At 41.5% G+C, this 72089-nt stretch overlaps 2 long non-coding RNA genes, 1 other non-coding gene and 1 pseudogene across 3 annotated transcripts; 3 read left to right on the plus strand and 1 right to left on the minus strand.

The window, feature by feature from the left end:
* Nucleotides 1–15330: 15330 nt before the first annotated feature.
* LOC125412591 (vesicle-associated membrane protein 3 pseudogene) lies at nucleotides 15331–15645 on the plus strand (annotated as a pseudogene).
* Nucleotides 15646–18740: 3095 nt separating this feature from the next.
* On the minus strand, nucleotides 18741–38707 carry LOC146895086 (uncharacterized). The gene is made up of 3 exons (XR_015000719.2): nucleotides 38513–38707; nucleotides 22607–22662; nucleotides 18741–19699 (listed from the first exon to the last, which is right to left on the minus strand). It is a non-coding gene; the product is annotated as an uncharacterized LOC146895086 (long non-coding RNA).
* On the plus strand, nucleotides 20720–20860 carry LOC125412730 (small nucleolar RNA SNORA1). The gene has a single exon (XR_007235676.1). It is a non-coding gene; the product is annotated as a small nucleolar RNA SNORA1 (small nucleolar RNA).
* Nucleotides 38708–54698: 15991 nt separating the features above from the next.
* LOC125412356 (uncharacterized) lies at nucleotides 54699–55737 on the plus strand. The gene is made up of 2 exons (XR_007235575.3): nucleotides 54699–55083; nucleotides 55561–55737. It is a non-coding gene; the product is annotated as an uncharacterized LOC125412356 (long non-coding RNA).
* The last annotated feature ends 16352 nt before the right edge of the window (nucleotides 55738–72089 follow it).

Consider the following 72089-nt stretch of genomic DNA (forward strand, 5'->3'; position numbering starts at 1 on the left):
TGAAGGTTAGAGGTCCTCTAATATCATTGCGCAGTGTGACCTTCTTTCCCAGATTCCTTGCAAAGTTCAATGCAAAAACAGAACCACCAGAAGCACATAAGGAGAAAATACCCTTACGTAAGCTTCAGCACGAGGTGCTGGGGTTTTTCCAGAATCCCCGTGGAATCACTGATTCCAAACACAGAAGGATCAAAACTAACCGTTCTTGCCACCGTCTGACAGCCAGGTCAGTGCTGCTGCTGCAGGGTACATGAACTAAGATAAAAAGAAGCACATGTGTGATTTAGTATGTACTTGCTGTGATGTTTGATTTCACTTTCCCTATATAACGTCAAACTGAGGCACAGAGAAATTAGCTTGTGAACATCACAAAACCTGACTGTGGCAGATCTTGGGTTTTAACACCGTCTGATTGCAGAATTAGGGTCTTTCCCCTAGCCCTAATGTAGTCACAGGGGGAAAAAGTGAGAAAGGCTTTGACCTAGTTGCCTTTCTGTTGCCCTGAAAAAGACCCTGACCCAAAGCAACTTGGGAAAGAAAAGGTTTATTTGGTTTAATGTCCCCTATCAAAGTTCATCACTGATGGAAGCCAAGGCAGAAGCTCAAGCCAGGCAGAGGTGGAGGCAGAAACTGAAGCAGAGGCCAAAGAGAACTTGTGTGGGTGCACATCACATATGTGGAGGTCAGAGAGCAGGTATAGTGTCAGTTCTTTGGATTAACTTCAACTGACAGATTGTCTGGGAAACGCTTTACCCACTGGCCCATCTCACTATCCCCATCTATTTTGAATTTTTTAAAAGTTAATGATCACTAACATGATTTTTCTCAGTTTCCTCTCGAAAAGATTACGGCTACAGTGTAAATATCTTAGAATATATCAAGTGGAAATTCGTCTCAAAATTCAAAACTGTTATTCCACTCCCTCTCCCTCCCTACGCCTCAAGACTAAAACCTCCCAGTCATGAGGCAAACGGATAAATACACCCACGTCTTGGGGCCTTGTGGTCATTCTTGAACATTTATTTATTCAGGTTGCTTTCAATGCCAGCAATCTATATACCACAATCTACGCCCCACACTTCTTTCATTTTGTAAAAACAAAGCTGCCCTCTGCAGATCATAGCTCAGCAGCAGCATCTGTGGCGAGGACACAAAGAAAGATTAGGACTGCCTTGAAAAGTAAGCGCTGTAAACAGTTCTTAAATTCAGGGAGCACCGTCTAAGCCGATTTTGATACAGAGAGCTGTTAAAGAGAGAACGTGTTTCCGGATGTTTACTCTTGGGTATTTGTTTAGGATCGACGCTATCATCCCAGCACAGTGCTCAGGAGGTATTTCATAGATGAGCAGGTATTCATTTCATTTCTTCAGGCCTGAGAATGGTGTCTATGTAGCATTTCTTCTCTGCAACTTTCAACCCTCCTCCGGAACCCTCCTAAATCCAGAGAGTTCTTGTAATGCATTACACTCTACCTTTTGAAACTAACTGCGATTAAGTTTTCAGCCAAGTCAGACCAAAACGGAATAAAACACAGATAGGTAGAAAGGGCCTCATTTATCTTTAAAAAGTCAAACAGTCCCGGGTTCTTCCCGTTACTCCACCAGTGGCTATCAGACTATCAGTGTAACTCAGGACACACTTGTTTCAGTTCTCTGACCTCTAGTCTATAAAAGTGCAATAGCTATATTTACCCATAAAGGCTCCAACAAGGACAATGATGCTGCTCTAACAAAAACTCTTGCCCCAGGCTGAGTATAAATGTCAGCTACCGTTACAAGCAAATGGTTACAAGCAAAGCAGTGAGATCCTGCTGAAGGAAAAATGTTTGTCTGTATCATGTACAGCTCTGTTTCCCGCTGAGTTTTACACTCGTGTCTCCACCTCCGTTTTGAGCATCTAGAAACTCATGGGATTTTTCACGTTAATGATTAATTACTAGCGCCTCTCCTAAACACGTTCGTGTTCAGTTTGCGAAACATTAAGCTCCCTCAGAGGAATATTTCAGAGATGTGGGGTGACTGCAACCTGATGCGCCCAGCAGGAGATTGCACAACCTCATTTCACAGGCTCGAGCACACTCGCCCACACACCCAGGAAGCGCAGGGGTATGTGGAAGTCGGTTCTTTATCTATTATGTACACTCCGGAGCTGTAAACAAGGCCATGTGAGGACTCAGCTCGAACGCTTCCTCTGAGTCAGTATTAAACAAACTTCCGAACTGTTAGGGAAGGAAATAAAGCCACCGTGCCCCCCAGTGACACCCACAACCATGTGCCAGGAATTATAGAAGATGTAGTCAACATTTTGTCAGAAACTAATGCAATATTAAGATGTGTTTTGTACTTCTTTGATGCTGTTTAATCATTAATGACTAGCATGAATTAGAGTGGCCCTTCATCTCACTGGGAGGACACTCTGAGAAATATGTATGTGTGGCTTACCGTGTGAAATACCAGGATATTGAGAAGTTCTGGTGTTTTACTTCGTGTGACTGAGCCACAGTCTGCACAACTTTCTGTTTAGTGATTGTGACTTCAGTCCCTCTGTCTCTAGTAAGACGTGGATGTGTAAGGCAAAGTTCTCACTGACGGTGAAAACCATTACAAATCTTACAAGCATCACAGCATCCAGTGGGAACGACACAGGCTCTGAAGTCGATAGTATCCCAAGAGGTCCTCTAACGTATGACGCTTTTGAAGCTAACTGCAACTAAGTTTTAAGCAAAGTCATATCAAAAACGAATAAAACACAGAGAGGTGGGAAGGGCACACTCTTCCCAGGCATTTACAGTTCCTAGTCTTGAGACCTCAAGCAAATCACAACCTCTTACATGACCTCCATTTCCTCATCTACAAGTTCATAACATCTACAGGATTTTTATCGGACTCGTAAGCCCTTAGGCAGCTGTGAACTGTTGTGTGACAATGTTCTTTCATCTTTAAGTGTTGTCGGGTTACTTAGAATCTGAGAGAGATCCTGTTTAGGGCACGCTAGAACCATTTGCTTCCAGTAGACAAGTCGTGACATTCACATCTCTTCTGGCCCACAGCGCACTGTGGTCCTTAGGAAGGAAGGCAGGTCCACATCACCAGTAATTAGATATCTACACTCCTAACTGAATCCAGAGAAAACAGGACACCTCTTTTTTTTTTAATGTTTTATTTTTATTTTTTTCAAGACACCTCTTTCTTGTGGAAATTTTAATTTCTGAGTTTTAGAAGACTGAGTACAGAAACCATAGTTCATTTAAAGCAACAACAGGGGAGGGGAAGGGAAGAAGCTAAATCATTTTAAAGCACTTGAATCCTTCCCAATATCCACAGAGTAGAATATCTCATTGAGGGCCGCCTGGGTGCTCAGACAGTAAAGACAGTCACACTTCCGGCAACCCAAAGTTTGACCTTCTATTTGGACTTTCGGAGGTAAACTTCCTGAGAGGAAATTAACTACAGAGAACCTGGCCCAGCTTGGAGCTCTGGTCTTGCCAAAAATACTGTGAGAAATACTTGCCCTAAATTAATCCTTCAATTTGCCTTTTTGAAATACCAAAGCCAGCACAAAGGACAGTAATTTTTAATTTAGAGTGGAAAGGGAAATCGAAGTCAAAGAGGTCCAGGGCATCCTTTTCTCCTTGCTTCTGTTCCTATACAAATAAGCTCAAGAAGGAGGAGAAAAGGGGTCTGCCTTCTCTCCCTAGAAGTCTTTTTCTTAAACTTTTATCTCCAGACCTTAAAAACGAAAACATTAGACCAAAGGATGCACTATAGCAGTTATAATTTATGTATGTGCCATATGGAAATCAAATTAAACATGAAAAATGATCACAATATTTTCACTACTCCAGCCCCCCAGGATCACTCAGGTTCTCTCTTCCCTTGGGGATGTGAGATCCCCCTTTGGGTTTAGGAGACACTTCAGAGGTCAAACAGAGTCCATCCTTTAAGCAGATGAGATGCTGTCTATTTTTAAAAGGGCTTGAGAGAAGGAAATTCCACAAGCTTCCCTGGTTACACATCCCAGTGTCTATCAAACCTCACTGTCTGAAAATTTTTCCTTTTCTGTTATCTAAATCCCTCATGCAGCCACTTAAGCCTCTGGCCTCCTGTCTGGTCCCTAAAGGAGCTCAGCACTGTCCTTCACACATCGCCCTTCCCGCACCAGGCTCTCCTGAAACTCTGCACGCCGCGGCCCTCAGAGTGCCCATCTCTCTTTGTTCTCCGGCCTTCCCTCTTCGCTGCTACCTCTCTCGTGGGTTCCTTCCAAATTCTCTTCTTCCACTTTGTGTTCATTTCAAATATACTTTAAAAACAATTTTCCTAATAAATGAAAAGAAAATTATTCATTACTTTTATGGCATTGAAACTACCTATTTGCTATTTCCTTTGTCGGCTGTCCTTCTCTATACGCATGCATGCGTCATTGGGGGCACAAGCTATCCACTCTTTTACTGAACTTACCACAAATTTTAAGATTCTGTCAATGAGCTCCCAAGGTTCAGCTGAAGAGCAGAAGGAGGGAGAACATGAGCAAGGAAGTCAGGACTGCAAGGGGTGTGTCCACCCACTGAGACAGTGTGCCTGATCTAATGGGAGCTCACCAAAGTCAGCTGGACTGGGACTGAATGAGCATGTGATCAAACCAGACTCTCTGAATGTGGCTGCCAATGGAGGCAGACTGAGAAGCCAATGATAATGGCACTGGGATTTGTCTCTACTGCTTGTACTGGCTTCTTGGGATCCTAGTCTGTTTGGATGCACACTTTTCTGGGCCTGGATGGAGGGAGGAGGGCCTTGGACTTCCCACAGGATAGGGTACCCTGCCCTTTCTTAGGACTGGAGGGGGAAGGGGATTGGGGGATCGGGAGGGAAATGGGAGGAGGGGAGGAAGTGGAAATTTTGAATGGTATTATTTATAAAGCAATAAAAATCAAAAAAAAGGAAATAGAGTAGTTGGATGTGGTGGCACAAGTCTTTAATCCTGGAACTTGGGAGGCATAGGCAGGAAGATCTCTGCGAATCTGAGGCCAGCCTGGTCTACACAATATGTTTCAGGACAGCCAAAGATACACAAAGAAACCCTGTATCAAAACACCAAATAGTAAAATAAAATAAATAGAATTTTTAAAAAGCCATGTAAAGATGGAAGATACACAGAAAATCTGGATATTGTTTTTAGAAAAAGATTCCATCAACCTTCATAATGCACAGCACACTTAGAATGCTCTACTCTATCATTATATTGTTGATATATGAATGAATTTCCAGTTCATGGTTTGAAGACTTTCATCTAAGCCTGTGACAGTATAGTACATCAGAGAGAGAGACAGACAGACAGACAGAGAGACATGTCCCTCTGACTTTGAATGCTGCTCAGTAGCCAAAACTTTCCCAGAATATACAATCCCTGGAGTCAACCCCAGCGCCGCAGAGAAAACACTATTCCTGATTCTATTCTCATTCAGGACCTGAATATAAGAGCAAGTCATCTGTAAAGACAAGGACAGAGCTAGGAGTGATGGCACACACTTATTTCCCAGGACTTGGGCGCATCCGGAGTTCAGGGTCATGTCAGCTTGTGCAACCTTGATGTCAGCATTGGCTCCATGAGACTCTGTCTCAAAAGTAAAATAAAAGTAAACAAGATGAGGACAGCAGGATTCTGAAAAGAAGGATCACACACACACATGTAAAGGTCTTGAGAAAATGGGTCTTTGGGGTATGTAAGAAAAGTTTTTCATAGACAATGAAAAGCCACTAACATTTTTCAAATGTTACCCAGTAGGTCAGGCAAAAGCTGTGAAGGCCAGAATCTCATTTAAGGAAATCCAAATAGAACACATTATGTAGACTGTTGTAGGAGAAAAGACATCAATGGACTCATCTAGCACTAGACCCTGCATGCTACAATACTGACCTGCATGGCAAGATATGCCCACCAAGGCAATAGTGGCATGATAGTAATGGGGTATGTGTGTAACCAATCACTTTATGAGGCCTTCTCCCGAGAAGACTTCATACTTCATACTATAAACCTGGGCAAAAGTCCATGACCATAGGTGGAAACATACTGTTGTTACTTTGCTAAATGATCACATTGTCAGGCTGCCTTCTATATATTTATCTTTATACCAATAGATTTGTTTCGCCCTCAGCTTTGGCCAGAAAGGCATTTTTCTGCATACATTTCTCCATAAGTCAGGTGTGAGTAACTGTGAATGCTCAGATGCAGGCAAATCATCCATCCCAACCTCTCTCATCCTCGGCTATGGGAGTATCAGTAGAGGGACATCAAGAGGGAACAGAAAGAACGTAGGAGCTGTGAGGTGGGAAGCAGAACCTTGAAATGCTGACTTGATTCACAGAACATGACATGATTGTTCACACATGAACACAGCTGCATGCACGAAATCTCACCATCAATTAGAAAGGGAACCCCAAGGTTCCATAGCAGAGAAGCTATTGGTAGTTGATGGTTGCTGGAGAAGGAAGAGTCACTCTCCTTGGGGGATTAGGCTGCCCGTGTTATGATGCCCTACACACATGTGCACATGTGCAGCACAGCTAATGATAACAAAATTGTTGATGAGAGTTATCTGAGAAAGTTGGAGGGAGGTAGTGGTGGATGAATATGATCAAAATACATTGTATAAATGTATGAAATTTTCAAAAAGAATAAAGACATTATTTTTTAAAAGAAGTGGAAAAATTCTCTGAAATAATATCCTCTCCTCCAGATAATAATGGTAATAATGTTGAATGGTTATTTAAGATAATAATAGCCGTAATACTTTGTTTCTTGTTGACATAATGGGGACAGCAGACAATAGGAGATGTGTAAGTAGCGAAGTAAAATCCCAGAACAATACAAATAGAAGTGATCTGCTCAGAGATCTAGATCCAATGAAAATATATTTTAGAAATGAAAGAAAATGGAATCTTCCAGATTAATGGAAACTGAGGAAATGTATTACCATCAAGGCTGTACTAAGAGAAGTTACTTAGGGTGAAGAAATGCAGACCTGGAGAAGAAAACACGAAACAAAATGGCAAATGCACAAGTGAGCGCAGGCATTCCTGATGTTTCCATCTTAGTTAACATACAGCCAAAAAATGAAAAATTTCCACGGATTGATAGACATCTGTGGAAATTTTTGACATAGAAGTCAGGAACTAAACAACAGATCTTTACCAAGGTTCAGAACTTGAAATTTCAGAAAACTTAGGGTAAAGAACACTGTATTTTTCCAAAGAGAAAAAAAAATATAGCCAAGTGGTGGTGACGCACGTCTTTAATCCCAGCACTCGGGAGGAAGAGGCAGGCGGATCTCTTGTGAGTTCGAGGCCAGTGTGGTCTACAAGAGCTAGTTCCAGGACAGGCTCCAAAACTACAGAGAAACCCTGTCTTGAAAAACAAAACACAAAAAAAGAGGACTCTATGGAGCCACATCAGGGGTTTGTCCACAACAACGCTGGAAACAGGAGACTGCCTTTGGACACTTTAGGGACTCATCTCTTACTTTAGGGTCATATCATTCAGCCATGTGGGAGGGGACAAAACTTCTGGTTTTCAAAGTTCAAAAAGAAACTGCCTTCATGAACACTCTCTAAAACTGGGTGCCAGTGCGTCAAGGAAGCAAGCGTAGGAAACATTTGACACAGGAGATTAAGAGATGCCTCAGGAATATACAAGGTAGAAATAAACAGACTCTTCACAGAGAAAATAACTGAAAGATAAACTGTTTTAACTTCTCTTTAAACTATTTAGTGGGGAAACCCTTGAAATCTGGCCGTGCAAAAGCTTCCGTGAAGTTCTGTTGAAGCACTTGTTGGTAGTCCTATCTGCACATTCCTCCTTTCTCCTTTCTTCTTGACTCATATCAGGAAGGCAGCAGGTATGATCAGAAAATGGAGCAGAGACTGGAAAGCAGAGGCATCGGGGGTTTAAGGATTGTTCTTCCAGTGTAAGTTTTCACACATGCAGGGCCTGGGCAGGAAGAGGGCCTGTACAAGGAGCGGGCGTGAGAGACTGAGGGAATGCTGAAAACGATTTCAGTACATGAGGGTGTCATTATCACCTCCATTGTGTGAACTGACAGACTGTCTGGAACCTTCTGGGGTACCTGTGGGACACCTTTGGAAATCAATTTCCAGAGGCTCCACCGTGTTCGTCTGTCAGCTTGCACCCCACATTTGTTGAGTCTTGCCTTCAGATGAAAACCCCAGTTTACCTCCCAACTGAGCGTGATCACCTGAAGAGAGGTCTCCCCAAGGGCAATTATGGCACTGGAAACATCCGAGGGCAAAAGTGTAAAGCGTCTGGTGCTTGAGGAAAAAAAAAAAAAAAACCCAGCAGCATGACATAAGCCAAACTACCCACTGAAGCTACACTGTAATCAAAGATGAAGCCAAGAGGATATGAGTCAGGAAGCCAGAAGCAGCCCGCACAGGCCAGCCTTTGTACCCCTCTGCTGCTCCTAGGCCTCACAGTTAATTACCCCGCAGGCTTCAAGGCGGCCGTCAGCCAGTCTCTCTCTACACATGACCTGATAGGACGAGACAGCCTTCCCCACTGCAGCTGGTCCTGAACTGCATCTGATATTTATCTGCTCCTCCCATCACCAATGTCAAGTTTCCCTCCCAATCATTTGACACTTTTTCGAGCCTAATAAGGAGACGCAGACCTTCCATGCTGAGCAGTCTACTTTGCTCATGTCAAGTTACCCATTGCTCTCTTGCACTTGTCGGACCACACTAGCTACAATTACTGTTCGTCTTTTTCACTGGGTATGGGAATACCAAGGAAGTCCCGTGATTATTTCTGTCAATGACATTAATACTACTTGTGCAAATTGATGGAACTCACTGTGATATTTCTCACATGCGTACAGCATTCATGGCTCACATGCATGCCTCCACCTGCCCTTCTAGCCTCAACCCTTTCTCCTCTCACCCGGTTCTTGGAAACAACTCTTCAACTTCCACGTCTAATTCTTGCTTGGTTTGATCTCATGTTTCCACACTGCAGAGAAAATAAAATACTTTTTGGTTTGTTTGTTTGTTTTTGCTTGGGTAATTTTTTGTTTGTTGGTTGGTTTCGTTTGGTTTTAAACTTGATTTTTTTAATCGATTCTTTGGGAATTTCATATCATGCACCCCAATCCCACTCATTTCCCAGTCCCTCCCTAGCAGATCAGAGATGGAGTACACGTTGGGGTATGCCAATTCAAAGCTCTGGATGTGTGCCTGGGTGGTAGATGAGTTGGTCAGTCTGGGCTGCTGGGATCACCTGGCTCAGGTGAGAGGCAGAGCCAGCCTCCCATACCCATGGTGAGGGTGAGGCCAGCTTTCCCAAGTGACAGGGGTAGGGGGCATTTCTTCAATTTTCCTGTGCTGGGGTCATAGGGTCCACTGTTCCAGGGCCTGTGAGAGATGGGGTCATCTCTCTTGTGAAGAAGCTGGTTTTTCTTGGGACAGTGAAGGGCAGGGTCAGCTCAGCACTGCCTTTGTACTTCAACACATGGTTCAACAAGTGATTCAACACATGGCTTGCATGGGCCCCTGTGGTAACATGGGCAACAGACATAAACACAGACCCCAGTAGCAGTAGGACCACAGACCCAAGTATGGCCAACAGCAGCAGCTTGGGCCCAGTTGTCACCATGGCCCAGGGTGAGAGAGTAGACCACTGAGATCTCCATGGCTCCAGGAATGAATCGTCACTTGGACCCCATCATGGCCAGAGGTGGTGGCCCAGAACTCAGGCATCCTTGTGGTCTTTGGTAGCAGCACAGGCCTTAGAGATCAACACAAACCCTGGCTATTGTAGGACGGTGGACCCTACATGGTCCTTGGCAGTAGCCCTAGGCCAGATGTTACCATGACCCTATGTGACAAGCAAGCCACCCGTATCAGATTGTTGTTCCTCACCATTTTTGCCTCTTCAGATCTGTCTCTCTCCACAAGACATGAACCATTCCGCCTCTCTCTCTCCCATAACCCACAAATATATTTGCTCATCATAATGGTGACCAACTAGCAATTTGTGGTTTCTTCTTCCTGCCCAGGCCAAGCTGCCCCAGAAGGGTGTGTGTGTGCGTGCGTGTGTGTATGTGTGTGTGTGTGTGTGTGTGTGTGTGTGTGTGTTTCACCTACTCCATCCTAATGACACCCTGCTTTTGCCTTTGTTTTGGTTTTGGTTTGGTTTGTTGTTGTTTTTTGTTTTGTTTTTGCCTTTTCCTTTCTTGCTTTGTTTAGCATAACATTATATATTATCATCCATTTTGCTTTGGATGGCAAGTTCTCATTCTTCTAATGGCTGCATAATACTCCATTTCTCCTTTATCTGTTTAACTATTGACGAGCAGTCATATGGATCACATTAACACCACAAAAATGACTTATGCACTTGTCTTTTGAGTTCTGCCATCATTTCCTTTGGACAGACAGGAGTAGGCCAACTTAATCACAAGTTAAGTCTACTTCTAGTTCATGAGGACTCTACCTACTTCTTTCCAAAATGTGCCTATTGACTGATATTTCCATCCATAAAATGTAACAATTGTTTTTTATCCATATCCTCGCCAGCTTTTCTGTTCTGATTTTTTTATAGTACTCATTCTAACTGGGGTCAGACAACATTTTATGTAATTTTGATTATTATTTCACTGGGGACTGAACACAGTGAGTACTTCAGATACTTATTGAATATTTATGTTTCTTCTTTTAAAATATCTCTAAATTCTTCTGGTTGCCAATGTTTTGACTACCTCAACTTGCCCAAAGATTTGGTTTCTAGCGTCTCTTTATCCTAAGCCCCAGAATGAGATTTAACACTAGACATAGTGACTGAGGATCTACCAGGAAGAGGAAGCCAAGCCTTGTGGAAGGTGACAGGCCTATAGAGCACAAGGAGGCCATAGCCCCTTCTGTTGAAACACTCACCAAATGCATATAAAGGTACATTCTTCTGTAGAATCTTTTACTCTTCTAAAGTATAACACCATGCTTAGGGGGTTTTCTTTTCTTCAGTAATCTTGAATAAACAACTATTATATACTGTCTGCTAATGTAGTTGTAGTACTTCCTATATGTGCTAGGCTTTGCAGTTGCTTATTCAGCCAAGATTATATTCCAAAAATACAATTATGCTATTGTCTACATAGGGGATTGAACTGAGATTTGTAACTTGTTAGCTTCTTTGGCTTATTTATTTGTTAGCTTGTTTATTTATTGTATTTGTTTGTGGTATTGAGAACTGAACTGAGACTCTTGTGCATGCTCAACTAGATCTCCGCCGCTGAACTATATCTAATTATTTTTAAGACAATTTTGTTAAGCTGCCCAGACTAATCATGAACTCTCTTTATGTTACAGGCAGGCCTTGAACTTGTAATCCTCCTACTTCAACCTCCCAAGAAGCTGGAATAGCAGATCTGCCCCATCAGTCCTGGCCTTTTATTTGTTTTAAAAATGGCCTTTTTGTCCAGCTTATTAAATCTAGGAAGTCGAGCATCAAAATATTTCCTAGAACCTAAGAGATGGTACTCATACATACATACATACACATGTGTGCACACTACATGCAAACTTGAACACAGACACTCAAATATTTTCAAGTTCAGATATAGTGAAGATTAGCTAAATTCAACAACTACCTTGTGAACTTGATAAAGATTATATTTTATCTCTAAGTAGGCAAACAAACACTCAGCCAAGAAAACCAGAAATTAAATAGAGGAAAGAATTTTATAAAGAAAGCAGAAAGTGTATCAGGAATGAGGGAGAGGGAGATATTACCAGAACCACCTGTGCACAAGCTCTTTCCCTCCTGGCATTTGATGTACAAATGACCTTGGGAAGACAGAAGGCAGAAGAGATAAGCTGTTCATTGCCGAAAACTCGGTGAAATAATACAGGAAATGACCTATAATGAGATGTTCTGATACATACTTTTTAATATGTGCATTCTCTCTCTCTCTTTCTCTCTCTCTCTCTCTCTCTCTCTCTCTCTCTCTCTGTGTGTGTGTGTGTGTGTGTGAGAGAGAGAGAGACAGAGACAGAGACAGAGAGAGAGAGACATATGTGCCTGATGCCCATGTAGATCATAAGAGCATGTCAGAAACCCCGGAACTAAGTTACAGACTGTTGTAAGCCCCCAGTGGGTTCTCTTCAAGAACAACAAAGAGCTCTTAACCACTGAGAAATCTCTCCAGTTCCCATTGCCTGTATTTTAAGTATAAAATGTCATGTTTCTTTATATTACGAGAAAAGTATTTGTTCCTAAGTACAAGTAATAGACATTGCTGAAAGTTAATGATAAACAAGTTTCACATATTTTCTTGAGAGCAGGCAAGAGCAAATTTAGAGAGAAATATTCCACCTATCACAATGCCTAAGGACTTCCATCCAACTTTATCCTGTTCATACAGTGGAGAAGTAGGGATCATTCTATGTAGGTATTTTTAATATCCTTTACTATTCTTTTGCATGATCAGTACAGAGTTTACAAACCAATACATACTATTTGTATTTTGTGATCTCTGGGAATTGAGAAATCTCTCACATGTACCATCTCACCTTTGTGACTACATCAGACTGACTACTTGGAACAGGATAAAAACAGGGGTGTAGACGCAATAAAACAGAGCTTAAAAATAAGTAGACAAAGACTCGCAATGACTGATCTTTGCCGAAAAAGCACAGGGGCCAACTAAAAAGCTTCCAGTAGTCATATTTGAAACAACTTGAACAAAAAAATATAAAATATTGGTATTATAACCTAAAAGATAAAATAAATGCACACAATTACAAATTGATGTAAATTAATGAATAAATAAATGAAGTTTAAAAAAATCTCTCACTCAGGAAAGTTTCAGATAATTTAAATAAGTACTCCTCTGAGAAAGAGGTACATAAATCTTCATTCCTCAAATATGAACTCTCACAGAAACCTTCTGCCAAATAGTCAATAGAGAAGGGAGGGGGAAAACCAGCAGATTTATCATGGAGAAACCTGGTAAACACTAGCCCAGACAAATGGCCAAGGTCAACCTCAGCAGTGATAAATCATCCTGATAGTATGTGCCCTTGATTTGAGATCACAGCAACGACATTTCACCTCTGTGGTCATTCTCCAAGTTGCTCAAAGCCCCATGAGAAAAACACCAGGCTAACTCTAACAGATAAGCATTCCTTAGAATGCCTGCCAATACTACCTGAACTGTTAAACTTATCGAAAACAAAAGAAGCCAGAGAAACTGTCACTACCAAGAAGAAACTAAAATATGACAACTAAATACATTATGATACCCTAAATGAGATCCAGGACAGAAAGGGGATATAATATATAACCTAAGTAAATTCCAACAAAATATGTGCTTTAGTTAATAATTATGTATCAGCACTAGTTAATTAACTTCTTAAAAATATACAACGCCAATGAAATTATTGTATTAGGCGGGTGTCTCGAGAGAAGCAGAGTTACTGCAATGTATGTAACTGTATCATTAAAAGGGATCTTTAGATTACCTTACACGATAGGCTCAGGGTAATTCAAAAATTTGCCATATGACACTCAAGCTCAGGAACCAGAGGACTCTGTGCTATTTAGCCCAAAGATCCAGATATCTCAGCAGTACCAATTCAGCCCTGAAAGCCTGCAAGGTCTCTGGAGAGTCGCCAGTATTGAGTCCCTTGAAGCCTGTTGTCAGTGAAGGACCAAAATAGTAGCAGCAGATGTACCTGCTCAAAAAGAACTAAGGCCAGAGCATAGTCAGTGCTTTGTCCCAGGACTTTACCTTCCCTGCCCACTGCAGGATACTACCAACCTTGAAGGTAGATATTTCTCTCCCCGTTACTATCTCACAAAAAGTCTCTGGAAATAGCCCCCACAGACTCACAGGTGTGTTTTATGAGACCTTGATACCTCTTAATTCAGCCAGGTTGATCAAGACCACTGACCATAAGTCCATTCCTTGTCAACTTAACAGCCAAAGCACATCCTTTCTGTCCTGGTGAATTTCTAAACAAAGTAGCCAGGTCATGAGTCTACCGAACTTGAGATAACTACTCCACAGATAGCCAAAACATACTAATTCCTTCACAGACTAGATGACAAAGGTCCCTCAAGAATGTTTACTCTTGTCGTGTCTCTTAATTTGAGTCTGATAGTACAGATTTCACAACTTAAAAAGCTGATATTAACTGAGTTGTTATATTGATTGGCAAAGGTATACCGGAGTAAAGAAATCACACCTATCCTTGATATATGTATATAGGCACAAACATATTCTCAATAAAACAAGAAAGAAACACAAGATTATAATTACAATCTTTGTTTCTTTAACTTCTCACATGGTCATTATGACTACCCGCCTAATATCCTTTCTCTGTTTCCTCTACCCTCACCAAGCACCTCAGCAGGCCTTGAATCTGAAAAGGTGACCCACACCTTCATTGCTGAAGGTTCTAGACCATTTGTTATCTTGCCCAGGTTGAGTTGTAGTTACCCTGTTCTTAGCTTAAGAAGAAGGTGTGTTAAAAAAAAAAAAAAACTAAAACCTGCCTTAAGTTGTCTCCTACTCTGCATACATGTTCTTTTTGATCTCCACAGAGGAATAGTGGTCCAAATCCCCACTGGCACACTGGCACACTGGCACACTGGTACTTCTGTTGACATCTTAGCCTATTGACTCAAAGATATGAGAGGCCCAAAGGATCAGGGGTAAATCAGATTCTAGTTCAATAGACTGATTGTTGCACCTCCTGGTGGAAGGTATCTCCCTTTGGAAATCAAGATAATGTATGACCAATTTACATAATCTAGAAGCAAAGCTTTTCCCAGAGGATCAGAGGACAATGGTGAGTTGCCAGTTCCACCCTTTTATTCCTGGTCCTGTGAATCCTGAACACCAAGGGACAAATACTATATATTAAATGCTAATTACACACATACATATATACTCCTGGATAATCTTGCCCCAGCCTTCCAAACTACTGCCACCTAATCAATGCCGTATCTGTTTCTTCGAAAGGACATTCACTATTCTATCAAGCCAGCTGCTCCAAGATGGTGGAGAATATGGTAAAAACTAGTGAATTCCATGAGCACAAGTTACTACCACACTTCTTTAGCTGTGAACTGACTTCCTTGATCAGAAGCAATGCTGCTATAGTACTATGATGGCACCACCTTGGCAATAGTTTTGAAAGTATGATGTGCAAGAAAGGCGAATCAATACTGGGAATAGGCAGCCCCACGTGTCTCCACCGCTGGTCGCACGAGTTCACCGACCCTCGGCCACTTGCCGCCTCTGCTACCACTGCGTCCAAAATGTCCACAGGTATGCCTTCAGGAAGTTCAAGTCCTGCCTCTGGCAGTAACTGCAGACTCCAGCAGACGCAAAATCAAGTAGATGAGGTGGTTGATATCATGAGAGTCAGCGTGGACAAGGTGTTAGAAAGAGATGAGAAGCTCTCGGAGCTAGATGATCGCGCAGATGGAATGCAGGCAGGCGCTTCTCAGTTTAAATCAAGTGCTGCCAAGCTGAAGAGAAAGTACTGGTGGAAGAAGTGCAAGATGTGGGCGATGGGGATCAGTGTCCTGGTGACTGTTGTCGTCATCATTGTTGTATGGTGTGTCTCTTAATGACGAACCTGGTGAAACCAAAGCCCACTGTCCAGGAGTGGTTTCAAGATTTTCTACTTAGAACCTGCTATGTTATTGAGCTTACCTACTGTTTTTTTTTGTCCAAATGATTATTCTTGTTAGTTTACATACAGTTCTGTGCCTAGGAAATGTGCCTTTGTTTTAATATACACTTCAAATGGGGGTGTGAGCTGCCCTGCCCACATTTTGCACACTGCCTTCCCAGAGTTATGCACCGACTAGGAAAGAGGACTTCTGATGCTCCAGAGTGCTGGAGTCTAGGTGGATGTTGTCACTGATGACTTGTTGTGGATTCCAAGAAGGGGAGTCTTATTCAAGTCAGTTGTTCCCACATCTGACATCGTCTAGAAAACCACATTTTCAAACCTTTGGGTGATTAGATTCCCAACTTGGGCCTTCCGAGAAGAACACTACTGCCTAGTACAAATCGGTGACAAGAACAGGGTGAGCCTTATTTTGATACTGGCTCCTTTTCCTTAAGAGGACCCTCCTTTCTGTAAGCACTACTGACTCCTGCAGTATTTAAGGTGCTCTCATGTTAGGTGTGAGATGTTTACTTTTCGGTTCTTGTTGTGAATCGCTTCTCAGAGTATCTGAATCAAAAATAACCCTTTATAAAGTTTTTGTAGAACTATGACCAAAGTATTTTTGCTGAAAGTTAAATACAAATAAAACGTTCGTAAGTCTGTCCCTAATAGACAAATTCAAACAATGTGCCAAATGTGACTCAAGGTGCCCTTCAAGAAAAGGTATTAATTCTGTGAGCCTTCAGCATTTTCACGGTCCTTCCTGTGCTGTAGATAATGCTACTTCTTCAGATTTGGTTTCTTTGATAGAGCTACAGAGGCGCACTAATGTCAGACCTAGAGATAAGGCATTTAGCCAACAGTTTGCAGACTGAACTAGAGGCTGCGGTCGCTAGTGCAGTGTGAGCAGCAGCTCCGCAGCCTCACGTCAGTGTGCACAGACCAGAGATCCTGAATGCTGTTTTCTGCTTTTACTCATACCCCACTTCCTAAACCGGTCCTCCGTATTATGCTTGAGGTGAGGTGTTGGCCACTTCCAAGTGGAGAGCTAAGCAAAGATGTCTGTTGCTCTTAAGCCATAGCTGTTGCCACCTGAGACACTTTTGTTGTGTGTCTGAGACTTTCATTAAGGCATGCTTCAGAGTTGAGAGTTCAGGCATGAGTGAACATAAGAAAGCAGTGAGGACGGAGCAGGCTTTCTTTGCCTATGGCAGTACCCCTAGAATGCTCTGTAATTTGTGTGTGCAAAGCGGCTTCAATCAAGACATAATAGAATCTGGTTCCAGTTTTTTCTTTGTTCCCCTGACATTACTGAAACAATATAACTATTGAAAGCATGCCCCACTAAAGGAAAGCAGCAACAGCCTAGAGCCTCTGTCCTGGTCTGACCCACAACCTTGGTGCTGTCTCCTCCATACTCAGACCCATGTAACTCATTGGCTCCTGCATTAACACAGTAATACCTCGCTTGTCTGTGCACTTAGCTGGAAACTTTTTCGCTATGATGTCCTAAATAAAGTTGTTTATTAACATGAAAAAAATTACTTTGAACAAATATCTATCCTAGTGAATAGAATGAGCTCTTCCCATTCTATTATGGATGTGGTCCAGTGTGATCAATCTGCCACCAAGTCACTGGCTGTTCACTCCAGGGAATGATGCCATATCAGAGCTCAGTGCTGGTCTCTGTTGTGACATATCTAGTTATCATCAACATTCATACTCTGATCAATATTAGTAATTGAAAATCCATGTTGCTAATCCCATACATCACCTGCATCTTTGCCATCATGTCGTTTTGTTCATGGGCTGACTGGACAATGGCAAAGATGACTGAAGAAAGAGGTTGGCTACTATCCATATAATGGGTCAGCATGACTACTTGACTATTGAAGTCCTCCCCTGATGGGGTCAGCTTCTGATGAGCATTTAGTTGGGACACAAACATCTCCACAGGCTCTTTCTATCTGTAAATGTCCATTCATATACCTCCTTCATTAATGTCTTTCTCGCCAATTTTCCAATGAAGCTCCTTCCAAGTCGCTGACCATCGGCCAAATCATTGGCTACAGCCCGTGGATAATTATATAATCACATATCTTTTCAGTTTTTCTTCCAAGAACAATGCCCAATCATGTATATTGCCTGACATTTTACCTAATGTGCAGATTTCACTCCATGACTGTCTTTCAAGGATTTCCCTGCAAAGGGTTGCAATGTTGCTGCTGGTGGAATGGTGTGAGCATAGCATGTAGAATCATGTATAGAATCCCTATATTCTCTTCCTCAGCGCACCAACCACAAGGTACACTGCATGAGGTCAATGGTACCTGATGGTCAAGAGAAACCACTGTGACAGAAGTAGGAGCCCTAGGTGTTTGGCTCACTCCCTCGCGTAACTTCCTTGTGCCCTTAGGCCCTGCTAAGCCCTTGTCACATATACCACTTCCATTTCAAGATGAATTGCTTCTGTACATATCCAACTCATGGTTTGGTGAATCAGATAGAACCCAGACCATGAGGAAAATCTCAGACAGTGACTTGCTAGCTGTGCTAGATAGTGTTTCTCAACTGATGTATGATAAACACTTGGGAAGAGGAAGCTTCAATTGAAGAATTGCCCCCATTGGATCTGCCTATGAACACATTTTGGGGGGGGTATTTTTTTGGTTAGAGATTGTTGTGAGATGGTCCTGTCCATTGTGAGATGAGTCGCCCTTGGCCATGTGGTCCTGGGTTGTGAATGAAAGGAAACTGGGCAAGCTTTGGACAGCAAGCCAGTAAGTAGGGTTCCTCCATGGTCTCTGCTTCACTTCCTGCTTCCAGTTTCTGCTTGAGTTGCTGCTCTGACTTCCTTCAGTGATGTATTATGATGTGGAATAGTAAGCCAAATAAACCTTTTCTCCCCCACGCTGCTTTTGATCAATGTTTTCAAATCAGTAGAAAAGGAATCAAATACAGAAACTGGTATCAGAAACTGCATTTGCTGTGACGGACCTGACCATGGAAAGGTCTACATGAAGGAATGCTGAGAGAAATACAAATGCATATACACATAAAATTTAAATTTTAATTAAAAAAATTTTAAAGGATTCCTTGCATCACTGGGCACCTAGGAATTTTACTGATGCAGAAGCCCACTTGTGTACTATTAATAGACTTATTTACTGTTCTCTGAGACATAAACATTTCATCAACAAATCCAAGGACGTTCGTTCAACAGCATAATATCATTACCATAACAGACCAGTGTGAAACAGTATAAAAGAGACATGATTAATATCCCTCAGAACTAACTTATGACACAGGGTTGGAGAGTTAAAATACCCTTGAGGTGGAACAATAAAAGTATATTGCCGGCCTTGCTAGGTAAAAACAGATTGCTTCCTGCAGGACTTACAGACATAGAACAAGAAAGTATTTGCTAGATCAATAGCTGTATACCAGGTGCCAGGAAGATTTAATCTGCTGAGAAACAAGAAACAATGACAATGAACCACATCTGATACAGTGCTTGCAATAAAAACCATTACTGGATTAAGCTTACAATAATCAGCTGTCATAATTCAAGGTCAGGTGTCTGTCTGTACAGACAAAATTGGGTAACATTTGTTCCTTTTTTATCACTGTGACAAATACCTAAAAAAAAAAAAAGGAACTAAAGGTCAAAGGACTCATCTGGGCTCGCATTTCAGGGGCTCCACTCCATCACATGGAGATGGTGTGGTAATAATGGTGATAATAACTCCTAGCTGTGGCAGATGAGCGTGGGAGAGCTGTTAGAACATCCTAGAAGCATGGCCATTCGGCTGCAGTCAAAGGTCTTCTGGGCTCTGCTCCACAATGCTTGTAGAACCATGATACCTTGGGGCCAGTAAGCCAGAGCTGGCCCCTCAGCACTGCAAGGCTGTCCTGAAAGAAGTCACTTCCGGCAGATGCCCCGCATGTTCTCAGACCGGTGAACCCTTCCTGTTGACAGCAATGCTGCAGCTTCCTGGCTGTGAGCCCTGAAAAGCAGTAGGAAGGTTGAACAAATTCAGCAATGTGGCAGGATACAGAGCCAACTGCACAAAGCAATATACAAACTTTTCTATACACTAATAACACACACACACACAGAGAGAGAGAGAGAGAGAGAGAGAGAGAGAGAGAGAGAGAGAGAGAGATCATGAACACATACACATTCACAATAACCTCAAATATAAATAAAATGTGTAGGAATAAGTCTAAGGAAGGAAGTGAAGGACCTTGAACTTTAAACTTCTGAAAGGGGCAGAGAAAGACCCTAGAAAGTTGAAAGACATCCCATGCTCATGGATTGGAAGAAATAAGATTATGAAAATGACTATTTTACCAAAAGTTATTTATTGATTCAGTGCAATCCCAATATCCTAAAGTTCATATGGAATCACGAAAGACCCAGCTAGCCCAAATGACCCTAAGTAAATGAATAAATAATAGAGAAAGAAAAAGAAAATTTCTGAAGAGATTACCACTCCAGGTCCTAAAATACGTTGCAAAGCCACAGTAATAAAAATAATGTGGTCCTGACACACAAAAAACAGACATGCAGACCCATATAATAAAATCAAAAATCCAAACATGAGTACATGGAACTTCAGCCATTTAATATTTTACAAAGATAACTACAAAATACACTGGCGAGAAGAAAACATCTTCAACAAATGGTTCTAGAAAAATTAGATGTCGACAGGCAAAAGAATAAAATTAGACTTATCTATCACCTCGCACAAAACTAACTCTAAATGGATCAAAGACTGAAGCATTAAACACTGAAATGTCTAGAAGAAAACACACAATATCCTACACTAATAAGACTCCATTTGCCCAAGGATCAAGGTCATCCATTGACAAGTGGATCTTCACAGAACTAAAAGGCTTCTCATAGCTAAAGAAACAACTGGGTGAGGAGGGAGCCCACAGAATGGGAGAGAATCTTTTCCAGCCACACATCTGACAGAGCAATAATATCTATAACATTAAAGAACTCAAACAGTGGTCAAAAATGACCCACTCAAAAAATGGACCTGGAATCTGAACAGAGAGTTCTCAAAAGAAGTAAATATAATGTGGCTAAATTGAGACACAGGTCATGTTTCCATCACAGCAGATATATGCCAGTGGGAACAAAGAGAACTGTAACATTTGCCAAAAAAAAAGTAAATATATGTGTGTGCATACCAAAAATTAATGGAAAAAAAAGGCCATAAACTTGAAAGAGAGTAAGGAGGGGTATATAGGAGGTGGGAGGATTTGAAAGTAGAAAAGAGGAGGAAATGATATTGAGAAATAAAAAGGGGGAGTGGAGATTCAGTTGGCTTTGTCCTTTTCCAATTTTTATTTAGTCTGAGACTCAAGCCAATGAGATGCTGGTTACATTGAGAGGCAGTCATCTCTCAGTTAACCTTCTCCGGAAACATCACAACAGACAAATCCTAGGTGCGACCCACTAATACCTAAGTGTTTCTTAGTCTAGTCAAGTTGATAATCAAAACTAACCATCACAGCCTCACGCCTGATACCAAATGTGCCATTTTATCTCTCACTATTTACCCCTGGCCTTACAAAAGTTTGTGTCCCTCTCACAATGCAATGTGAATTCATTCCCTCTCTTTGTGTCCGCAAAATCCTTAACAGTTCCAATAGTGTTCTAAAGTTCAAAGTTCAAAGTGTTTCATATAAGTCTTAGCTGTGAACTACTATAAAACCAAAATATAAACTTCCAGTATTTGATGGTGAAGAGGAAACATTCCCATTACAAAAAATAAATGAAGCATAACAAGAAAATAGAACTGAATCAAGACAAACCCTCAGCAGAACAAACATCAAATACCACCGAAATGCATCTGTCATTTGTGGACATGGCTTAGGTAGCCACAACTTTCCAACTCAATAGCCTGTAGCAAAGGCAGCCTCTTTCTTGGGCTAGTACTACTCTGCTTGTCGCCTGAAGCTTGCTTTGGTGAACTTAGCATATTGTAACAATCCCTAGAGCGTGGGCACCCCATTCTGACTTGGAATTTCACAGAGAGCTCAGGCATGGGTTTCAAGCCAGGTATGTGTCCCTGCTATATGTTACCCGGCCTCTGAAGCTTTCAGGAACATCGTTGACAACTTTATAATCCTTCAGCTTTGCATCTTCAATACTTGCAAAATTGGCAAAATTTGATGATGTCAACAAGTTCTGTAGGCATCTTGAGTTGAAGCCTACCACACTTAACCCATAGCTTCAGTGTGGGGTGTGTGTGTGTGTGTGTGTGTGTGTGTGTGTGTGTGTACTTTTGTGTGCATGAGAGCACTTTAAGTAGCTATGCTTTGGCAAGATTCCCTGAAAACTTTGTTTTCTCAGGCATTTAGTCTGAAGTGAATTTGCATTGTTACAGATGGAATATGGTTAATGGATGGGATCTTATCTACAAGCAGTTTTTCCTGTTGTGTTATTGCAAAGTCCTAGTTTCTCTTGAATGGTGCCAATCTCAGAAATTACAGAGACTTTGTCCATACCTGTTTTAGCACTCTGTCCATAATTTTTACTGTATTCATACTCCTTTCCTCAACAAACTGAACATTTTCATATCTATCTATTCCTTTCCTGTTCTGAATCTTTCTACAAATTTCACTAAATGCATTAATCAATAACAATATCACATCTTAAATGCTATGATGCCTTGAAATTCCCTCCGTCAAACAAATTAGTCTACCATTTTTTAGTAAAACCTTGTATGGATTTTCAGGAACTGGGTGAAATATAGCCAGAGTCTTTGATAGAATATAGAGTTAATGGCCTCTGTCCCAGTTCACGATAGAGTCTTTGTTCCTCTCCGAACAGTTTTCATTACTGCATTTCTATACATATTATGGTCGTCCAACACATCATCAGATTCACCAATTACCTTCTAAGACTTCTCTAGCCCGTCGTTCCAAATTTTTCTGCATTCCCTCTGCAAACCTGTAAAATAGTTCCCAAAGCTTACAAACCACATGGATATAAAACCCTACTCCTCGTACAAATTTCCTATATTAGCTGGCTTTCTTTTTCCTATGACCACTCAATAATAAGAATCGATTTAAGGAAGGGAGGATCTCCTTTTGTCCATGGTGTGAGGGTATAATCCCTCACTGCAGAGACAATATAGAAACTGAAACAGGAAGAGTGCATAACTGCTTATCCACATCTTTACGGATCTGGAAGCACAGATGGGATGAGAAGTGGGGTTGGGCTATAAGCTTCAACCTCTATTGCATGAATCTACCTTTTCTGGTTTAGCCCCACCTCCCAAATTTTCTGCAGCCTACCAAAAGGATGCTACCATGTGAGGACCAACTGTCTAAACACTGTGACCCTGTTGAATATATTTCATATTCAAATGATAACATATGTTAATAATAATAATTAAGTACAAATTTATTAGAATCCCATACATTATCTTTTAATATTTTTTGAGCCAATTTGTTCTTTAGAATAATCTTTTTAGAAAAACCAGGAGATACTTAAGAGAGATATTTGAGGAAATAACAATTTGTATACATCTTAAAATTTAAGGATAGTATTTTTTTTTCTAAATGGCTTATTAGGAAAATTTCTAAACTTTGAAAAAAATAAAGAATTGGAGTTTTGTTGCTGTCATTTTGTTTATTTACTTTGCTTGGGGTTGGTTTGTTTGTTTGTTGCCACAGGGTCTCACTATATAACTCTTCCTGGCTTGGCTTCACTATGTAGACCAGGCTGGCCTTGAATTCATAAGGATCCTCTTGCCTCTGTCTCCCAAGTGCGTGTTCCACCACCACCTGGCTATAAATCAAGCAAGTTTTATATGAATTAAAAAAAAATCAAGTTGTTGATGTTTTTGTTTTGAATCTCAAACAAAGTAAAAAAGGCAGAGGGGATAAACTCAAAGTAAAGCAACAATTATAAACTCATGCTGTTTTGTAGAAGAGAAGGAAAATAGAAGTAAGAGCTAGAAGAGAGGAAGACGAGAAAGGGCTACAGAATACCATCTTCTCTGTATGATGCTATGGTTCCAATCAAGAACTCAATGAACTCTCCTTGCCTACAATAAGCCTGAACAAGAGTGGACCTGTCAATAGCCAACCCTGGAAGGGGGGAAGAGCACAAAGACCCTATCTTTCCGCACTGAAATAGTGGCCACTGGATTCTGGGAACTGGGAATCACTGCTGTCAGCTGTCCAACACTGGTGAGCCCTCCAGGCTTTAATGTCTGTTACTGTAAACCTCATCAAGAGATGGTGGCTGCACAGACCTTTGTTGGACACCCACTACTGTCGTTTTGCTAAAAGGACATGTGATCAAACTGTCATGTTTATATCCAAAGATTAGTGCTTCTCTTGGCTTTTGTCAGAAACTTTTTGTTGTAGTGTATACTGGTTAATCCAGATATTCATAACCAATCAAAGTTAGAGCAAAGGACAATGGAATCCTCAGTACTAACCGAATCATCTATATCAGCCTCTCCAACCCTCAGGGGGGCATCAAGTAAGAAGGAGTAGAAAGAAGGGGAAGGCCACAGGCTGGAGAAGCATATTGTGAAAAGATTCATACATTCACTACAGTGTGGTCACCAGCACTGGACCTGTACAAGATCGGGCCTGCCAACATTTCATCATGAAAGAGGGAACGATTCACAAGGCCCCACCTCTCCCTGAGGGACTACTGAAGGTTACGGTTGAAGGCATATGGGGGGGAAGCATACCGCTCTCTTCTGTGCTACCTACACTGGTAAGTTGCTCATGCTCTAGTCAATAACCTCCATACATGTTTGTGCCAGCAACAACAACTGAACTCAGTAGGACACGCACACACACACACACACACACACACACACACACACACACACGAAAGCAGGAGGGGACTTGGTGAGAAGGAGGAGGGTTTCAGAGAAAGAAAGGAATGAGACAAGGAAATGAGGACTGAGTTTAACCTAAGTTCATTACATGCGTGTGGTACTGTGTGCGTGTACATTTATACATTTATATGAAATTGTCAAAAAGCAAAAAGTTTTAGATACAAATTAATAAAAAATGAATGAGCTAGGCAGTAGTAGTAAATACCTTTAATCTCAGCACTCAGGAGGCAGAAGTGGGCAGAGCTCTGTGAGTTTGAGGCCAGCCTGGTCTACAGAGTGAGTTCCAAGACAGGCTCCAAAGCTACAGAGAATCCAGTCTCGAAAAACCAAACCAAAATAAAACAAAAAAAAAATCAAAAAACAAAACAAATAAACGATTTAAATTTAAATTTAGAAATATTATACCAGTGATATATATGGAATTTTATATACATACATATACATCTGGTTCTGCACAATAGAGTAAATAGGTTCAGAAGGCAATGTTAGTGAGCAACAAACATGTATGGCTAACGTATGCCTATGAGAGCCTCTAAAATGCTATTAACATGTGACTCTAACATCCTATCCTAAGGATTTATAATCTATTTGTGTAAAAGGCCAGAAAGTAAATATTTTAGTTTTGTGAAGCTGTAGAGGCTCCATTGAAGCCACCCATTTAGCTGAATTTGCAAATATGCTAGTGTTGCTGTATTCCAAAAAGACAGGCAAGAGGCCAAGTATGGCCACTGAGCCGTATGCTCAGTCTCTGAATAGAGCAACCCAAGCCAAAGAAAATGAAGAAAACAAAATTAATTACACAGACTGTGTGATCTTAACTACACAGAAGTGTTGTAGGAAAATTCTAGCGAGAACAGAATTAAACAGCAGTGTCTTTTCATTCAGGTAGAACGAGGACTTTCTTAGCCCGCATTTTCCCACACTTGCACTTTTGAATGTATTAAAAATTAGGAGGCAGTCACAGCTACCTGGGAGGCAGAGACCAGGAGTTCAGGATCAGCAGGGACAACAAAAAAAAAGAAAGCCCTGTCAATAAAAGCAATAAGACAAAGACTGTAAAAGGGAAAGAAGAGAGGAAGCAGGGAGGGAGGAATGCACAAGGAGTAGAAGGGGAAAGAAATATCTGGGCTATTGTGAGGAAGCCAGAGATTCCCAGGCCGACTTAAGGTTTGAAAATACTCTTTTTTTGTCGTATTTATGTAAATTCAGGAAAAGGCTTGTTAACTCCTTTCCTTTCTCATTTTTTAAAAAAATGGGCATATTTTAACATCCAGAAGCAGCATTTGGGGATATTTTTTAAATCAATTCCGATTGTTAGCGATTAGAGACATGGTTCAGTTTGTCCAGAGAGCTGGGGCTCCGTGAAGCTCCCCAAAGCCACAGTCCTGGGAAAGGCTGCTGCCTTCTCTAAAGCTCTTTTTAATGACTCATGTTCTTAATAGCCTCTGTTTGAGTGACAAAAGAGCCTCTGTTGTTAGGAGGGATGTGCAGTACATTACACAAGTTTACCCTGGCAAGTCGCTGGGGCTGAGCTGCAAGCCTGAGTCAGCACTTTTAGGTCCCACTAATAGGAATACAGAGGGAGCCGCTGGGGCATCTCACAGGGCCAATCAAAACACGGAAAACAAAGGCCTTTATCGACTCCATGCTGACCACAGCTCCGTCCAGTACTGGTAAAGCCATATTCCTCTCTTAACTTTCCATGTCCAAAATACCTCTCACCTGAGAGAAACCAGATTGCACTCACAGCCTCGGGTCCAAGTTTGCTGTTTTGCTGAGTATGTAATTACCCCCTCGGGGGGGAAAAGGGAAAATGAAGCCTGTTTCAGTCTTTCTCTAGGAACTTAAAAAACAGACCAATAGCTTTGGACACACAGGACGCAAATGAAAGACAGGGCAACTGTTGGGCTAATCCTGAGCAAGTATGGGAAAATGAGTCTCAGTTGTCTGTGACTCTTCCAAGTAGAGAAGCTCCTTTCCCTGATGCATCTGCTCCGAGCTGCTGCTGTCACTAAAGCCTTCCTTTGCACCATGAAGGCGGCTACCTCCTTGTCTTCTGCCCTCACTCTCTCCCTCAGAAGGACACCACGCTCTTATGAAAGGATGGCGATTCCCACAGCTTAACTTATTTTTGTCTGTAATAGAAATATGCTTTTTGTCGGAGACCACCTTCGACAAAAATACCACTTACCAGGGTAGAGGCAAGGGGATTAGAAAAGGGTACGAAGACACAAGTGAAAATAATAAAACAGAAAACACAGGATAGTATTGGGAGGGAGGTCCAGTGAATGTTGAAATTCGCCTGCAATTTAATTTTCTGTACACTTTTATACCACAATACACCGGGGGAAGAAGACAAAAGACTGCTTTAACATGATACAAAGGGCAACTAGAACAGTTACTTGCTTCAACACTTTGAGGCATCAAGTCATTAGCATTCTGTGAACTAATTCAGTGAACCCACCCAAGACCAAGTATCCTGAAAGCAACCACTCCCAAGGTCAAACCCAGGTAACCTCGGGTGCATGGGGGGGGGGGGTAGGAGGGTTGTTGGAAGGGGAGAGGGTTAGAGAGAAGGGAGTAGGGGAGGAATGGGGAAAGCTCGGGGGACTGGGATGAGGGGGAGGGAGGAAGGATGGATATGGGATCAGGGAAGAATATATCTCAACTAAGGGAGTCATTTTAGGGTTTACAAGAGACTTGATTATAAACGGGATCCCAGGTCCAAGGAGAGATCCCCGGATTGTTCTCTAGACAGAGGAGAGGATGCCTGAACCGCCTTGGCCCATAACCATACTGATGAATATTTTGCTTATCACCATAGAACCTTCATCTGGCGATGGATGGAGATAGAGACAGAGACCCACATTGGAACACTGGACTTAACTCCCTAGGTCCAAACGAGAAGCAGAAGGAAAGAGAACGTGAGCAAAGAAGGCAAGACCAGAGGGAACCTTCATCTGATGATGGATGGAGATAGAGACGGAGACCCACATTGGAGCACCGGACTGAGCCCCCCAAGGTCCAAATGAAGAGCAGAAGGAGGAAGAACATGAAAAAGGAAATCAGGACCGCAAGGGGTGCGATCACCCACTGATACAAGGGGACTGATCTAATGAGAGTTCACCAAGGCCAGTTGGACTGGGACAGAATGAGCACGTGATCCCACCAGATTCTCTGAATGTGGCCAGATTCTCTGAATGTGGCTGGCCCGGAGTCTTTCTGAAAAGTCATTGACAATGACACTGGGACTTGTTTCCTCTGCATATACTGGATTTTGGGGATCCAGTCTGTTTGGATACTCACCTTCCTGGACCTGGAGGGAGGGGGGAGGAACTTGAATTACCCACTGGGCAGGAAACCCTGACTGCTCTTAGGGATGGAGAGGGAGGAGGAGAGGGAGTGGGGGGAGAGGGAGGGGGACAGAAATGGAAACTTTTATAATTTAATAAACTTAAAAAAAAAAGCAGAACTATGCTTGAATATCCTGACCATTGGTCAGGGTGGGTGGATCTACCTATATGTGCCATCTTAATGTCAAAAAGACCAAGTAAACACACCCTAGGCAGGGTGTGTAACCACACTTGTTGTCAATAACTTTGAACAAGCTAAAACTCTCTGACCTTCAGACAAGGTTGAAATAGGCTCACATTTTTTGGGCCTCTACAGCTTTTGCTGAGGAGGTGTGTGTGTGTGTGTGTAAAAAGCACTTTGTGGAATATTTATTAGAAATAAATAATAATTGAGCTGAAGAAGTGGATGACAAGTGTGACTGTGTATGCTTTAGTTCTGACTCTCCTGCTCTAGTGAAATTTCTCCTGCTTTAAGGGTGTGTGACAATCGCCCGATTCTCAGCAACAGATGTGAGCAAGCCTCCATTTTCCCCACTGTTTATGGGTTTACTGAGGTTCTGTAAGGCTTTCAGGTTGGGTTCATTCTGGATCCTGCAGCGACTTAGGACTAATGGTGGAACATGGGGAGGAGAGAGGAGGCAAGTGAGACTAAAGCTTCGGCTGGGAACTGGCATGAAGTCACCTCTGCTGCTTTCCACTGGTCTAAGAAAACATGATCAAGTCGAAGAGCAAGAGGGAAGGAAAACAGAGTACCAACAATATACCAAGAGGAGGAAAGGAAGAGTTGGGGAGGATCAGAACTCCACTATGTTAAATAAGTAAGATTTATAAAGTTGCAACTTCTAAAGAGAGAAAAAGACAATTCTATGTCATCCAGGATTAAGGCTCTTGTGGTGAGTAATGGTCTTAACACTTTTTTTACATTTATTTAGCTATGGTTGGAGGAGTCCACATGCCATAGTGTATAAATGGAGGTGGTCAGAGTATGACATAAGGGATTTGGTCCTCTCCTACCACGTAGGTCCCACTGTCCCCACTGAGACGTTTCGCCAGTTCAGGAGAATGGTTTTATAAGCACACTGTTGAATTAAAATTCACTTTGACCAAGAATTAGGTTTGCATAGACATCAGATAATGGCTTAGGAGCAAGACTGCTTTTTCTCATAGATAGAGACAACAATTAAAACACAATATGATCATTGCCATGAGCTGTATATAAAGCATCATAGGAGGCAATGAGCTGAGTGATCCTGAATGACAGTGGAAAGTCTTTATAAATAAAGTGTTGCTCTAGATACAGCCTTACAAATATGTAAGAATCAGGGATGAGAATAGAAATGGCAGAAAGCTGGGAGAAGGAAGAACTTCAATAATATCTCTTTCTGAGAGTAAAAAGTAGAATTGAAGTAAATACAAAAAGATTGTCATCTGATAAATCTAGATGTTTGCAGGAATGAAGCCTGTTATATGTTTTGAAATATGTCACTATCAAAATATTTTCATGATTTTTGGATAATTTTAAAATGAAGGGGTAGGGAATATTGGACACAAAAAACAAATCTGGTTTCCAAAGCAGCAGTGTGTAAGAGAAAAGACTAAAAGATAGTAAGAAAGGTGAGATTTCTAGGACTGTTGAAGTCGGATCACTAAAATCTGAGAAACTGTCACAGAGTTGGGAATAGAGACATTGAAGTGTTTTCAGCATTGCCATTTCTAAGGGGATCTTTATTCAGTCTCTCTCATAGCTCCCATGATGACCATCAATAGGTAACATTACTGGCTGACAGGTATATTATGCCAAGCCTGCCTCCCTCGTCACAAGGCTTTCTCTTTGTGAGTCCTTCTGTTTTCATGTGGCCATCTCCCCACAATGTCTCTGTGTCCAAGTGTCCTCTGTGGGCAATGATATGTAACTCACTAGGTTACCATGGAATAAACTCATCTTAATTTGACTAATAACACCTACAACAACCCTTTTCCCATCTAAAGGCACATTATTTTGGAAGTACCAGGCATTAGGACTTCAATAGATCTTTTCAGAAAATACGATTCAAACCATTAAGAAGAGCCAAGAAATTGCTATTGTTGTTCGCTTGGTGTTATCAAATGTCCACATTTGCTTAAAATTCATAGGGAAATCCTCATGCACTGTTAACCTCCGAAAGCGCTCCTTGGAGAACCTAAGGCTTCATTCACTTTGCACAAGGATAGCCTTTCTGCCTCTTCCTTCTTGCCATTCAAATACCCTCCCAGGCCCACACACACCACACTCATCTCCAACAAGCCCACACTGGGTGACTCACTTCCATGCTCCTGCAGTTCACTGTAGCACCATCATTGCCCAGAGGGGAAAATCCTCCCAGTTGCTACCACAAATCCCCAGGTTGCATGCTTTGCCCTGGGGATACTTTTTAATCCCTACCTCTCCCAATGTTTATTTGAACAACACAATCTGGCACCAGGGGTCTGCTTCACTTTCCCAAATTTGTTTTTCAGACATTATCTCTAATCTAGTTTTGGAACTGGTCAGAAGGCCAATCTCTTAAGTAGCTTTTTGTTCCCCCCACTGTACAATCTGGCTCTTGCAAGCTTCCCCGTCCTTCATCTCAAAACACCCTCCTTTGCTAACTAGCCTCTATAGCCCCTGGATCTTGACCTTTCTAACCTGTAGTCCCTTGCAACTGATCCTTGACAGAGGCTCTAGAGTATTCTTGCAGGTACTGGAATATCAGCTTATTCTTGGACCTATTTACATCTTCAAACATCACTTCCTTATAGATTCCTGCCCCTCCACACACATGTCTACTTCCTTGTAGAGGCTCCCCCACACTCCCACACACATATCTACTTCCTTGCTGAGGCACACACAAACACACACACAGAGCTACATCACTTCTTCCTGATCTGACTTCTATATATATATATGTCTTTTTAGAGTTATTTCATTCTTTGTGTTCTAATATATGTCCTCTTTATGGAAATACACATGTAATCAGTTTGTCTGTTTGTACCCTTTCAATCTGACTCCTCTTGGCTCTTTTGTGTTCCCCTTTTCCAATAAATTCCACTCATTAACCAACTCCATTTTGTGTGTGTGTGTGTGTGTGTGTAAGTGTGTGTGTGTGTGTGTGTGTGTGTGTGTGTGTGTGTGTGTACATTGTGTAATCTAGTTCACTAAAAGTTCTTCTCCCACCTATTACAATGTCTGGTACATAGTAGATGTCCAAATAATGTGAATGAAATTAAAAAAAAAAAAGGTTCTGCCTTCCAAAATCCTCCACATGTTTGGACACAAATCAGGAAGTGCAAGGCAGTTGCTTTGGGCACTTCTTTGCCATGGTGTCATAAATTCTGGTAGCCAGATAATTGTCCTGAATTACCGACACTGCATCTCACAGTCTCTTATACTGAGCTCTTGGCTTAGCTTCAATTTCTGGTTTCTTCATTTCGTATATAAACCAAGGGCCTGAAATATCAACTGTTCTCCCTGGATCTTCCCGAACATGGCAGGCTGTGTGCAGACTAACACAGCAGCTTCTGTTCCTCGGTACCTTACATAACAACTGCAGAAAGGACCACAGCCGGCTCTCAGTCCTGCCTGTGGGACTTGATCCTGTTCTGCTTGTGTCTTAACCATGCCTCCCCCTCTAGATCTTTCTTTCTTTTTAGCTCTTTCTTGCTTGGCAGGACTGGAAGCATGAAAGGGTATTTAGCATGAACCTGTGTTAACATCTATGCTACATTTGTCAACCATATTAACCTGTATATATGTCCTATTGGTAACTGTACAAAACTCCGAGGATGTCTGCCTCATGACGAGCAGAGACGTTACCCATCAGTCATTGAGACTTGTGCCTTCACCAACTCCAGTGTGGACATGAACAATATCTGCAAAGCTTTAGCTTTGTGAACTTTTGAGCAGTTTTAGGCACAAACAAAATCAGTTATACAATTAACAGAGGGTGTGCCTGGAAGACACATCTTGCTAAGCCAGCATCAGTGTTCACAGAGCATTGAAGAAAAGCTACTGAAGGCTGCCTGAGTTTTTTTTTTTTTTTTCCATGCTCTGGATACCATAGTCTCTCCGAATGTGGAACAGGCTAGACATCTTGAGATTGTTCTCCTTAAAGTGGTGTAAAAGACTGGCCCAATCTTTTTAATAATCATTATTTGTTTAACAGTTCCAGCGAGGAAAGTTATGCAGCTATCTTGTGAAGCAGCTTCTAAAAGGCTTTTATTTTGTCTAGCTACGATAAGGATCATTACATGGTGTGTCTAACTGATGACTTCGAGCTAAGATGTAGCATGCCAATGTCTATGGGAAAAAGAGTTAGACAGTAAATACCAATGACTTAATACACATTATGTTTCTAATTCAATTTGCTTTGATAAAAATCAAATAATCCCTAGGAACACAAATATTTGTCTATGGTGATTGGGTAGTCCTCTAAAATTGGCCTTCTCCGGGCCTCAGAAAGTCATTTGTCCTTTGAACAACCCATAGATTGTCAAGAGGTGAACAATGCTGAGAAATTCCTGTGGCGTTCTCAGTTTCTGTGCTATCTAGAAGAGAAACATCAGGATCCCTCTGTTTCTCTTCAGTGTAGCGTGCCTTCTACTCGGTGCCTCTGTCTCGATAAATAAAGCAAAACAGATTCTTGAGTCCTAATGGCACTATAAATTCATAACATTTTTCCTTTGAAGTAAAAATGTCTTACACGACCGCAGTGAAACATGAAAACAATTTGTAGGGTCAGAAGACTCGAGCATCAAAAACGGAAATCTCTGACCTCGTAGAAAAGACTCAGAATTTCAGAGTAAACATGCATTATTAAAGAGTTTGGTAACTCGATTTTTTTAATGTGGTATTTCTATATTTTAGAATATATTTCAAAATATGAATCAACTCTAAATACAAGTATATATAACAATTGTTCTGGGCATATATTAGCTCTACTTGGATGTTTTAAGTGTCCTATTTTATCTCAGTGCCAAGATAAAGTAAACAGCTAGACAAAGTGTACCTTTAAAAAACGATGTTATATAATCCAATGAAGTCATAGCAGATAAAACATCTATCAAATATGTCATGTATGCGATAACTTATAAAACATCATTGGATTAAATACAGATAGTACATTCATACTTTCAATGTTAAATCAAGCACACTTGATGCTTCCATGTAAGATTTCAAGAAAAGAGGGCTTACGATTACCCAGATGTGGAAATTAATGTTTCTCCCCCAACTGGTCACTTCCCTCAACCAATCACTTGGGTGACTGGAGAGAAAAATGATGTGAGAAAGAAGTGTCATGCTTCATGCTTAGAAAGGGAACCCGATTTCAATGTATCTGGAAGATGAGACTCTCAAAAATCTACGACTTATACAGATCCCAATAGGTGCTCCAGCAAACCTGTCGCTATCACAGGCCACCTCAATGAATTGTCATTTGTCCTAAGGCTTAGAGTAGGTGTTCTTTGCACTCTCCAACAACTTTGTAGGTATATACTTCAATTTCTCCCACTACCATTTTCTGTCTAGCTCACTGACCACCCTTCTTCCTTTCCCTTTGAAGAACACTCTTCCCTACCCCCCTCATCTTCTCCCTGATCTTGCTAATGACCCCATGCTAATCCCAACCTCACCCCTACCCATCCCACCTCAGCACTATAGCTTTATTTCACAGTGCTCGTGTCTGGCCTTGGAGCTGTGTACAGCAGCAGCTCTGTGTGTGTTTAAGAGCATTGGTTCTGTGCTCATCCTGGGCTGGAATCTGAGCTCAGTTCTTACTACTCTGACGCAGGTTAACCAACCCCACTAAGCCTCTGTGTCCCGTCTGTAGATTGAGACTTAAGATAGAACTTTCCCAGAAGAGATGCTACAAAGATCTAATGAGATGGTCCAAAGGAAGAGCTCAGTATAACGAAGGTAGAGAATGAACACACAGTGTTAGTTTTTATTTGCATTGGTATCTATCATTTCACCAACACAGAAGTTCTGCTCCTGCAAAGGTGTTTCTGTGGGCTTTTTTTTTGTCACCCCATAACTATTGTGAGTCTCATGCTTGATCTAAAATCAGGACATTTCATCTAACAATTCACATGCACTTGCAAAAGAACAGAAGCACTGAGATAGAAATAAACAGAGCACATCCAAGATCTGCACAAGTTAAATAAAGGAATGATCTGTTTAGGACAAGAGTGGAGTCAAGGGACTGTTGAAAGTTTTGTCTTTTCTTCTTGCATGAGATACATAAATGCAGAAACCCCCATACAGAGGCCTAGGTTAGTTCTCTAATGAGAACCTTACCTTCTCCTCCCATGACTTGTTCTAGAGAATATAAACCAGGGAAATTTGCTCAGTTTTGAGGCAAAAGGGGTCGGCAAACCGAACGTGGGAAAACTTGCTCCCAAGTGACAACTGGCGTAAAGGTGAGTGTCTGCCATGGAAGCTCTCTTTGTTCGCAAAGAAAACAGGCAAGCAGTACTGTCCTGTCTGCAAGTCTCAGACAACCTTATCAGAATACATATTTGACCAAGTTTCCTCAGCTTGTTAACAAAACTACCTTAGAAAATTCCAATTTAATTCTTACAACCATGCCTGCTTGTTTGCGAGCTTGTCAGTGTTTTTAAAATATGTACATGTAATTTTTGAGGGTGTGGAGGTTGAACTCAGGGGTTTGCACATGCTGGGCAAGCACTCTGCTGCTGCCACAGAGAACTACAACCCCAGTCCATGTGTGCTTATACCAAAATCACATTTTTAAACTGTTAAGGAAGAGAGATAGATTTGGGAGGAGGGAGGGAGGGCTCCATCACGGCCTGTTCAAAACAGAAAACCTCCTCAGTGGGAACATCTAAAGTAGACCCACATCCTAGACAAACTGAAGTGAAACAATGCATTGTGAATTTTTATGCAGATATTTGAGAAATTTCTTTTTTCACCTTTTATAAGTCTGTGGCCTGTCTGCCTTGCATTTGTATAGACAATAGGAAAGATACAGACAGAGCAGCCCTTCTCCTCTGGTGTCCAGGTCTTTCAAAACATGAGCTAAGCTAGCCAGGGCAGACACTCCAAGTCTCAAAGGACAGCTGTGTCTCTCAGACAATCCAGAGGTCTCGCTGAGATGACTGTGCCCTTTCATTGCCCTTGCCAGTCTTAACTGAAACCAGTCATGTGCCCTCCTGGAAACCGCATGGCTCCCAATGGTCTTTTGATTTCCTCTCTTGACCTTCACATTTTCACATTCATCTCCTGGCTTTGTTTTACTTCCAAGGTGAACTTCTCATATCTCAGCTTTATCTCATTTTGATAGCTAATTTGCCACGATCTCAACTACGGTGCTTTTAAAAATGTGACTGTAGATAACCTGTTAAAACTTTGCTTTAGAAGATAAAACATCCACCTTGTACTGGAGTAAAAACTGAGCTTAAGATACATCCATGTGTGAAGTATGTACTACTCATTGCCAGTAATAGACAGGTCATAATTAATGTCGTTATCTTACAGAGTATAGGATTAGATGATAAATTTTTCAAGCCAATTTAGGTACCTAGTTTTTCTTTATAACTATTACTGTGCCTAGAATATGGTTAAACATTTATTATGAAAATGTGATGAAGTTTGTATTTCATCAAAAACCAATCTCCATAAAGAAGAGGGACCCTGACAGCCTTTGGTTTCATTTATTACAGGAAGTATCCTAGGCAACCCTAAGTCAATATGCTGTGGTGCCGTTACCTGAGGAATCCCTTGGAGCTGTAGTTAGAGGTGCTTAGGAGTTGCCTGACATGGGTACTGGGAACCAAATTCTGGTCCCCTGGAAGAGCAGGAAGTGCAGTTAACCCCTTGGTCTTACAAAGTAATTCAGAGAGAGTGTACTTAATTTTCTCATGGGGGCATTCGAGGCCTGAAACACTACATACTTGCTTTTTCAAGCTAGATCACTGGAATTGAAAAGTTAAGGCCTATACAGAGTAGTTGTAAATCCTACTGGCTCTACAACCGTACTGGAAATACTTTCTCTGACCTTTGACCCTTGTAAGACAAAGCTTATATAAGCTTAACAAAACTTTTGTGTGTTGAGCGCCTATGAGACTGATGAATAGGTTCTCGGTGCGGGTATGTGCCTTCCCTTCCTGCCATAGCTTCTGTGCTAATCATATAGCATATAATCATATAACATGTTTACAAGCCTCCAAAGACTTTATAGATGTCTTTCTGCAAATGTTCAATTCTTCAAAACACCCGCAATCTTGGCATATTGAAAGCCATTGTGTATTGTTAATAGAAAGGCTATTAATAGACAAGAAATCTGTGCTTTCAACAGAGCAGGTGCTGAGTATAGTAGTGTACCAGAAAGGACAAGGGACTCCTTGTCAAAAACAAATTCTCATCTCACTCTTTGATTATGAAGCTCTGGCCCTGAAAAAGACTGATCAAATTCTTGTCCTTGGTGAGGAATTATTTAGATTTTGAAATTATATATAATTACATCATTTTCACCTTTATCCCTTCAACACCTCCCATGCATATCTCTTGCTCACTCTTTCTCTCTCTCTCTCTCCTCACTCTCTCTCTCTCTCTCTCAAATTCATGGCCTCTTTTTAATTTTTACATACATATAAAGATATATATATTTATGTTTTATGTGTATCTTTATATAATAATATATAAATATATATTCATAAATACAGCCTACCCAGTCCATATTTTGCCTGTACATATATGATCTCAGAGCTGACTACTTGGTACTGGATAGCCAACCAGTGGGTCTATTTCCTGGAAAAGACCATTTCTCCCAATCTCAGCATTTTTGAGTTACCTGTAGCTCTTTGTCTAACTAAGGCTGAGGACCTGTGAGCCTTTCCCTTCCATGTTAGCATGCCCATTGGTGCCATCGTTGTTTAGGGCTTGTGTAGGCACCCATGTTGATGACAATTCATGGGTGTAGCTCTGACATTTATAGGAGTCACAATCTCACTGCACCATGACTTGGGTAAGTTATTTCACATTTCAGAGCCTCACTTGCCTATTCTCTAGTATACAGTGCCTCTGCCTTGAAGGTTTGTTTAAAAATATTAAATGATAAATGCTGGTAAAAATGTTCCTGACATTTAGCAAGTGCTTCTGATCAATTTTCTTCCTGTTTATCCTCCGACTAAAATTCAAATTGTGACTTTTTCTGTTTGCAAGTCACATGTTATGTTTGTTTATGTGCATGCCCTTGGTCACTCATTTACATGACTTTTAAAATATCAGTCAATTCCACTAAACAGCAAGAGGACAGTTTTCAGTACAGCTGAGCAGCAGAGGTGGCAACACGACACTCGGGTGTGACTCCTCAAGGGGAACTGATTAATTCATCAGAAGTGACAGATGTCTCTAAAGCCCTTCCCCCTGCAGCCCTAGTCACTTCCACAGAGACACCAGCATGGCAATGTGGAAATCACCCTTGAATTGCAGGGGAATCACACCACATCACGTGTCCTAAAGCACTGAAAGCTGTGGAAAAAAACTGCCCGCACAGCGCATGTGAATACAGTGTGGAGTCTACGTTGACTTTGAACTGGTGCAGGGGACAGCTCGTCACGGGAGTGACAGTCGGCTCTGCCTCAAGAAGGTGGCCAGAAAACTCCACACAATGCAGGATGGCACCTGTCACTCTGACACATGCACAGATCAGCAGGTCACTCAAACCAAAGACAGGAAGAAACACACAAAAGCAGAACAATACAGGTTAAGAAACTCTCAAATGAAGTTTATAATAATACTATGTCCTAGATAGAACATGCCATGCTCTTAGCATCCAGTTCACTCCATGCTATGTATCTTGTTATATGTAGATTAAATATGCACGTTTTCTCCTATTGTTTAGACTAAGTTTATCTCTAAAATGATACACAGATCTATTAAGAAAAGTCATATAAATCAATCTGACACCAAACATTTACAGAGAAGCAGGACCCAGAACAGCAGGTGGCCAGAAGAGGCCCTAATCCTATTGAGGACACTCCCTCCTACGCATACATTGTGGGTTCTCATTTTTGCCCTGCTGGTTTTCAGGATGCCTTCCAGAAGGTGAGGCTTTAAATGCTTTGAAGATTGGCTTTCCAGATACCAGGGCTCAATAATCTTGGTGATTCCCAGAGCAAAACAAAATAATGGGCTTTATTGATTTAGTGGGTGGAGACTGCCTTTCTTTCTGACTCCATGACAAACCGAAAACAACCGATCCGCCTGAACTTCAATGTTCTCATAGACTTTACCTGCAACTAGTTCCTTATTTTCCTATTTTTAATGATTATAGTTTCTTTCCCCAAACGTTATTCCTATTTCCCTCACTCCAAATGAACAAGAATTATTTTCCTAATGAGATTAGTCATTGTTCCGGTTTTTATTCTGTTTTACTGTATAATTTTATAGAGGACAGACCTCCCACACCCCCCCCCCCGCCCAAACAACAGAATCCCTTCCAGAAAGAGAATACCACAACTACCAACCCCGAGCCAGCCCACTTCCCCTACTCTTCTCATCCTAGCAGTAAGGCAAGCCAGACATTTATCTGGACATAAAACTGACCTTGCCTGAGAAAGTATGAGGCTCGGAGACAAGAGAGGAAATGCTGCAGACAATAGCAGAAGCTGCACAGTTCATAAACTCTCAACTTCAAGCCACACCCATCGGTGGAATCTGGTGCCAGAGAGCACACAGTGCTCTTAGCACCGCGACTCACCGGGGGTAGACAGAGAAAAGTCGTCTGTCAGCTCAGCTCCGAATATGATGTGCATTAAAGTGAGACACTAGCTTTTAGGAGCCAGAGACTATGTGGCGAAGCCCTTTGCTTCACATACCCTGAGCACAACCGCTCCCTGGAGCCTCCAAGACGATTGGTACTTTCAGATGGAACTGTGAAACAAAGTAGTGAGGGCAGGGACCATCTGTCTGGAAGCCTTAACCCACTGGCCATGACAGTTTGCAAAAGACCCTCGGAGGTCAGTGGGCTCACCCTCTGGCAGGTCATACATCTGGAGAATTCAAAGCTAAGAAAAGAAAGCATGACCAGGAAATCTTAAATCTTCTCTATGAACTACATTTACAAGTGAAATCTTAGTGTTTAGTCTTGTAAATAGAAAAGAAAGCCTGACAAATCAGGAAGAAATGTTCAACTTGTAGCATGAAATAACAAAGAAAAGTATTGTGATGAATAAAGAAAAGGCCTTATGACAGACACTGACATACTCAAGTGGTCCCTCTTCCCTCGCTCTAGACAATTTCCCCCTAACTGAGGTTGTTCTAAGAACTTCCAGAAATCTCTTGGTTTCCTTCCTCCCTTCATTGTGTTTCAAAATCAAATCCAGTTTACATATGTCTGCCTCTCTCCACCTTCTTCTGATGATGCAACCTGTCCAGGAAATGGCCACTAGAGTTCATCGAGGCTCTCCTGGTTTCACGCTCTGCTACCTATCGGCCATGTTAATGTCCATCTGAGTCACCTTGAACCCAGCCATTGCTTCATTCTTCTATACAAATAAGCAGCTGGCGAGCGCCCGCTCGTGCGCAACTTGACTGTTTTTAATACAGCACTCACCCATGTTACCCCCGTTCTGCTATACCTAGTCACCAAGAATCAGTACTCAGCTCTTCTTTTTGAAAAAAGGGCCAAAGTCAGGAATATCCAAGAGACTCAAAACATACAGCCTATTGTTGTTGCCCTTGGTTACCCTTCATAGGTGGAGGCTGAGTCCGCTACTCCTGAGGACACCATAAACTTCTGAAACAGGACTCAGGAAAGTCTGAGCTAGACTTGAATGCCCTCTCCTTTGGACTAGCTTTGGTGGTACCCAAATGATCCATGCATGCCTCCAAAGAAGGGGGAAAAAATCAACAGTCTTACATGGTAATGATGCCTATGAACCACAATATCACATCAATCAACCTAGCACAATATCCCTACAGGTTCAGTAGTAGCACACAGACGTTGTCAGTAATCAACAGCTCTCTTATTGGGTTTAAGATCCACGCAACAAGACGGAAACCATGCCTGGTACTAGAAACCCAGTTGGCTCTCAATGCTGGTGAAATCATGGGTATTAGAATCTACAACTACTAATCTACTAAAGCAGCATAATCCCTAACAATCTGTAAACATTTGTCCTTATAAGGCAGGTAAGTGTAGTAGTCTTCACCTTTCACCAAGGAAATTTGTCTTTGCAACAGATGGAGACCATTACAGAAAACTACAGTAAATCAAAATTCAAAGTTGTAGAGTCCAGTCCCAATAGATAAACCTACAACACACTCCCACACCTAAGGCTCAGGAAACATTGTGGAAGAGGAGACAGAAAGATCCTATGAGGCAGAGGATCAGGGAGTATGCTATGAGGTGTGGTCTCCAAGTAATTTCAGAAGCTACACCCATAAAGTCTCACCAACATGACCACCCAAACATGAGCCAAACAAGGATGGCCCCAGTGGGCATACCAAACTGGATTGGGGGAGGGGAGGCTCAGTAGGCCTCAACCCCATACAAAAAACTTGAGTAAAAGTAGGAACAAGAGAGGTAGTCTTCCTCTAGAAAGAACACATTGATTATCTAGTACCAATTGATCATTCCTGAATACATACATATAAGTAACATTATACAGACTGAGCAGGTATGTGTGTGTATACATATATATGCATGCCTGCATGCATGTAATAACAACTAGTGAAAAAGAGGCTATGAATTTGAAGGAGAGGTAGAAAAAGGTATATGGAAGGGTGTGGAAGAAGAAAAGGGAAGGGAGAAATGTTGTAATTAAATTGCAATCTTCAAATAAATAAATAAGGATAAAGCTGGTTTCAACCACACCTTAGTTCATTACCCTTCTGTACAATTTATATTTTCAAATTGTTTTTATGGTTTGGGAAATATACACAATTTCAAAAATTATCCTGCAAGAGAGTATACAAATGAAAGGATTTCTTATATCACAGCCTCCAACAGAACTCATCCTTCCACATCTTTTTGGACATTTAACAAGAATGCACATATACACTGAAATATGGTTTTACCTAAATTTGCAGGGATGGTTATGGTATAAAGGAGAAATATAAAATTTTTTGAAGCTGGTTCTTTCACTTAATGCTGTTTTACAGAACTCTGCACATATGCACATAAATTCTATTTAATTTTTTTCAATTTTTATAGATTTAATTCTTCAGATAAATGACCCTTTATTCAGTAGTTCTACTGTTAAAAGATATGCAGTTTACTTTATTATTTTCCTGCAAAAATATAATTTTTATCATTGTACATATACAAACACACACATATACATTTCTGTTTCTTTTTGTTTCTATTTTTATTCTGAATGTATGTATATTTATATGTGTGTGTAAGAAAGAGACAGACAGCATACATACAGATGGTACTGAAGATGGAATCCAAGGATCTCTTGGTGGCGGGTTGAGGATACTCAATTTATGTTAATCACTATTTTAAAGGTTTATAATGCAGTACCAGCTCTTCTTTACATAGTTGTCACAATTCTGCTATGAAGATCTGATCCTAGGCTTTTCTTTAATGGGTTGAATGCACCAAGAAGCCCCCATGACCCTTTTCCTCTACAACCAGAATGCTTACTGGTTACTTGCAGGCTTAGGAGCCAGCAGAGGCAAGCCTTGTTGGAGAACCTGAGCCAGAGAGTAGGTGTTGCTGTGCTCTGTTAGGATCCGGGGGGAGGAGTCAAGTAGACAAGGCATCAACAATGCAGACACTGGGGATTGGGTTGAAAAACAAGCTTTATTTATTTTAGGAAAGGGGAAAACCTTATATATCCTCCAGCTACCAAAGGAAAGGGAGCAGGAGCTCCATAGTCAGGTCATCATCGTGACAGTCTCGGATTGGCCTAGGCCATCTTTTCTTAACACTCAGCTGCAGCTGTTGGGACCTCTGGGCAGACCTAGGCTGGCTCATGGGGAAGTTAAGATCATGCAAGCTCACGTATTCATGCCCAGGCATGTCCAGACTCCTTTTGTATGATCATATTTGCCCCACAAGCCAGAGCCAACCATGAGGAGAAGATGAATGCTATAGTTATAACCTCCCTGGGGAGGAAACCAGGCCTGAGGCAGTTATGGTAAGGAAGGCCAAGAAGCAGTGTATTACTTGAATGGGAATGTACTGGACATAACTCTGCCTCTTATGACTATATGTGTGTGTGTGTGTAGTGATGACTATATATATATATATATATATATAAAATGACTAGATAGATAGATAGATAGACAGACAGACAGACAGACAGATAGATAGATAGATAGATAGAAAGCTCCAGACCCAAAATATTCCCTGATTCATAGCCCCTACACAGACACTGAATGGCTTGGCTCCAAGCCCCAACCCAATAAAAGAAACACACCCTGAAAATGAGGCCAAAAGCCAGGGGAAGAGGTACTTTGTTCCAAAACCTAGAGCCAGAGAAAAGTCCCCAGACCAAGAATGCACTAAGCCCCTAAGACTAAGAACATACCAAAGATATTTACCATGGTCCCAAAATTAGGGTCACAAAGATAAAAAGAACCAAAAAAAAGCAACACAGTTTGGCCCCAGAATTGGAGCCACCTCTGCCCCTGACACAAAGCCAGCCAATCCCAGAGCAAGGAAAACTGACCAATCACTGAGCCTCTAGTGGCTTGGAATTCCCCTCAGGCAATTACTGGTAGTTGGGAATCCCCTCAAGCCTGGAAAGCTCCCCTCCCCACTCTCGACATCATAAGGGGCAGCCAATTCTAAGCCTGGAAGTCTGGAATTCCCCGAATCTCACTAGGGGGCAGCCAATCACAAGCCCAGAATTCCCCAAGCCTCTTCCTCTATATAAACCCCCTCTGCTCTGCTCAGGGCCTCTCCTGGGCTGTTCTTGTTGCTGCTCCTACTAGTGTCTTACTGCTACTGATGCTGTTACTAACATCATTGCTGCTGCCATCACCTCAAAGGGATAGAGGGACCCGAGCTAACCTGTGAATAAAGACTCTTCGTTTTTGCATCAGAGTTGGTCTCGTGGTGGTGATTCAGATTTCAGATTTTGGGTGATATATATATATATATATGTAGAGAGAAAGAGAGAGGTCACTGTGTCATACAGGCTGGCTCAGGCTATAAACTTTCTTGCTTCTACTACCTGAGTGATGGGACTCCAAGTATGTACCAACGTGCCTGTCTTGTCCATGTACATTTGTCAGCTTCTCTATAAAACAAAGGACTTAAATCCCCATTTGGTAAATGTTTTCGTGTGTTCGCTATGGGTGTGACAAAACACCATGACCAAAAGCAACTTGGGAAAGAAAAGATTTATTTAGGTTTACAATTGCATTACATCATAAAGTGAACTCAGAGCAGAAACTCAAGGCAGGAACCTGGAGGCAATAAAACACCAAGAAGGAATACTGCATTCTGGTTTGCTCCCCATAACTTATTCAGTATGCTTTCTTCTACAACCCAGAACTTCCTTCCCAGCAGTGGCATTGACCAAATGGATTAGGCTCTCCAAAATCAATCACGAATCAGGAAAATGCCCCTACAGTCTTGCCTACAGGCCAATCTGATGCAGGCAATTCCTCCGATTTGTCTAGGTTTCTATCAAATCAATAAAAACTAATGAACATAAGTGAAATTGGTACCAGGAGTAGGGTGTTGCTGTGACAGACCATGTTGCTTTGCAGAGGACTGTGGAAAGACTTTTGAACTTTGGACTTGAGAAGCTATTGAGTGCTCAAAGTTTGGTAAGCTATTGTGGGAACTTAGAAGAGACTACTACAAACAATGCAGATGTTGGAAGCCTGGTTTGTGAAGTTTCAGAAAGAGGTAAAGACTCTCTCAGAGCTGTTCATGTGCTATTTTGAATTGCAAATATGTAGATTATAATCAAGTGAGGTTGAAGAATCATCTGAACCAAGAAAGTAGAACTGCCAAAGTGAAACTTTTGCTCTTTTGGAATAATAGATGCTAGTTGATTGGACTAGTAGCTATAAATCTGCTGTGGTTAAGAAGAGACCAGCAATATTGAGGTAAATCTTCTACGAAGTATTTCCTTGGGGTCAGAATACAGAGCTGGGGGCCAAACCTACATCTCATGCTGGTAGCCAAACTTGGTAATGTGTGTCAACCAGGCTGAACTCGACTTGAAGAAGGGAAGGGATCATGGATAATAGGGGCAACCTGGCACTCTGAGAGGTCAGGAGAGGCCACCAGTGAAGGTGTGAGCTACGGATACTCTCACATATTGGAGATGTCAGTGAAATGACCACCTCGAACAGCAACAGCTGTGCAGTGGAGCCAATCTAAGCCTATGAAACAGGCTACGAGAGTTGTACATGGCAGAGCCAGAGAGGAGGAGCTACACAAACCCTTTGGAACCCAGATGTAGCACACTGAGGTACAGAATTTAATTTAGATTTTTAGAGTTTATTTTTGCTTTGCTTCGATTGTGATTGTGCTCTGGTTCTTGCCTCTTGAAATAAGATGTGGCTTATTTTTGATTATTCAGGAGTCCACAGTTAAGAGACTTTGGGTTTTTAGAAAGACTTTGGACTTTAAAAAGATGTTGGGTATTTTAAAGTGACATTGAACATTTAAGTGATGGGACTTCTTTAAAGACTATGGCAATTTTAAAGTTATTTATGTTTTATATTTTGATAATAATGCTAACCTGAGATTTAGGAAACAATTTGTGATTTTGTGCTTCAAGTTGACAGTCAATTGTACTGATTGATTTTTGTCAGCTCAACACAACCTAGACATGTATGAGAAGAAGGAATATCAACAGGGGAATTGCTGCCTCAGACTGGCCCACGGGCAAGTCTGTGGAACATTTTTTTGATTCATGATCCAGGTCCCAGCTCACTGTAAATAGTGTTCCCTGAGAAGATCATCCTAGAGTATATAAGAAAGCAGACTCAGCAAGCCATGAGCAAGCAAGAAAGTGAGTAGCATTTCTCACTGCCTCTGCTACAGTCCCTGCCTTGGCTTCTCTCAATGTACTGTGACCCAAGATATGTAAGTCAAATAAACTCTTTCTTCGTCAAGTTGTTTTTTTTTTCATGGTATTTTATCCCAGCAATAGAACGCAAATTTGGTGGCAGTCATTAATTCAGAAGAGAGTTAATATAAGAAGCAACATGTATACAAGGTGAGATACGAAGTAGATTTGGTTTGCACCTTATAAACATTATAGCATTTAGACATCTAAAGGCATCCTTCAATATAGCATGTTGGATGGTCATCTTTATGCTAAAAAGACTGCCAAGGTTCCATATATTTTTATATCCCCTCTTTGAATGTGGTCATGAGAGTCAGCTGCCTTTCTGTATTTCTTCCATTGTAATGTCATCATTGTAACCTCTTCATTTATAAGAATTCATCTGCAGGGTGGTAGTGGTACATTCCTTTAATCACAGAACTTGAGAGGCAAAGGCAGGCAAATCTTTGAGTTCAAGACCAGGTTCATCTACAGAGTTCCAGGACAGTCAGGGCTTGGAGTATAAATGGAGACTGCCCGTTTGTGTACTGGCCACCCAGACCCAAATAATCAGACAGAAAGGATATTACTTACCACACTGTTTGGCCTATTAGCTCAGTTTTCTTATTGGATAGCTCTTATCTTAAAATAACCCATTTCTATTATTCTGGGTATCACCACAAGACTGTGGCTTATCAGATAAAGTTCCTGCAACAGTCTCCTTCGGCAGCTACATGGTATCTCTTTGACTCCACCTACTCTCTTTAAAAATCTTTCCAGCCTGGCTATATTCTGCCCTGCCACAGCCCAAAGGAGCTTTATTCATTAACCAATAAAAGCAACACATATACAGCAGGACATCTCACATCATTAGAGAAACCCTGTCTCGTGAAAAAGAAAAAAAGAATGGATTTGATTTTTCAAATAACCCGAGATATTCATAGCCAATTAACCTAAAAATAAAATTGAGCATGGGATATGGCCCAGTACATAAAATACTTTACATGTAAGCATGAAGACTAGAGTCTGGGTCTTCAGCGATTGCCTAAAGGCCAAGTGGGCAATCCCAGTGATCGGGAGGTGAAGATAGAATTCCGGGGATAGACTGGCTAGGGATCTTAACAAAATCTGCAAGCACCAGGCTCAAGATACCTTGGTGTGACAAGCAAAAAGAGTGAAAAGCATTTGAGGAACACACCCCATGTCAACCTCTGGCCTCCACATGCACATATACAAACCAATACATATAAGAACATGCACATATACATACATGCACATACAAAAAAAACCACCAAATAAAATAAAATTGATTAACAAGCAATATGAAAATTTTCGTTAAGAATTTCTGTCTGTGTGTACATATGGTAAAGATGAAGAAAGAGGCAGACAGATAGGTAGAGACACCGTGAGAAACTGGGTTTCATGGTTGTTTCTATGACGGATTTAAACATATTTCATGCCCATTTGTATGAAATTTTCCCAAGGTCATGGCTCTGAAGGACAATTCCCACTTGGGTGCAGACATTGTGGCATGTTTGCTTTAAAAGATTGATGATTTTATAGCTACAACTCATAAAGCTGGTGGTCATAAAACACCTAGCTCTCTCCTGGAGGCAGACCACACTGACTATGTAAATACTGCTATCAACTTCCAGCTGAGCTGGAACTACATTGAGCTGTGACGTGGTCATAGCCATGGTCATTTCTCCTCTCACAGGGCAGATATGACTTCCGACAGAACTCGAAAGTTGATAGATGAGATGTAGTTTCCAGAAAAATAAAAGTCATTAAATGATGAGAAATGACCAAAATATAAAAATCCTTTAAAATATGGAAGGGAACAGATTTTAGGAACATTTTGCTTGTTATAAAGAACCTTAAAATCAGGTCAGGAGAAGAAAGAGAAAGACTAATATATTTTGATTCTCCATCTGGAGTTTGCACAGTGGTCACACCCCGGCTGCTCTTTTCTGGTTTTGTGATAATTCAGTTCCAACTGACTTAAGTGTCCCCCTCAGTCACTTCCTAGTGTGGCTTTGCTATAGGCTGCATGCTCATTTAAGGCTCTTAACCTAAAACTGCATTTTCCACTCCTATTATCACCACACTTTGTTTTCCTATTTCCATCACAATCCCTTAATATGTGAGCTAAAATGTTTCTAAACAAAGTCAAGGTTTTAAGTCACACATGGGGATTCAAATCACAATTCTTAGTAATGACCTCAAGAAATAAAATTAAGCTTTTACAAATTAAAAAGGGAGCCATTTATTCTAATTTTATATGCCTATAAAAACTGGGGAAAATGATTACACACGGCAAGTAACTATCAGCTGGTGTGTTTGCATATGCTCAATGCATTCTTTGATCTTAGAAAGGGGATTAATTTAATATTTATTGCTCTACAGTTTGTATTCTCTCCCTTTATATCATTTTAAGTAAATAATTTCCCACCTTCTTAAGACCTCTATCAATAAGGACCGAGAAATATGTAACTGTCCAAGCAGTCAACTTACTGTCACTGTAGAGCCGGCTGTGAGAGGGTCTCCATTGGTTCTAAGTCTTTCTCTATTTGCATCCATTTGTTCTCATTCTGTCCTGTATCACGACACAGATCAATCCCTTCCCCGGCCCACACAACAGTCTGTAAAATCCTAATAATAGTCCTCCTCCTCTCTCTCGAATTCTTTTTTTCCTCAGAGCTGTGCAGCCTGTGATTTTTCTGTCTTCGTAAATTTAGTTTCTCAGTGTCGTCATGCCTGGATCCGGGACCATCACAGCAGTAGAAACGGCCAACTTACTCCTCTGCCCTGAAAGTCCGTCATCTGCTCCCTTACCCTTCAGAGAAAACTTTCCTTTCATCAGCTTGGCTAAAGAAGACACATCATGGGTGTTTGGGTGGAAACTTACACTGCTCACTTCCCAGTCCTGCTGTCATAAAATTCAGAGAGAGTGTGGAGGTATGGAGACTTTCCCACACCCATCTCCACATCACTTTCGTTGTCCAATTCAGATAAAGACAGACAGACACACACACACACATGCACATACAAATTGCAGGCCAATCTCCATGATAAACATGGATGAAAAAAATGTCAATAAAATACTGACAAACTGTATTCAAGATCACCAGAGAGATCATCATCATCATCATGACCCAGCTGGCTTCATGTCAGAGGTGCAAAAATGATTCAACATGCATGAATGCATTCATGCTGCCTGCCACATACATAGACTCAAAGACAGAAGCCGCATGTCCATCTCAGTAGATGCATTAAAAAACCTTTGACAAAATTAAACATCCCTTCATGACTAAAGTCATGGAAAGGCTAGGGATGGAGGGGCATGCCTCAACATAGCAAAGACTGTATTCAACATCAAGCCTATAGCCAACATCACACTATATGGAGATATACTCAAAGTATTCCTGCTAAGAGCAAGACAAGTATATCCACTGTCTCCACTTCTACTCAGTATAGTGTCTGAACTCTTAGCTCGTGCAGAAAAAAAAAGGAAAGGAAAGGGAAAGAAAGGAAAGGATTATAACTAGTAAAGGATAAAGTCAAACTATTACTATTTGAAGCTGTCAGGATTCTGTACATGTGATCCTAACAACTCCGTCAGAAACCTCTAAGAACTGGTAAACACTTTCAACAAAGTAGCAGGATGCAAAATTGATAACTTCAGAACTATTTCCTCTTGTGCAATCAGACCTTGAGTTGTGAAAGTGCCAGGCCAGGGTTGGAGTCTAACCACTGGGATAGTGAGAATTCTTATTCTACCACTAATTTTTCCTCTGTGACATTGGGACTTAAAGTGGGGAGGAAAGAAGAGGACAATAAAAGAGAGAAGGGAGATGGAGGACAACAAAGAGAGAGGGGCTAGGGATAAACAATACTAAGAATGCTTGAAAAATCCCTAGGAAATCACATTATTGTGTATTTACCTAAAAATACATATAATACAAATAAACATATGTATATGCATAGGAACACTACTTCAAGTTATATCACTTTGATGATAACACTCCCCACAAAAGTTATTTACTCTCTAAAAAAAACTCTAGTACCAAACATGTAGTAGTAGAAACCTCCTTCGCGTTGTTGGTCAGGGTGGTACACAATACTCCCCCATAGGCTATTGCTGCTGCCCTTGGTTGCCTCCCGAAGTTGAAGGAAAGTCTCTGTTACTGAGGACACCACAGGACTGAGAGGAAGAAAACTGAAACTGGCCTGAAAGTTAACTTCCCTGAGGACTATCCTTCGAGTAGTAGAAGATACTACGCAAGCTGCCAAAGACAGCATAGCACGATATCCCTAAATGATCAGTAGTCATATCTCAGCAGTAGCCAACAGCTATATGGCCCCTGAACAAGACAGAAATCATGCCTGGTACTATAACCCTGATAGCTTTATTTTTTAAAAAATACATCTCTGTGTTAGAGTTGTTGAAGTTTTTTTCTGGAATCTTTAGGTTAAATCTCAACCACTTTAGAGTAGCACTACATTTCGGTGCTTCAGTTTCTTCGTTGGTAGATGGAGGATAATAGTAACCACAACCTAAGGCTGCTATTAGGATTGGCAGTAACGCATGCACAATGTCTATGTTAGCGTCAGGCAGGCTATACTTTGCTGCGATCATAAGAATGGTAATGAGAAACGGTGATGAGAAGAATATGGAAGAAAACACCAGAAAGGTATATGACAACATATCATTGTGGGGTTAGGTTTTATTTCCTTCATCTTGCTTATCTACAGATGAATCATTTTTAGAATGTGAATTTAATATTCTAAAAATAATATTGCTTCTTTTTAAGCTAGAAATTTATCTCATTGGGCAGATTCCAGTCTGCCTCTGCTTGACCCTTGATTTATATGCTTGAGTAAATCACCTTTCACCTCCCTGTGTTTCATTTCTCTAGTCTGTAAAATGAGAAGGGAAAGGCTTAAGAGCGACCACAAAATCCTAGAGCCTTCGACATGCTACAAAGCATCGTTATGCAGCAACTCATTGGGAAACACTCATTATTTCCCATGTTCTCTGCTGGCCCAAATTCCTGACACAGATGACCAGCGTAAAGCAAACTCTAAATGCCGACTCTGGCCCTTCAAGTCTCAAGTCATCTAAGCACATAAGGGTAGTTTTGCTTATGCCAGTATCTGACTGCTTTCTAGAAAATGACTTAGCACTGAGAAAGTCGGACTCCTATGCAACCCTGAGAAACTAAGAAAAGAAACAGGAAACGGATAAAACAAGGGCATTCATGTTTGCGGAACACCTATAATAGAGATTATTATAATATAAACCTCATTAAGGTCTCACAACAACCTATGTGGAAAGTTTTATTGCCTAGATTTCAAAGATGAATTCCTAGGAGAAGTTCAAAGTTAGTGCCCAAGACCAGAAGGTACTAACCAACTTCAAAGCAGAATGTGAGAAAGGCTAGCTAAGCCTGGTAGCAAGTTCCATGATGTCTAGGTGAGATCTGAGAGCTACTGGATCTGAGATCTACTGAACTGGATATCAGTCACTCTTTTAACTTAGCTACTCAGCATCAAACCTGCAGAGCTCTGCCTGAGTAGCATTACCAAGGCCATGTGTGGTAAGGGAATTTATTTTATTATGAACAAGTAGCCCATAGAGGGCGATGTCCTTCAATCATGACTGACTCACTCTAGCAAGCATCTTCAAAGCTTTCATTCAAACGCTTTGTGTTTCAAAGGCACCCTGCTGCGACCATACTCTGCAGGTCTATGTGGGAAATGACCAGGACAGCTATGGAGCAGTGACAGCCCTTCCAAACCTACAGCAGAGCAGAGACAAGGGTATCTGAAAAGTGGTCAGGTTCCATAGAAGACCGTAGGGAAGTGAATAATGTGACTGTTTTGTTTGCTTGGTTTTTTTCCTGCCTCCTTTTCCTCCCGTTTTCCACCCATACACTTCTGTACTCCTCTGATTTGATGGATCACAGACCAAGGGCACGCGAGAGTAAAGCCAGCAAGTACAATGCCCTAAAGTTTTCAGCCCCTCAACTGGCACTAGCTTGCCTCTTCAAAGGAAGTAGCATAAAAAGGAGGGAACAATAAAGTTACAGTCTTGAAATCCAGGAACCTTTACTGTGTTTGGACAACCCCATTAAATTAGGATACTTAACCTTGATTAAGCAATATCATAGCTAAATGTTAAAGTTATGTGTCCATTGTCTTCACTGTAATCATAATAGGCACTTTCTATCTACCAGGTCAAGCGTGCAATGTAATATTCTTGAAGATTTCGCCATGACCGTATGAGGCAGACACAGTTTTACACCCATATAGTCAGTGACTGAGTTGTAGCACAGGAATGTTGGGTACCTTTCCCAATGTCACAGGGGAGGGGAAAACGTGGTGGAATAAGAATTCTCACTATCCCAGTGGCTAGACTCCAACCCTGGCACTTTCTCAAAGTAAGTTTCTGATTGCCTCTGGCAGACAGTCACAGACACAGTATGTGCCAGTAAATAAGAATCATTCAAACAAATAATTTTCATGGATTTCCCTGACCCATGTAAGCAGTCCTATATTAATCAACTGCTGGGATGAGAGCAGACCAGAGGACCGGGGAGCACGGGAGTGATTTCCAGGACAGCTGCATGCTGTTGGATCATAGGCCACCCAGGTGGACCTGCACCGACCTAACAAGATGCATGTATTTAGGGGACTGAGTTTCTTTGCTAGGATACAAGTGTCCGACTGTGAGGTGTGTAGCTATGAGAAAGGGAAGGTGGGGAAATGATTAGCCTAAGCAACGACTCCTACCAATTTATTTCAGAGGCTGAAGTTCACCAATCTGCCCTCCTCCCGATGCCATGAAGTCCTTTCTTCTCTCCTCGCAAGCCAAGGACTGATAAGGAATGAGAACAGAAAGGCAGGTGCCTTACTGTCTCAAGTGGCTTATTGGCATCTCTGAGGTCCTCATACAGGGTGGCACCCGCTGGGCTGGTTTATGCCCTTCACAACAAGAATTCTTTTTTTATCTCTCCTCCCTGTTGAGTGGGGGTGAGGCAGGGAACATGCCAGAAATACTTTTTTAAAAAAAAAAAATCCCCCCTCCTGTCCCATTTTTCTCCCCCTTTACTTCCCATTCTCTCCTTCCCTCATCTCTCCGGCACATAAGGAGACCCATCACTGGAGCTGGTAAAATATAAGGACATAATTGGACTGGAAGACAAAGTGGGAAGGAAGAGGAGGGAGCTGAGGAGTCCAGCTGGGCAGTTAACTCTGCTGTTACATACATCTACCAAGGAGGCGCATCCCTGACAGTCAAAATGGGATCCAAACATTTCTCTGCCATCATCTCTGGCAAAGCTCCTAGGGGCTTAGGATCCTAGTGGCAGGTTACAGGGTTAGAGCCCCAGGTTGGCCAGGAGGAATGGATGAGATCTCATTCAGGAGACCGCCTGTCATGGCACCCTGGGGCTGTGCTAAAGCAGGCAGTGTGTTCTCTGAGGTTTGTTCTTTTCCTCGTACTAACTGGGAGCTGCCCTTGATCTTTGGACCTCTTCCCAGGCCCAGGAGAGGTAAAAATCTGATATTGCCTTGGGTGTGACCCCAGCCAGGCTTGTTAATAAACATTCCTTCCTGTTTCTCCCCGGCGACAAAGGAGAAGGGAAGCAAGGTCCGAGGACAACAGCAGAGGTTATGCCAGGAACAGACCACAGCAGGGGAAGCAGTCCCGGCTAGAGCTGAGTCAGTCCCTGGCTTTTTCCTATTTGTGTAGTTCCCTCGCTGAGACCAATCAGCCCGAGGTGGGTTGACCTGTAACCTACCTCTACCTGGAACTTGCAAATGGGTCGGCATTCTCTGCTTTGTTTCTTCTCCCGTGGCACCAAAACGTTACTCTATTTTCAAGGTGAAGTCTCCCACCCCGCTTTTAATTCCCTCATCAAGGGAACACTGTGAAGGTACACCTGAGTTTGGGTCTAAATAAATGCAATTTTAATGGGCTGTTGAAACTCTGTGAATACTTCCCTATGTTTTAGGCTAAAGTAGATTAAAGTCTAAATGCACAGAATGGCATTGTTTATCACACCAGCAGATCTTGAGCTCTACATGTGCTTAGCATGCATGAGGTTCAACCGCCAACATACAAAAAAAATTAAATTATTTATTTTATATGTAAATTTTATTAATTTGATATATATGTGTATAGATATGTGTGTGTGTGTCTAAAAGGGCTTCCCATTATAATACACTCAAGACCCCTTTTCAATTCTTTTGACTGAATTTCCTGTATATGTTTAACATTCTCCTGCTAATAAAACGTAGTCTCTTGTTTATTATTTTTTAATAAATTTTTTATTACTTATTTTTTTCCAAATTCTCACTCCCTCCCATCCTCCCATTCCCTCCACACACCCTCCCATCCCACCCCCCTCTAATCCTAAGAGAGGGTAAGGCACTTTGCTTTGTGGAAGGTCCAAGGCCCTCCCTACTACGTCTAGGCTGAGCAAGGTATACAGCCAAAGAGAATAGGATTCTTGTTTATTATTAAAAGACCTTTCCTCATATCCTTTAAAAAACCCAGCCCCTATTCTTTCTTCCTCTTATTTAAATAAGATTAATTTTAGTAGAGTTCTTTTGTCAGTGTTCTGTTTTATGTTTATACACAACCATAGCCATTAAACAGTTTTTCACCCAGTTATTCAGGAAGAGTCAGTCTTGCTCTCCAGTGTGGCTAGGATACTCTCTAGATTAAAGCTCTCCAGGAATTTGCAGTGTTGCTGGAATCCTTTCCAGGACCATTGGGCCGTCTATGGCCTCTTCTCTGCCTGTCTTACCCACGAGGCGCCCCTCATCCATCGTGGGCCCACATTGCCTTTCTGCCCCTCTATAAGCCCGAGTTCCTTCACACTCTTTGGACTTGCTGCTGATTCTTTTATTTTCAGGATCACTTCCTTCTCGTAGATGACATGTCATCTTAGAGAGGCCACTGCTCCTTGTCACGCCAAGCAGCCTGTGATATTCCCATGCTTCACACCTATCCTAGCTGTCTGAATGCCATACTATTTTGAAGTTTTTGCTCATTTTCTCATTTATGAGCTTTTGTTCATTTTCACTCTTCCTTGGGTCCTTTATTATGCTCTAGGAAAGGAAGAGAATTTCTTTTGTGGGTAAGTTTGTGGCTGGCAGTAGTAATTCTTTTTTAACTTTTTTCAGCTTCATACACATTTTAAAAAATGCTGGGCATGCTAGTGCAGGCCTTTAAGCCTAAAACTCGAGTCAAAGACAGGTGGATGTCTGTGAGTTCAAGGCCATCCTGGCCTACATAGTGAGTTCCAAGCTGGGCAGAGCTACATAGTAAGACCCTGTCTTAAAAAAGAAAAAATAAAAGAATATATTGTGTTCATATTCATCCTTTCTTACCCTCTTTTCTCCTTCCATCTCCTGATGACCTGGAAGGGAATTTTCTGTTCTTTGTTTATTGTAGTTTCCAGAACAACATCTACTACATAACAAGAACTCAATAAACAGTGTTCAAGAAGCAGTGCTGGCTCATCTCCACACTTACTTGAAGAATTCCCGTTGCCTTGAGTCTTACATTGCATTGAGTATTCTCATCGAATTATCCAGTTTCATGATATCGTCACGTAGTTGTCAAACAGTCAGAAGTTGACAATCTCCAATGTTGTCCAGCCCAGTTTTAGACCAAAAAGGTAAGAGAATGCCTTGCACCCTTTAATACCTCAGATATCCTTTTCAGATCTTTTGTAATAAGGCATAACTGAAAACCGAATAATGGCAGTCAGTGGGGAATCTGAACGGGGACCTAAAGCGCCTGCATCTTTGAAGGCTTGTGCTTTATTTTTAAAATTCGGATGAACTTTGCATTCCAATGCGTGAAGCATCTTGATTTGATTTCATTTACAAGAGCTTCTCTTTCAGGCTGCTGGAGAAATAAATGAACCCTCCAAGAAGATGTGCCCTGTGTACCTTGGAAAATCACCAAGAATTCCAAGTGCATGCGGCATGACGACACCATCTCGAAAGGACTCTGGAGGGACCTTAGGGAACGCAGTCCCTCCCACCCCTGGGTGTGCTCCTGTGTCTTCACCCTCACCACAGAATAAGTCCTGCAATGTGGCCACGCAAGTCAACTCAGGAGGAGACATGGGTGTGAGGTTTTGAGGAGAAACCTAAAAGTTCTGTCTTTCTGCATCCTTCTCTCTTCACACCCCACTTTCTCTTTTAAATTATTGCTTTTTTTCTGTTAATGTGCTTGATGTTAAAAGAAAAAGGGTAAATCTCTCTCACTGGCAAGATAGACCAGAGAGTGGCCATACAACCCAAGTCTTCCAGGGTCATTCTAGATTTGCTGTACTGCAGCATAAATGTTTTAGGGTACTCTTCTCATCTGAACAGTCTCTAGTCAGTGTAAGGAATGTGTTCTCCACACCCCTCCCCTTAAATGGACTAGCGGGACCAACCCAAACCAATCACAGGCAATTAATATAAATTCTTTTAGCTTAGCTCCAAGCTGCCAGGGAGAAAGAATCTGTGTGACTCAGAATCATTAGTGTCCAATTAATCTATTAGGAAATCAGAAACTCAGAAGCATCCTAATGGGGTCATTTGTTCCCTCTATTTCTACAGGCTGGAGCTGGTAATCACCACTTGTGATTTCACAATGGTGTTTGCAGGAAGAAGACAGAAGAGGCAATCGGGATGATAAGGGTGAATTTGTTTAACTAAATACCATCAGATAAATTAGTAAAAGTATTTTAAATAAAGTATGACATGTGAGAATCATCCCTTTAGGGATGCAGAAAATTTGCATAATTATCTCTTTGAGTAACTGGGAACTTGAAGATCATTATTTCATGAATGTCTGCGATAGCAAATATGGTCACCACTTCAGGGAATACAGGGGACTGATGTTCCCTGATCCTGTCCTCTGAATCCAACAGTGTTATAAGGCTACGCTTTCCATGGATGCATCCATCCAATGTAAACACCCCAGGGAGACAAAGGACGTAGGACCCTCTGGCAGCTCGCTTTGTCATGAGGACTTCAGCCATCATTGCCAAACTTAGAATTTAAATGTTAGGCTCTTTTTTCTTTCTTTTCTCCCATGTCCTTTTCAGCCCTCAGTCCCACAGTAATATTTTTAAGGGACAAGAAAAATTAAACTATTTAATATGCCTAAGATAATTGATCTAAGAAGGAAAATCATGAGTGATCATAAGAGAATTTTGACCTAAGTCTGAGGGAAATTTATAATAACTAGAGCATGTCAGAAATGGCTGTGATTGTGCAGATAGAGGTGGCAGTAATCAGTGTCCAAAGTTATTTATTTCATATCAAATGCTACATTTACTCCAAACGCTGTTTAGAGAATAAATATATTCCTTCAGGGTAGCACAGCAGTGATAACTCAATTCATATATAATGAGTTTATATATATGTTTGCTCAGCAGATTTTCATATTCTTTCTTTCCAGTGTTTATTTATCCAGAAGCATAAAAAGAGTTAAGGTGCCCTTTATCCCATCCCAAGCAATAGTAAACATTTTTGAAGGTCGTAAGTTATTCAGAAACTCCCATTCAATGTGCAGATGGAATCAACTTCGCCCCCCACCAATCACCGCCTCCCTTTGATCCTGTGGTCCCTGCTCTGTGTTTGCTTAGGTTCAGATGATGAAGGTATTTAGCTAATTATGCAACCTCCTTCTCTAGTGGAAGAATTTCAGCAAATTGCATCCCGTTCTGACCAATCTTCCAGGAAAGGCTGTGTGATATGGAACAAAGGCATCGGAGTGGAGGTACAGAAGGCCACATGCTCAGGTGCTGGCCATGCTACCATGCATGGGTCGCCTTCCTCATGGACGTTCAGGATCTTTTTAAGGGGGCTCTATTTTCATTTGGACTCAACAGACCAAGTAAAAAAGAAAAATTTGCCAGGCAGTGGTGGTGCACACCTTTAATCACAGCACTCGGGAGGCAGAGTCAGGCGGATCTCTGTGAGTTTGAGCCAGCCTGGTGTACAAGAGCTTGTTCCAGGACAGCTAGGACTGTTACACAGAGAATCTCTGTCTCAAAAAAAAAAAAGAAAGAAAAGAAAAAGAAAAAGAAAAAGAAAAAGAAAAAGAAAAAGGAAAAGGAAAAAAGAAAAAAAATAAGCAAAATTTTGTGTCTAATGTTAATTTTTTAATCATTAGAAATACATTTATCATAAAAAGCAATAATTTAGATTTAACAATTGCTTTAGCATCCTCAAGTTTGTGAAATTTTGTAGCCCCAAAGAGATATAGTAATGTTTATGTAAATGAATATTGGCATACTGTTACATTTAAATTTAAACAATGAAGCAATAATGGTAGCCACTACATAGTACAATGGACCATTAAGCAAAACTACCATCCCCATGGATGCATCCAAATCACATAGTCTCTTAAAAACTCTTTTGTTGAAAGAAAAAGTAAAAGAGAGAAGTCAGAGAGATATAATGTAACAAGGTGAGTCAGAAGGGTTTGAAGGCCACTTCTGTCTAACAAAGACAGTGGGGGCAGGAGATGGAGATAAAGAATGTTGCCAACCTGGGAGCTTAAAACAGGAACCAAGGTCAAGTGCAGAAAAATAGCTACAGCTCCGAACCATCCATACTCTGTGCCCAAACTTCTAGCCAAAGATAGCTCAGATAATAGGTGGGTAAGGTAAGATAGGTAAGCTGACAGATGGGGAGTCTAGGCCACTAAGTCTACGATTGTTACACAGCAACGAAACAAATGACGACTTCTAACGCTATTATCAGCACAGCGCTGTCCCTTGGACACAATCAACAGAAATACACAGAGCAAAAGGATGAGGGGAAATACTCACCCTTCTAAGGTTTCTTATGCAATTTTGATCAAGATTTCTACTTTCTTGCCATGATTACTCCAGCCTTACCCATTTCCTTGGGGTTTGAGAGGTCAAACTTTTGCACAGGTTTTAGGAAACCAGATTTCTCACTCTTCACTGTTTACTGCTTATTCTAGAAGATTTCAGGTGAACTATAAAGAAAGCCCTGTAAGGTTAGTTCTGCTATAACAGTGAAGAGATACTTTGAAAAACATGTGACAGTTCTGCGGGGATGGTTTAAGCAAGGCAGATGGCAGCTGTTGTTTCTCTAACTCCTCTCGCGCCTCTTGCAATCTGCACACTTTTTTTTTTTTTTGAGAATTCTTTCTTCCCTGGAAATTCAAGTGCTTCCAGTAAAATCGTCACGACTCTGGGAAGCTGCAGCATCCCTAGGGCATATTAGATTGGTCCAGAGACTGACGATTTATTCAGTCTGAGAGGATCCAATCCTCCACTGGAAAATTGTATCTTTTCTCCAAAGAAAGCATCAATTAACTCCTCACTGGTGTTGAAGGATACTGCGGAGTGTAGGATTCAGGAAGCGTTGGGAGTAATGCTCCTTGCCCTGCAAAGGGAGGTAACCTACACTGAAAGGGAAGGAGGATAAACCAGGAGGGAACACAGAAATGAGAGTCGGAAAGAACAGGCTATGCTCTGCCCTGCAGCTGCCTCTCACCCTGTCTATGGCTTCATTTCCAGTCCCCCTTGACGGTCCATAGACCAGCATGTTTCCCCTTTGTCCTGCAGCAGTTCAAGGGAATTCAGCCTCTTACAGAGACATGACTCACACAGTAGATTTTTTAAGTTTTGTTTTATCTTCAAAATATCATCATGCGGTGGGAAATTTTTCTTGCCAAGCAACTTATCCAAGATTTTCCAAGACAACAGTGAGCCATCGGGCTTCCATTTTTATTCTTTTCGGTCAAAACATGGGCTGGAACACCAAACATGTCCAAGGACTGCTTCTTGCTCACAACCATACAAAACACTCTTTCCCATTTTGGACAAAGACACATGAAGTTATCAACAATATCTTGACTCCAGCAGCCTATAAAATACCAGCTGTATATATTATCTGTTCTATGTCTAGTGTTGAATATTTCAATTAGTGCAGAAATTGAATGAGTCTACAAATGCTGTATATTGATAATCATATTTAGCAGGCTTAAAACAAAACAGCAAGGCAGAGAAAGATCTATTCTACTATAAAAATCCATTGCTTCTTCCTTTGTATTCATAACCTTGGAGGAAAAAAATACTACAAATTTAAATCAAGTATAGATGAAAAGCAAACACTGAAACTTTAAATTTTACATTTTGACAGCTGATCACTTGTAAGAATAGCATCAGAAATGAACTCGCTCATTCAATTCATGTTTCACAAATAGAACTATAAGGTATCTAGTTTATAATAAAATAAATAAATAAATGACATTAGCCAACCTGACCTTTGTTGAATCTCTGCTCTTTGGGCAAATGACTTTAAAATTCTCTCAAACCCCATCTTTAAAGTGGGGGTGTAAGCTGGGTGGTCGTGGCATACACCTTTAATCCCAGTGCTCAGGAGGCAGAGGCAGGTGGATCTCTGTGAGTTTGAGGCCAACCTGGTATGCAAGAGCTAGTTCCAGGACAGGCTCCAAAGGTACAGAGAAACCCTGTCTCAAAGAAAAAAAAATGGGGATGCACTGAGTATTGCGGTTAAAAACCAGATCATTTTGAGGTTAAGCAAGTTGACCCTTACTTTTCTGGTGCATCCTAAGATAGGCAGACAGACAGATATATGTGTATATACAGATATAAATGGACCTAGGCCATGAGTCATGCTTTAGATAGGAAGTATGTTCCCAAAATCTCATGTGTTAAAGCCATGGTCCTGAAATGAAGAATCCAATCATCAAAATGAGGATTCTAGCAAAATCAATAACTAATCCTGGTGGGTTCATAATCTGATGATATTTCAAGGTGCAGAAACTTGCAGAGATGGTGCCTGCAAGAAACAAGGAGGCCACTGAGGACCTTGCCCAGAGGCTTTTCTCTTTCTCCCTCAGTTTTTCCCCTCTCCCTCCCCGTCCTCCTCTCATTCTCTTCCAATCTCCTCTCTTTCCAGAAGTTAATTTTCTCTGCTGGACCACCTTTTCCCTGCTATGGTACTCTGCCTCACAACTGCCTCAGAATCAGAGGCACCAGACCAAGCATTAGCTGAACCTCCAAGATTATAAACCAAAGACTAAATCTTCCCTTTTTTAAACCTTCTTTCTTGGGTATTTGTCATGGCAATGAGAAACCTGACTAACGTGCTACCATGCTCAGGGATGCCCAGGCTGCAGGCCCCCTAACAGCAAAATACATAATGCAATGAGAACAAACCAATTAGTACAAGACATTTTTGTAAAAAATCACCCAACTGCATATTATTCAGTGGCCACAATGAATAAACTGCAGTTGTACACATGAGAACTGGGGAGTCTCTAAATCAACTTTCAATAAATTAAGTTCGAGAAGAATTTGCACTTCAGGATTTCATTGACATCAACGTCAAAAACAAGCACAGTGAAGAGCTTGTCGTGAAGAGCTTGTCCTGACACTCATACACATATGGAAAGTTAGGCTAACAAGATCACAGTCTGAACAAAACTCAAGACAGAAATTGGTTCCATAGCTAGGAAGGGAAGCAAGGCCATGGGGAGGGCACATAGTGGCACTGGAGAACTGATAAAAATGTTTTCTTTAAATTAAAGCTATAAGTAAGGTATTTATTTTCCATTTTCCCTATAAAATATATGTTTTAAGTTCCCATATAAGGTGATTTCAGAACAGAATTAATATTTATCGTAACTAAATATCATATTTTTAAAAAGTAAGATTGACAGTAGGGTCTAGCATAGTCTATGCTCTTGATTAAAGATGGGAGGTATAATGCTAACATCATGGCCTGCAGACATTAGAAGAAGAAGATACAAAACACATCCCTGTCTGCTTACACTGCTCTGTTCTGTGACTTCTGGGAGGTTACACTTAAAATCCACAGTCTTATTACAGAATCCACCTTGGTGTGTGTCAAGTTTTACTCATTCAAGGGATAGTACAAGAAAGGGTACGTGGGTCCTCAGTCAGTGAAGATTGTACTTGGTCAAACTTCGGGCACCCGTGGAGATCTACAACAAAGAATATAATGTGTTCCTTCCATTGTGTGATACCAGAGGATAAAGGCTGCCCTCTAAAGAAAAGAGTGATCAGTTTGTAGGTATGACTCAGTAGATAAATAACAGGCCGGATCTATGCCTACTTCAATATACCCTGAAAATACAAGAATATAGAATTTATAGAGCACCCTTCTCTTCTCTTGATGCTCTACTTAGAGCGAAAGAAACAAGGTTTGCAGAAGTCAGTTGGTTTAGCATATGAAAGGAGGGGGTTGACAGTCAGTGGTAAATTAATGGTTTAAGTGCAGAAGCTATAGAAACTGTCCAGCAATTGGCATCAGACAGACAGAGCAGAGGGGATGGTGAATGGGAGTGGAAGGGAAGGTGGGGAGACAAGCATGGGAACTCCCTTCCAGGACAGCCACAGCTGCAGTGGAACGTTCCAGACGCAAAGGCCTAGCAGACCACTTCTGGGCAAGACATTCAGTGAACATCTTTTGGGCCAAGCTCCAAGGAAGAATAGAGGCCTGGCTAATATTGAAAAAAAAATAATAAACACACTCTCACCTTAATCTAATATATTTCATAGGCAAGTATTTCTTGTTCTTAGTTATTCTGTTCTTGGATCACATTATCCCCTGGACAATCTGAGGCTGAGTCTACAATATCTCTCTGTACGTACTCAGAGAAAACTCGCTAGGCATAAAGAGGTTGGGAAATCTATGGAAATTATATAAATAAATTCTATTTACCCTGTTGAAAAGAAAAATGGAGCAACCAGAAACGTCTCTCTGTACAGACTAATCCCCACAACCCTTATGTCACAAGGACAATTAAATGAAATCTTGGAAAGAACCTTTACTTCAGGTTCTTATCAGCTTGAGCCAGCTGATAGAGAAAGTGGATCTCGGGGGTGAACTCTTGAACCAGGAAAGAATCCCTACGAAGTTTCTGTCAGGTGACGTGACCTGAAAAGGTGTTTCCATTCCTTGGTTTATCTTTATGACTGACAAATGATTGCCTCTTATTTGCTCTGTATACTTGGAGACTCGTTATATTGTTGAGACTGTCACAAACAAGAGATTTCCTTCTCAGAAAAAAAAAAAGTTGATCTCCTAGGTACAAGGTTTAATTAAAGGAGGAGACATTTAGACTATCAAACTATGTTTTTTCCTGTTTCTCCCCCCTCACACACACACCTTTGCTTAACTTTCAGAGAGTTTAGGGTCCTCTTAAGAAGCAGATCTTTTGAGGGCCACATGCTGGTGAACACCTTTAATCCCCAGCACTTGGGAGGGAGAGGCAGAGGCAGGCAGATTTCCATGAATTTAACTCAAGCCTGATCTACAGAGTTCCAGACCAGTCAGGGCTACATAGTGAGACCCTGTCAAAGAAAGCGGGTGAGCAGGAGGAGAAAGAGAAGTGGAAGAAAAGGAAAAAAAAAAGAGAAGGAGGGAGAAGAAGGAAGGGGAAGAAGAAGTGGGAGGAGGGGCAAGAAGAGGAAGCAGGAGTTGTTCTGAATAAAACCTAGATTTTCCTCCAGCATTTATATGCTAATCTGTTGCTTCTCCACAGTCTTGGTGGTAGCCATGGCAAGAAGGTGTAGCCTCATAAGTCAGCCATTTGTCACCATTCACTTATTAAATTGGTTTTATCAGACATGTCCAATTAAATATAATCCGCTTGTGGATTTCTGAATCTTAAATCTGTTCAGGTTTCTTTTCCCCTTTGTACACGAAAGAGTTGAGCTGTGATTGGGGCATAATATATTATTTCTCTAAAAGAATAGCTTGATGTGCAAAGCCAAGTTCAGTTTTCTAAAGGTTTGAGTCCCACAGGCCTGAGACCACGCTTGATGGTGTGCTTTGTTGTAGCTTAACCTAGATCACAACTGCAGAGATGGTCACTGCGAAAGTCTGACTTGATAGCTATGAATTACCAAGTAAAATGCATAAACAGATAATGAAACAATTACAATAAAACTCACTGCTCAAATATTTTTATCAGAAATACTATATTAAGCACAGCACCCACTATACCTAGAGGAAATATGAAATTAACAAAACACTCATCTTCATAGCAGAATGGGGCAGGTGGTGATTTATTCAAAATGTGGTCTTAGAACAAAGCAAAGTTATTTTTCAAATTAGTCACAAATTCAAGAAAACAGGCAAAGAAGGCCAGAAACATATGACAGGGATCATGTCTCTTACATAGTTACAGCAGCATTTTAAACATTTGAAATTACCTTAGTTCAAGTAATTTGAAAAGATATAACATCATTGTCAAAAAACCTGATACTCCTGGGGGTTGAGTTCTTAGCTTGCTTTACACTTTCTCATTGATGACTGATTTATTTCTTAGACACTGACCTACCAATAAGTAAATTCCTCCATCTGAGATATGGAACGTCTTACTGAAGAGCCCACATTCCTGCTCTGCCCTACAAGTACCTATTAGGGTCCAAAAGAAGTTCACCATGAAGCTAAATGACAAAATAACATATTCAACAAAGATACTACGTGGTGTTTGCCTCTGGAAGCCCAAAGACCATTTCATGGTACGATCTCTGGCAGTATTTGGAGACTAGACGGCCCAGTAGGTCATTTGCTACAAGCAAACTGCAGGTGCAGCTGAAGGGCTGGGTGGAGGATGTCAGAGCAGGAGAAAGCAGTGTTATGTCATCCTCCCAAGGCCCTTGATGTGGAAGGAACACACACACACACACACACACACACACTCAGGATCATTGTAATCCCCCCCTACAAGGACCTGGGGTGTGGGAAAGGAAGTCCAGCATGAATTTGAAAGCTAGATTTACAAGGTAAGAGATCTGAGAGCTTCAAGTGGGGAGGGTTTCCAGCATTTCAGAGAAATCCGTTTTGTTTGTTTTCAGTCTAGACTGAGAGTACAAATGCCTAGGAAATATTCTTGAGGCCAGAAGCCATCCCATAGTTATTTTTTTTCCTTCCACGCAGAGCCCTGGTTATATGTATACGGCAATGCTTACACTTAAGAGTTTACCTGTGGCGAAGACAATGCCTCTCATGCTCTCTGTGTCTAATCAGCCAGCTAGGTGATTGCCACTGCTGTCCCTGAATGTCATCCTCATCCCCCACTCTACTAGTTTCTTGATATTTAGATGGTTATCATTGAGACTTGAACAATGGCTACTCAGCTGCCGGCAGGCTCTGACCCATATCCAGTATTACTTCCTAGAGAGCAAGTGACCACAGGCTTACCCTGTTGAAATTTTTTAGTGGCTTCTGATCAATATTCAGTTTAAATACAGGCTTATTCTTGTACGGGTTCTGACTTTTTAAAATCATTATCTTGATTCAGGTCCTGCCTTTGAAGAACAAATCGCATCATTTTCAGGAGAAAAGGTAGAACTGGGACTCATCGTATCACAGAAATCATCCAGACCCAGAAACACAAATGTCACATCTTCTCTTGTATGTGGAACATAGTGGGGTTTTTTATATGCATTTGTAAAGTGTCCTGTCTTGGCTACCTGTCAATGTGGGAAATTTTCCTAACCTCTTGATCTTTAAGTTCCTCATCTAACAGAAAAAAATAACAATAATTCTTTATTAGCTTATTGTTAAGATTCAGGGACAGACTCTTTAAATGATTGAGAACTACGGATGGGTCACAGTAACTTCGGGGTATTATTGTTTGCCCATCTTACTGTCATTAGCTACAAAAGTGTACCACAATCTACCCTTCACCCTCTCCAACTGTTTTTCTTGTTTCTGGCCCATCAGTAGCCTCAGTTCTTACATATGAGTTGAGATTTGTACCAGGCCCATATACCAAGAGATTCATATGCCTTACTTAATCTTCATCAGCTCTAAAATATCAGTCCTGGTGTCCTCATTTTCTCGATAGGGAAACTGAGCCTCAAAAAAGTAAAACAACTTGGTATAATGAGCTGAGCTTGTAAGTGGCAGAGCACAGAGCTAGAGCCAGTGCTCAATATTCCAAATCTACTCTAACAACAATATGCTACCTTTATGCTAGCCAATTTTCTAAGTATTTTCATTCAAGCATTTTTACTTACACATGCTTTTCCTGGACCTTGGAACCTCTACATTCACAGTCTATGCCCCTCCTAAAATGACTTTACAACCCCCTCGGCTAACTAATTCTAGCACAAGCAAGGCTATATAACTTCCAGATCTAGGTTATAAATGGCAATACAGTTCTGTCTGGCTCACTCTTTTGAAACTGACTATAGGCAATATATACATTGCTATATAATAAGTAATGCTATCTGAAAGTGCCATGCTTGAGGGACCGGTAAAGAAATCACACCAAGATAGGGAAGGCATGAAGAGGCCCAGCTGCTCAGACGTCCTTTACGCAATCCAAGAGGCACTCCATGGACCAGAGAGGCGCTATCTCAACCAAACCCACCCACACTGGAGAACTCATGAGGTATGCATATGATCCTTGTTATTTAAGTCAGGAAATGTTAGACTGCTTTGTTTCTCAATAATGAAATCCACAAAGGCTGTAGAAACCTCTAATATCAATTAATCACTAGCATTTTCCCCTGATGACAGATCTACCATGGTCTCCACACGTATGGCCACCTTTATCTACATACAGGTCATCACCAGCTAGCCTTTACAAACCTTCACGTAAAGAGCAATGAGTTGACCTAAATCACTGGAGATGTCACAGGGTCAGTCATCTTCCCTTAAATCTGTAACTGGCTACTATCAGGCTCAGATATGAAGCCAAATTGTCTAGGTTTGTTCTTTGTTCCCTACTAAGTTCTGCTACTTTGTCTGATTAGACCTCTATTTCCTCCAAACAGGAGTTGCAGTGAAACTTTCATTTAACCACAATGCAAATATTTACATACAAATCCCATGACAGCTCTTAGGTGCTGTAGTAATTGCCTTCACAGTAACGTGATGAAATAGTCAGAGGGGTACCATGAAGAAGAAGGATTTGTTTCAGCTCATGGTTTCAGACAATTTGATCCGTCATGACAAAGGAGGCACGGCAGAGGCACTCAGCTCCTGTTGCAGCCGTCGGAGAGAGCCACAGAAGACCACCAGGGGGACTCTCTCAAAGCCTACCGAGACTACGTGTTCAAAACGTGAGCCTGTGGGCACATTTCAGATGCAAATTGTAACAGTATTTCACAGGAGTTTTGGCTGTGTGGTGGTATAGAGTGGAAGACTGCTATATTGTATAACAAATACTTCTGCTTCCTCATGTAAACTACTAGTCTTTCTGAAGAAAAACAGCAGCATGCCCCCAACACCGAGTGTTTCAAATGTGAAGAAATACCGTTTTGAATGAATAACCAAATAGGTGAGGGGTACTGAATAAACAATTCGTACTTGCAGGGGACAGCAGATGGAGAGATCTCAGGCTCATGAGGAGCTTAGTGCTGGCTGTATTCGATTGCCCATATCCTAGCCAATTCCTGTCTCTTTCTTATGATGCTACCATACCATAGGCATAGTTTTGAGGCTATTTCATCCGCAGAGCCACACAGCTTTTTAGGGCATCTTCACTTGGGCAAATGTGAGTCCAAACCAGATGGCAGGGCTGTAAGGAAAGTCACTGTCAAAAGTCTTATATAGATCCCTTTTCTCCTTCTAGCCCTTTTACAGCATGTCATCTAGATACCTGACCTTGCCAAGCAAAATCTAGTTAATCTTTACAGTGCCATTCCCCTTTATGGGCTGGGTGATATGGCAGTGCCATATGGTGAAAGTACTCTTGGAAGGGCTCTGCTCTACCTGATGAGCGGGTTTGCACTGCACTAAGGAAATAATTCGCCTCTTGCATTGCATCATCCATTGTATTTCCCCAGCCATTTCTGCTCAGTGGACAACACATCCAAAGAAATTGCTGAACAGAAATGCCACCGCTATTAATGAGATGAGAAAACAAGTTCTACAGTTTTTACTTTCATGTAGAATATACTATGTGCCTGTGTGTGCATGGATTCTCATGCACCACATAGCTGACAATCTCTGGATATTCCTGGTGAGTTGCAACAGCCATGAGTGGAGCCCACTTTTGCAGGACAGCAGTACCACGCCAGGACATCTTCACCTCCAGAAGCAGAAAATCCAAGTGCACTAATCAATGCGCTCTCTTGCTTTGGCTGATGAAAATACAGCATGTCGGCATTCGGGGGAAATGTGGAATTTATCTCATTGTTGCTGTGATTACAGGTTGTGTTTATTATAGCTTTAATCATGTCTACATTCTTTCTCAGAAGGAGCCGTTTGATGCCTGCAGAAGGCTGAGGTTTGGAATCATTTCTGAGGTATGCCACCACAGCTTCTGATTGGGCAGCCGCTCTCAGGCCATGTAGGCCTTCTGCTGTTGACTCACCAGAGGGCAACAACTTGGGAGCTTGATGTCAGCTTGCAGGAATGTCAGGCTGCTCTCTCTGGCAACCACCCTCCTGCCCCCCTCAACTCCTTGCTCAACCCAAAGCTCAGCAGGGCAGCCTAGGTTTACACTCTGACCTGGGCTTTTCACTGCCCTGATTTTCATGCTCCAGCAAACGAGAAACAAAAGCAAAGGGACAAACAAAAAAATCCAGATCTTCTTTGACAACCCTAAACCCTGGCTGTGATGAGGATATATGTGAGGCTGGATATGGCTGTCTGTGTAGCCCTCTGCCACACACACAAACACACACACACAAACTCTCTCTCTCTCTCTCTCTCTCTCTCTCTCTCTCTCTCTCTCTCTCTCTCTCTCTTTTCCAATAGGAAACACTAGAATGCAGGATGCAATCTGTCAGCAGGTATGAGCAGAAGTTCTACGTTAGGGAGGCATTATATGCTACTATACTTCCTCTTAGTTGATTTGCTTCAAATTCCCCAGAGCTCTGGCTATTCCAACTGAAGCCTTCAACTGAACTTAGGACTGTCTCAGAGGTGTTTTACAATCCCATGATATGAAATAACTGGGAGATATTTTTAGGGGGAGTGGTTTCCTGGTGCTCCCGTGGCATGACAGGGCTACCAGACAGCTTGCAGCCTGGCTTGCTGAGTGTCTGCTTTTGAACACTGCCTAGTTTCCTAGCCTCTGAGTTCGGCATCATTCTTTACTTAACAGCAAAGAGTCATGTGTCTGCATTCATTCAAGTGCCATGTTCACAGAGTCTTTTTGACGGTTTTTGTGGTTTTAGGTGATTGAAAGCCATAAACCTATTAAGACATCACAGATCCAGGTAGATCCATGACTAAGGTCAAGCAATCAATCATACAGGACAGTAAGCCAAGGTAAACCGGTGATTTGGAGGAACTGGGCACTCTCCAAAATGTGCAAAGGTCCAAGGCTAAGGTTGTTTGATTCACTTAGCAAACCAGGATGAAGATAAACTTGCCCTCCTTGATTCTGTCTTCATTTCATTTCTTTACCCTGATCAAAGGTAACAACTTCAACTCCTCATTCTGTCTCCAAGATTATACAGCTTGGCTAATGCAGTGGGTAAATTCCCTCCCCCAATATTCCTCCTAACTCTTCAAGCTTGATAATGTGATTTTTATGAAAAAAAAAAAGGACCTTAAGGATTAGCTCGATTGAATTATCTTCATTTGGTGGTCCAGGAAGGCAAGAAATCCAGGAATAAGTGTCCTTGCAGAAGCACACAGAGGAGAGGCTATGGGACAAGAGGAGATGGCTGACTTTTCAGTAGAAGTAACTGACACTAGGGGTTCGCAAATTCTCCCACATAGCCTCTGGGAAGGGCAAGGTCCAGCTGATGTCCTGACTGAATTTCCCACCCATATTAACTGTATATTGATTTCTTTTTTTTTTAAGATTTATTTATTTATTTATTATGCATTTAACATTCTGCCTCCATGTATGCCTGCATGCCAGAAGAGGGCGCCAGATCTCATTACAGATGGTTGTGAGGCACTATGTAGTTGCTGGGAATTGAACTCAGGACCTCTGGAAGAGCAGTCAATCCTCTTAACCACTGAGCCATCTCTCCAGCCCCCTGTATATTGATTTCTGTTGCTTGAAAGCCATGGGGCTTGTAGTCACTGGATGACAGAGAAGAAATCAGTTACAAACATGTCATATGAGGAATAATGCAGACAATGCAGGTGGGTGGGAAAAATTCTAGTGATAATGTCCTTTATTAATGTTCATGAGTCAGCTAGGCATGGTTCTTCACACCTCCAATTCCAGCATTCAGGAGACTCAGACATAATAGCCATTAATTGCAAAGCCAGTCTGAATGAACCAGCAAGTTCTGGCTATCCTGAGCTATAAAGCAAGTCCTTATTGTTTGATTGTAAGCGTCATCCTAGCCTCCAGCATCCATCTTTGGAAGTCTCCCTCCCCTGGAAGTTGCCTTAGTCTCGACTCCACCTCCAGGAAAGCCCGCCAAGCAGCGACCCCTACCCAGGGAGGGTCAGGACAACTCCCACCGGCTACTTAGGCTGTCCCCCAGAAAAGGAACACGTGGTCTCCGGGTTTTGTGTGGTCTTCCCCTCTCTCTCTTCCCCTCACCATGCTTTTCCGGGCCACTGGGGAGAATTACATTAATTAAACATGGGCACCTTTTATTTGGTCTAATTTGGTCTGATTGGAATTATTTGTGTTGGCAGAGAGGCTCATGCTAAGAAATATACCTAACACTAATCTCTATCAAAAAGAAACTAATTAAATAAATAGTATTTAGTGTGACAACTGTCAGTTTGAAAGGCACGCACATAGCAGAAAATTCTAGCACTTCAGCAAAAGAGAAATGTGACGCCCTACCAGAAAGCAGTGCCCATCGTTTCTCACTGATACTGTTGACGACATGGCTCGGTCTGACCAAACTTGCCTGTTTTACTGAATTGTTACTTTAAGTTTCCTGCATTTTCAGTGTTGGTTCAAAATCCAAACAGGCAAAGGGCACTCTGTGGCATGACCAAACATTGCTAAGTTCTGAGATGTAACCACAGTGGCCAGCTGTGGTTCATGAACCAACTGACCATTTAAAATCTACTGAAGATGTGCGTGACAGCCAAGAATGAAGGCCTACTTTCTCTTCCACCCGCCCCCCCCCCCCCGTTCCTTACACTCACCCTTACTTGCCCTGTGTGCAGAGAGGAGGCTCTGTTGATGCCTGACACGGTGATCTGCTCCATCTTTCTTGGTATCTCCTCTTTCTTTTTCTGTGACGATGTAATTTGCACTCTGTCCATTTCAAAATACGCAGGTGGGATGTGTGAGAGGGGGAGGGAGAGAGAGAGAGAAGGAGACAGAGACAGGAAGAGACAGAGAGACTGCCTTAGAAGAAAACAAAATCCCAACACAATTCTTCACAGAACTTGAAAGAACAATACTCAACTTCATATGGAAAAACAAAAAAGCCAGAATAGCAAAAACAATCCTCTACAATAAAGAAACTTCCAGAGGCATCACCATCCCTGACATCAAGCTCTATTACAGAGCTACAGTAACGAAAGCTGCTTGGTATTGGCATAAAAACAGACAAGTAGCGCAATGGAATTGAATCGAAGACCTGGATATTAATCCACGTACCTATGAACACCTGATTTTTGACAAAGAAGCTAAAGTTATACAATGGAAAAAAGAAAGCATCTTCAACAAATGCAACATGTAGAAGAATGAAAATATTTCCATATCTATTCCCAAGCAAAAAAACTCAAGTCCAAATGGATCAAAGACCTCAACATAAATCCAACCACACTGAACCTCACTGAAGAGAAAGTAGGAAGTAACTTGAATTCATGGGCACAGGAGACCACTTCCTAAATATAACACCAGTAGCACAGATACTGAGGGCAACAATTAATAAATGGGACCTGCTGAAACTGAGAAGCTTCTGTAAGGCAAAGAAAACAGTCACTAAGACAAAATGGCAGCCTACAGAATGAGAAAAGATATTCACTAACATCAGATAGAAGACTGATCTCTAAAATATATAAAGAACTCAAGAAACTAGACATCAAATTACCAAATAATCCAATCAAAAATGGGGTACAGATCTAAACAGAGAATTCTCAACAGAAGAATCTCAAATGGCTGAACAACACTTAAGGAAATATTCAACATCCTTAGCCATCAGGGAAATGAAAATCAAAACAACTCTGAGATTCCATCTTACACCAGTCAGAACGACTAAGATCAAAAACATCAAAGACAGCTTATGCTGGAGAGGATGCGGAGTAAGGGGAACTCTCCTGTATTGCTGGTGGGAATGCAAACTTGTACAGCCACTTTGGAAATCAGTGTAGTGGTTTCTCCAAAAATTGGGAATCAATCTACTCAAGACCCAGCAATACCACTCTTGGGCATACCCCACTGATGCCAACCCATACCACAAGAACATTTGCTCAACTGTGTTCATAGCAGCATTATTCATAATGGCCAGAACCTGGAAACATAGGTGCCCCTCAACCAAGCAATGGATAAAGAAAATGTGGTACATTTACACAGTGGAGTACTACTCAACGGTTAAAAAAAAAAAAAGACATCTTGAAATTTTAATGCAAATAAATGGAACTAGAAAAAAACCCTCCTGAGTGAGGTAACCCAGACCCAGATAGACCAACACGGTATGCACTCACTCATAAGTGGATATTAGATGTAAAGCAAAGAATAACGAGCCTATAGTCCATGATCCCAGAGAAGCTAGGTAACAAGGAGAGCCCTAAGAGAAACATACACATACATGGAACCTCCTGGGAAGGGGAAACAGATAAGATCTCCTAAAAAGATTGGGAGTGTGGGAAGGGGAAGAGGAGAAGGGGAGGGAGAAAGAGACTATGCGGGAACAGGATGCTCAAGAAGGGGGAAGGACAGAGAGGGAGAACAAGGAAAAAGATATCTTGATTGAGGGAGCCATCAAAGTGCTAATGAGAAACATGGCACTAGGGAAATTCGCATGAATCCACAGGATGACCCCAGCTAAGACTCTAAGCAATAGTGGAGAGGATACCTTAACTGGCCTTCCCCTGTAATCAGATGATGAGTGCCTTAATTGTCATCATAGAGCCTTCATCCAGCAACTGATGGAAGCAGATGCAGAGATCCATAGCAAAGCACTGGGCCAAACTTCCAGAGACCAGTCCAAAAGAAGGAGGAGCAATAATAGGAGCAAAGGGGTTCAGACCATCATGGTAAT

The sequence above is a fragment of the Myodes glareolus genome, chromosome 3 (assembly GCF_982192425.1).
Source record: "Myodes glareolus chromosome 3, mMyoGla1.1, whole genome shotgun sequence".
NCBI lineage: Eukaryota > Metazoa > Chordata > Mammalia > Rodentia > Cricetidae > Myodes > Myodes glareolus.